This window comes from Sminthopsis crassicaudata, chromosome 1 (genome assembly GCF_048593235.1).
Source record: "Sminthopsis crassicaudata isolate SCR6 chromosome 1, ASM4859323v1, whole genome shotgun sequence".
Lineage (NCBI taxonomy): Eukaryota > Metazoa > Chordata > Mammalia > Dasyuromorphia > Dasyuridae > Sminthopsis > Sminthopsis crassicaudata.
In genome coordinates, this window is record NC_133617.1 from 314,494,730 (window position 1) to 314,566,818 (window position 72,089).

Genomic DNA, 72,089 nt, shown 5'->3' on the forward strand with positions numbered 1-72,089 from the left:
TAAATCACTATTGATGAGAAAATACAAATTAAGAGAACTCTGAGATGCCATTACATACCTCTAATACATTGGTGGTGGAATTTGAATGGAAACACCCATTCTGGAGAACAATTTGGAACTATTCTCAAAAAGTTATCAAACAGAGCAAACCCTTTGATCCAGTAGTGTTTCTAATGAGTCTATAATCCAAAAGATATCCTAAAGGAAGGAAAGGGATTCATATATGCAAACATGTTTATGGTAGCCTTTTTTGTAGTGGCAAAAACTTGAAATTGAGTTAGTTGCTCATCAGTTGGAGAAAATGGCTGAATAAGTTATGATATGTGAATGTTATGGAATATTGTTGTTCTATAAGAAATGATCAGGAGTATAATTTCAGAGAGGCCTGGAAAGGCTTACATGAATTGATGCTAAATGAAATGAATACAGAATGTACAGTTGTACATGGCAACATTAATATTATATGAAAATTAATTCTGATGAATGTGATTCTTTCCACCAATTAGATGAGTGGTAATAGTCCCAATGATCCTGTGATGAAGAAAGCCATCTCACCCAAAGAAAGGACTGTGGAAAGTCAAAGTGGATTACAACATAACATTCTCACTCTTTTTGTTATTGTTCACTTGAATTTTGTTTCCTTACTTATTTTCTCTCCTCTTTGATCTATTTTTTCTTGTACGGCAAGAGAATTGCATAAATATGTTTACAGACGCTGGATTTAATATAATTTAACATGTATAACATATATTGGATTGCTTGCCATTTAGTGGAGGGGTTGGGAGGAATGAGAGGAAAATCTAAAGCACAAGGCCACACAAGGGTCAATGTTGAAAATATTTTCTGTACATATATTTTGAAAATAAAAATCTTAAAAAAAAATAAAAACCAAAACTAGAAAATAGAAAATAATGACTTTGTGAGGCAGCAAATTTAAAAGGATAAAAAAAAAATTGAAGAAAATATGGAATACCTCACTGGCAAAATACCTGACTAGAAAAATGGATCCAGAACAGAAAATTTAAAAATTATTAACCTACCTAAATACCATGACCAAAAAAGAACTTAGATAGCATCATACAAGAGGTCATTAAGGAAAACAGCCCCAATATTATAGAAACAAAGGGGGAAATAATCATTAAAAGAATTCATCCATCACCTCTGCAAAGAGATCCTACAAGGAAAACCCCAAAGAACTGTATTGCAAAACTCCAAAACTCCAAAACTCCAATATCAAGGTAAAAATACTGATAGCTGCCAGACAAAAACAACTCAAATATCAAGGAACAACAGTCAGGTTTAGCCAGGATTTGGATGCTTCCACAAAAAAGGATTGAAGGGTCTGCAATATCATGTTTCTGAAGGGAAAGGACCTGGGTTTACAACCAAGAATTAAGTACCAAATGACATTCAGCATCATTTTTCAGGGGAGGTGATGGAGCTTTAATGGAGTAAAAGAGATTCAACATTTCTATTGAAAAAATTGAACTAAGATGAAATTTTAAGCTACAAACACAGAATTCAAGAGAATCATAAAAAGGTAAACAAGGAAAATCTATATACATATGTTAAGATTTAACTGTTTTCATCCCTACATAGAAAAATAATATCTCTAACTCCTGGAACTATAGCTGTCGCCTGGCAGACAGAGAGGGGTATCATATGTTTGTGAATGTCCTTAATGTGGTGACATAAAAAAAAATACAATAAGGGATGGGAAATGGTCTGCATGGGAAAAAAAGGAAAGGGGAGATATAATGGGGCAGGTAGTTCACATGAAGAGGTGCGAAAGACTTATTATAATCAAGGGGAAAAAGTGAGGGGGGTGAACACTGTCTGAAGTTTGATCTCATCAGTTTTGGTTTTATGAGGGAACAACATAATCATTAATTTGGGTATATACATTTATCTAACCCTATAAACAATTAGGAGGAGAAAGAGGAAAGAAAAAGGGATGAATAGGAAAGAAAGGAGGATAGAAACAGTAGGGCCAAAGGTAAGAGAAAGGGGAGGGGTGAAAGGAAATAAGGTAGTGGGTGTGTTAGGTAAGAAAAAACATATGAATAAGGACAGGGCAGAAAGGAAGAACAAAAGTATCTATGAAAAAGCAAATAGAATGGAGGGAAATAAAGAGCTGGTAATCAAAGCTGTTAATGAATGGTATGAGCTCTCCCATAAAACAGAATCAAATAGCAGAATGGATTAAAAAAATGGAATCCCACAATTTTGTGTTTACAAGAAACACTTCTGACACAGACACATACAGAGCAAAGGTAATAGGCTAAAAAATAATTTATTATGCTTCGGATGCAGTAAAAAAAAAAAAAAAGAGAGAGGTTATCAATTTTTATCTGAGATAAAGTAACATTAAAAAATAGATCTTATTAAAGGAGATGTGGAAGGAAAGTGTATCTTGATAATGAGTACTGCAAATGATGAAATAAATTTCATAGGAAGCACCAAGTGGTAGAACAGACAAATTCCTAGAGAAGATTTTAAGCCAATTACAGGAAAAAATAGACAATAAAATTAATCTAGTGGGGAAACCCAACATTTTCCTCTCAGAATCAAACTAATCCAACCACAAAATAAACAAGAAAGAAACTAGTAAAAAATAAACTAAAATCCTAGAAAACCTAGGTATGATAGATTTCTGGAAAAAAATTGAATAGGGACAAAAAGGAATACACTTTTTTTCTTGGTAATACATGGAAGCTACAAAAAAAAAAAAAAAAAAACCTGACTGTGTATTAGGTATTAAACTCTTACAATCAAATTCAAAAAGGTGGAAATAGTAAATACTTCCTTATCATTCCACAATGAAATAAAATTATATTAATAAAGGGACAGGCAAAGATATATTAAAAACAAATTGGAAATTAAATGATGTCATTCTAAAGAATGAAAGTAAAAAAGCTAGAAAAAAAAACAAATTTAAAATCACCAATTAAATACCAAAATAGATATTCTGAAACTCAAATGAGAGGTTAATAATATAGAAACTAAGAACACTATTAAATTAATAAACAAAACTAAGAGTGGCTTTTATGAAAAAAACTAATAAAATATATAATTTGTTGGTTAATTTGTTCAGAAAATGAAAGAAAAAAATCAAATCACCAGCATCAAAAATGAAAGGGGTGAATTTACCACCTATGAGTAAGAAATTAAAGGAGTAATTAGGAGATTTTTGCTCAAATCTATGACAGCAAATAAGACAGTTTAACTGACATAGATGAATATTTTAAAATATAAATTGTCCAGGTTAACAGAAAAGGAAATAAAATACTTCAATAGCATCACTTTTATTTTTTATTTTTATTTTTAATTTTTTAAAATTAATTTTATAATTATATATTTTTTGACAATACATACGCATAGGTAATTTTTTTTAATAACATTATCCCTTGTACTCACTTCTGTTCTGAATATTCCCCTCCTTCCCTCTATCCCCTCCCCTAGATAACAGGCAATCACATACATGTTAAATGTGTTACAGTATATCCTAGATACGATATATGCATGCAAAACCGAATTTCTTGTTGCACAGTAAGAATTGGATTCAGAAGGTAAAAGTAACCTGGGAACAAAAAGAGTAGTGCAAACAGTTTACACTCGATTCCCACTGTTCCTTCTCTGGGTGTAGCTGATTCTGTCCATCATTGATCAACTGGAACTGAATTAAATCTTCTCTATCTTGAAGATATCCACTTCAATCAGAATACATCTTCATATGATTTCATTGTTGAAGTGTAGAATGATCTCCTAGTTCTGCTCATTTCACTCATCATCAGATCATGTAAGTCTCTCCAAGCCTCTCTGTATTCATTTCTTACAGAGCAACACTATTCCATAACATTCATATACCATAATTTACCCAATCATTCTCTAACTGGTGGGCATCCATTCATTTTCCAGTTTCTAGCCACTACAAAAAGAGCTGCCACAAACATTTTGCCACATACAGGTCCCTTTCCCTTCTTTAGTATTTCTTTGGGATATAAGCCCAGTACTAGCACTTCTGGGTCAAAGGCTATGAATATTATGATAACTTTCTGGGCATAGTTCCAGATTGCTCTCCAGTATGGTCATATTCTTTCACAACTCAAACAATAATGCATCAGTGTCCCAGTTTCCCCACATTCCCTCCAACATTCATCATTATTTTTTCCTGTCATCTTAGCCAATCTGACAGGTGTGTAGTGGTATCTCAGAGTTGTCTTAATTTGCATTTCTCTGATCAATAGTGATTTGGAACACTATTTCATATAAGTGGAAATAGTTTCAATTTCATCATCTGAAAATTCTGTTCATATCCTTTGACCATTTATCAATTGGAGAATGGCTTGATTTCTTATAAATTAGAGTCAATTTTCTATATAGTTTGGAAATGAGGGTTTTATCAGAATCTTTAATTATAAAAATATTTTCCCAATTTGTTACCTCCCTTCTAATCCTGTTTGCATTAGTTTTGTTTGTACAAAAGCTTTTTAATTTGGTATAATCAAAATCCTCTATTTTGTTATCAGTAATAATCTCTAGGTCTTCTTTGGTCACAAATTCCTTCCTCCTCCACAAGTCTGAGAAGTAAACTATCCAATGTTCCTCTAATCTATTTATGATCTCATTCTTTATGCCTAAATCATGGACCCATTTTGATCTTATCTTTGTATATGGTGTTAGGTGTAGGTCCATATCTAATTTCTGCCATGCTAATTTCCAGTTTTTCCAATTGTTTTTGTCAAATAATGGATTCTTATCCCAAAAGTTGGAATCTTTGTGTTTGTCAAACACTAGATTGCTATAGTTGTACACTATTTTGTCCTGTGAACCTAACCTATTCCACTGATCATCTAGGCTATTTCTTAGCCAATACCAAATGGTTTGGTGACTGCTACTTTATAATATAGTTTTAGACCCGAAAAGTTGTCCTGGATACTAGTTATGGTTGATTAATAGAAATTCCTTCATTAGCAAAATATTAAGAGGTTTATGAGGTTTATCAATTACTATTATTATAGTCATCAATGATACTGTCATGTGTATCTATTATATTTCATTGATCCACCGTTGTATTTCTTAGCTAGTAAGAAATGGTTTTTATGATTGCTGCTTTATAATATAGATTTAAGTCTGGTACTTCCAATCTTTGTATTTTTTTCCAATTAATTCCCTTGACTTTTTTTTTTTTTTAATTTAGCAAGACTACTTTACCATCCTTCTCTTTTTTTAAACAATATTGCTCAAAATTGAACACAATCATTCTTATGGAGCCTGGTATAATAAAATACATAGAAACCATTACCTCACTATTCCTGAAAATTGTGCCACTTTTCATGCAATCCAAAATTATATTAAAGGTCCTTCTATGATGGTTTGTTTGATTTTGCTACTACATTCTACTGCTTATCCACAGTGAATTCAAATTTATCAATCTTATTCTATTTTTCCCCAAATTTGATATCTATTGATAACTCCAGGATTTTATAGATGCACAACTAATCCTCTTTAAACAAACTTTAAAATTTTAGATTAGTGGCTATTGAACTTATTAGGATTCGATTTAATACAATGGTCTAGCCATGAAAGATTCCTTGAGATGCTAACTCTGTAATTTAGTATATTAACTATCCCTCTCAGGTGGATTTGATGAGTACACTTTCCATGCCTTTATCCAAAGCATTGATAAATTTATATAAACTAGCAGAGTCAAATTTCTCTATACTATTGTAATGAAGGATATCTGACATGGTAATATTGAAGTATAAGCAACTCTTATCACATGGCTACAAATCGTAAAATGCTGTAGTCAGTAGAAATATAAAAATGAAAGTTGTTTAAGGATCAGTGGAAATATTCATGGTAAGTGTAGCCTATAATAACCAAGGAGTTTCATAGAAGCAAGGAAATTCCAACAAGAAACATAAATGCTTACTTTCCTTCTTTTCCCTCAAAAATGTCAGTTGGTTAGTGGAGTGAGGGATAATGGATGAAAATTGTGGGTTTTTTTTATTATTTATTTGATATAATTTGATATAGAGATATAAAAGGAAGGGCCCTAGAAGGCTGGTTAAAATCCATATAGTGGAATATAAAAATGTGTCATATGAGATAGTCAATCATAGATGAATTATGATAGATATAATTGGATGTTATGTATTCAAAATGCAGTGTAAATGTAAACACTAATAATAATTAATAATAAAAATTAACATTTATGTAACACTTTAAAAATTTACAAAATGCTTCAAAATAATTAATTTTATCTATATAAAAACCTTGGCATGTAGATGCTCTTATTATCCCCATTTTATCCCCATTTTATAAAATAAGTAACTGAAGCATACTGAGATTAAGTGATTTGTCCAAGGTCACAGAGCTAATACATGTTTGAGGCTTGAATCAAAATTGGTTTTCCTGACTCTAGGCCAATGCTCTAACTAATATGCCACCTATGTATATTATTATTGAAGGCAGGGAATTATCAATATTTCATATTGTGTCACTATTGCTAAATTCATGGTATTTTGGACAAATTAGGTAGAAATACATGTATGTTAAAATTAAATATATATTACATATATATACATATGTATATACATATATATTTCTATTTTTGTTCAATTACTCCATTGGTACAATATTTTTTTAAGTTTTCTACTTAATTAAATTTCAATTACAATGGACACCAAAAAAAGCATAATCCATCTTTAAAGATCTTCAGCTGTTTGGTTTAACAAAGTGTGGAGCAAGGAAAAAAAAAAAAAAAACCCTCATCTTAATTGTTAAGCTCACTTTCAATTTGAGTAGGTTACTTTTCTTTTTATTTTTAAAGTTACTTTGTCCCTTTCTGGTCTATTCTTACTGTTAGTTCTAATTTTAATTCACCCCAAGGGAACAGGCATACAGTGTCATATTATCCAAGGACCCTTACCCTCCATAAGTAGATAAAGTAATTCTAAATACCATTAAGATCTTATGGACAACTGTTTAGTTTGCAACAAAGAGGTAGATAAACGGTACAGTGACTAGTGCATGAGACAAACTAAGTTCTGGATTAAAATTCATCCTTGGACAACTAATTAACTTCTCTCTGTCTCACTTTTCTCAATATAAGATAGTAATAATACTACCTGTCTGCCAGGTTCATTGTTAGGAGGAAAATGAGGTAATCATTGTAAAATGATGTATAAAACTCAAGACATTATGTAAAGGCTATTTATGTCATCACCATATTCATTAAAGACTGTCATAAAATGAAGGAAATAACATATTCTCAATGTATGTGAGTGTGAAATCTGATACTTCTTTAGTGAATAACTAGGAATAAATTCTCAATTTTGTTTTCTATAAAAATAATAGTAACAACAAAATATGCTTTATAGGATTATTTTGAAATATTTTTCCAAATATTAAAAGGATTAAAATATTATAAGGATTAAATATAAGTCAATATATATTTAATAAGAAATTCTTCAGGCAAAAAGATGCAAAATGAGAAATTTGGGAAAATGTATGTATCTCTGAAACTACATTAATTAAAATCAATTAGGATAATATATTAAATGCATAAATCATTTCTGACTTTATTCCTAGTAGCATTAATACTGCTTTATAAAGTTACTACTTATGATGAATATCATGTATTATGAGAATACATTTTCTTCGGTATATGATATGACTAATCTTACCATTTGACTGATGACATTTCTTAATCTATTTATTTTACTTTATGTAATTAAGGTAAAACTAGTTCGATATCATCTTTCTGTTCTGAAAGAACACTTACTATAATTGCTTTTCCCCTTTTGATTAACAAATGTTCTTTGTTTTTCAATTTCCTTACCATTCTCTCAATTTAATTTACTTCTCTTTAAGTTTATACTGTGCACCTTGTAAAGATTAATAGGAAAAAAAGAATAAATGCTTCTAAAGTACATAGGTAAAATAAATAATAGAAACATATAATACTTGTGCTTTTAATTTGATAGTATTTAAAGTTACTGATTATTGCAAATATTTAAAGATTAAACTCAACATTCTTCCAGAAACATATCAGCCACTGTGAATCTATAGCTATCTTGAATGTCTACCCAGAATTCCACAGGTTTGAAAGTATTGAGTTTATCATTCCCTCATAATAGTGCCCAAATTTGGATTCTAATAAATTAGCAAGAACTCTACGAACCTCTGTGCTACATGTTTATGTGGGTCTCTACTAAACACAGGAATTTACACAAATTAATTCCCTGGTACTAATGGCTATATCATAGATATCCAAAATAAATATGCACATTTGTTTTATATTCCAATGAAATTATAATCTCGTTATTATGAATAACCACTTCAGTGATTATTGATGCTAAAAAAAATCCAGGAATTTTTGTTGAAAACCTCAATATTTTCTTATTACAAGAAAAATAAAAAGCAAACATATAGAGAGAGAGAGGAAAAATGAGAGGTAATCAAAAAATTTACTTTTTCCTCATATAAATCCACAAAGATTGCAGCAATGGCATCAGAAAAATGCAAAATAAAAAATTTAAAGTACTAAGTGAAATTAAAATAAGATTATATGATCACTGCTGAAATCATTAAGAATAAACTAAAATTAAACATATGTTCAAAATGTTATTGCATACAGAATTAGAAAAGACATTGATAATAATACAATGATAATAATAGGAGAGTTTAATGTCTGTCTCTAAGGTAACCAGATATAACACACACACCAAAAAAAGGAAAATATAGTGCTGAATAAATGGTTATAGAATTTAGAATTAAAATATTTATGGTGATCTCTGAATAGTGCTACCCACTAAGAAACATTAATATATCTTAGAGGAAAGACTTTTATTTTAAAAAAGATAATAGCTATTAGGGCCGATAAAATAAGAAATATAAAAAATATAAGTACTTTACAGATAATAATGAAATAAAAATAACTGTCAATTAAAAGTATATAAACAAAATTCAGAAGCAAAAGAAGACTTGAAAAAGAAACCTTAAATAAAAGATGAGCATACAACAAGTACAAACTACAAATAATAGTGGAAAACAATAATTATTAGAAATATAGAAAAATAGAAATAGAAATCTTTTATCAAAATAGCAAAGGAGAAATTAATAGCATATAAATTTTTTAATTAAAAAATCAATTGATAAAATAAATTTCATGATGATATCAAGAAAATTAGAAAGAAAGACTATAAAACATTGTTAAGGGCTGAAACTCTCAAGTTTATGCACAGAGGTCAGACAATCAAGCATTGAGGCTAATTATTGATTGGACAATACCCTATAAGAATATGCTTGGAAAATGGCCCTTCTGATTATCCTGTGCTGGCCCAAACTTTTGGTACATACAGAGAATTGTGGGAGGGATGAGGGGGTGGAGTGAGACTAGCCAGAGTCACTTCTGGGTGGGAGACTAAGAGGTGAGGTCCTGGAGATTCTACACAGCCATCCCTTTGACTTCTACTGCTAAAAACCAAGAAAAAAGACTTTTGCTTATCTTGACTCCAGATGATTCTAAGGTATCCAGGGTGCTAATGTGGTCATCCCAACTTATAAAATTAACATCTAATTTTTTTTAAAAGCTTAATCAAACATATAATTACTTGTCAATCTGGTGAAAACCAAAAGAGAAAATTAATAAAACCAAAAAAAAAAAATTGAACTAAGAAGAAAAGAAAAAAATAAAAATAAAATAACAATTAGATCCTGACCCAAACATTTCAAAAAGCAATCTGGAATTATGCACAAAAAGTTATTAAGAGTTATTAAACTGAATATTCTTTGAACCAGTAATACCACTATTTGTTTTATTTCAAAAGATAATTAGGAAAAAAGGAAAATAAAATATATTTTAAAACTGTATAATTTCTATTCTAAAATCTCAGCAGTTCTGTTTGTGGTAGCAAAGAACTTGAAATTGAAGGGATGCTCATCAACTGAGGCTGAACAATTTCTGGTAAATGATCTTAATTGAACACTACTGTGCTATAAGAAATGATGAGCACAGTGATTTTAGATAAACATGGAAAGACTTTCATGAAATAATGAAGAGTGAAATAAATAGAACCAAGAGAATACTATATGTAGTAAAAGCAAATATTATTTTAAGAACAACTTTGAGTGATTATTTTGATTATTATAAATACCAAAATTAACTATTAAAGGACACATGAAGAAATATCCTATCTGTATTTAGAAAACCAACCAATAGATATATATTTGTATAGAACAATTTACATTTACATAAATTTTACATATTGTGTAAATTATAGACACAAACTATATATATATATATATACACATATCTATCTATCTAAATCCATATCTATATCTATATATACACCTATTTGTGTCTAATGCTAGACATCTTTAGGGTAAGGGAAGAAAAAAAGAAATGTATGTGATAATTCTGTTGTATATTTTAAAGAGACAGCATCCTATGATAGTAGATTTGCAGGTTCATGTGTGATGATATTTTTATTATATTGCTAGGGAAATGTTAATGGAAATGTTTTATTTCATAGATTTAAAATAAAATAAAAGTAAGCAGATAATCAGAATCTAGAATTTATTATCATATAACAACAAATCTGGGTACACCAAAGAGCAGGAGCAAAATAAATAAATAGATAATTTGATAATCAAACTAATAGAGATTTCAAGTTTATTTTAAAGGAAAATAATAGCTATTAAAGAATAATAAAAAGATTCAAATAAATTTCTCTAATGAAAAATAAATGTACTAGAATGAACACTTAAAATTGAGAAAAAGCATACTAAAATTGTAGTATAAAGTCATACAATTAGACCAAACATAATTATATAAAATAAGTACAAGTAAAGAAAAATTTAGACCAATATCATTAATATCACCACAATGATTTTAAGTAGAATATTGTTTAAGTACAAGGCTACAACAATTTTTCTAATGACTTTACATCAAGGGTTGTAAGGACAATTCAACATTAGATATAATCTAGCATACTTAGCCATATTAATAGCATATATATCCAAACCTATATAATTACCTCTATAAAAGTAGAAAAAGATTGAAAAATAATTAAATAGCATATTCATGCTAAAAATCCACAATGTATGTCCATGAGAGATCTATATTTAATTTACTTAGAAATGCTTGAAGCTAAAAATGAGTATTATGTATAATGAAGAGACACCAGAAGTTAACCCAAGAAATATAATAAAGCAATTATTCAATATAGTTTTAGGAATATTAACAATACCAATGAGATTACAGAAAGAAAGCTAATGTAAAATGGAGGGTAAAAAATAAACTAAACTCCATGATAACCTGGTTTGGTTAGAAAATCCTAAAGGATCAACAAAGGAAATTATTGAAACAGTTAATAGTCCAAGTAAAGTTTCAGACTACTTGAGAAATTCACAAAATACTTTTAATAATAGCTTTTTATTTTCAAAATATATGCAAAGATAGTTTTCAACTTTTATCTTGCAAAATTTTATATTCTATTTTTCCTTCTCTTCCTTCTACCTTTCTTCCTTAAGCAACAAGTTATCCAATATAGGTTTAATGTGTGCAGTTCTTCTAAACATATTTCCCTTTTATCATGCTGCACAAGAATAATCATATTAAAAAAAGAAAAATAAATAAATAAAAAATAAATCAGTAACAAAAATTGTGAAAACCCTATTCTGTGATTTATATTCAATCCCCACAGTCCTCTTTCTGCATGCAGATGTCTCTCTCCATCACAAGTCTATTGGAACTGGCCTGAATTACCACATTGTTGCAAAGAAACAAATCCATTAGAGTTGATCATCACATAATCTTGTTGCTGCGTATAAAATTACCTAGCACTAGTTTATGTAAGTCTCTCCAAGCCATTTTGAATTCATTCTGCTGATTATTTGTTACAGAATAATACTATTCCAATACATTCATATATCATGTTATTTAGTCATTCTCCAACTGATGGGCATCTACTCACTTTCCAGTTTTTTGCCATTGCAAAAGGTGTTGCTAAACCATTTTTTCACATAATGCTCCTTTCCCTTTTTTAAGGATCTCATTAGGATACAAACCCAGGAGAGAATCTAATGGATCAAAAGGTATGCACAGTTTGATAGTCCTTTGGGCACATTTCCAAATTGCTCTCTATAATGATTGGATCAGTTCAAAATGTCATCACTATTGTATTAGTGTTCCAGTTTTCCCACACCCCCTTCAATATTTATCATTACCTTTTCCTTACCCATTTTAGCCAATCCGAAATGTATGTAGTGATACCTCAGAGTTATCTCAGTTTGATTTTCTCTGATCAATTGTGTTTAAGAGCATTTTTTTTCATATGACTAGAAATGGCTTTAATTTCTTCAACTGCATATTGTCTGTTCATATCCTTTGACTATCAGTTGGAGAATAACTTGTATACTTGTAAATTTGAGTCAACTCTGTATATATTTTAGAAAAAATTTCCCCAATTTTATGCTTCCCATCTTGTCAAGGTCCTGTGGTCTCTAAGTTATCCTTCCAGAATGCCGTCTCAACTCAATCTCAGACTAGACTACTCTCCTTCCAGTCCCAGACTCAACTACTCTTCAGACCCAATGCTCCCCTCTTTTATCCTAGCAGAGATTGTAGTGAGAACTCAATGGGTCTTGTGAGAAACACTTCAACCAATGAACTTGCTCCCTCAGAATTCCAAAGGTATAAACTCCCTTTAAAGACCCAAACCAAAGGTATGAATTCTGAGCCAGAGAACTGTCCAGACAACCTGAGTTCTCACCTTCTATCCTAACACCATCTGATTTTGGCTGCATTGGTTTTGCTTCTACAATAGCTGTTAAATTTAATACAATCAAAATTATCCATTTTACATTTTATTATGTTCTCTAGTTGTTCTTTAGTCATAAATTCCTTTCTTCTCCACAGATCTGATAGTTAGACTATTTCCTGTTCTCCTGATTTGCTTATAGTATCACCCTTTTTGTCTAAATCATTAAGTCATTTCATTCTTATCTTGATATTAGGTGTTAGATTTTGGCTAATGACTACTTTCTGCCATACTATTTTCCAATTTTCCCAACAATGTTTTGTCAAATAGTGGGTTTTTATCCCAGCAGCTGGAGTCTTTGGGTTTATTGAACACTAGATAGCTTATAGGAACTGACTATTGTGTCTTGTGAATCTAACCTATTTCACTGAATCATTATTCCATTTCTTAGCAAGTACAAAATGATTTGATAACTGATGCATCATAATATAGTTGTAAATCCAATACAGGTAGGCCACATTCTTTTGCTTTTTTTTTTTTTTTTTTTTTTTTGCTTTTTTTTTTTCATTAATTCCCTTTTGTTCTTTCAGACGCATTTTGTTGTTATTTTTTATAGCTCTATAATTTCTTGGCAGTTTACATGTTATGACACTGAATAAGTAAATAAATTTAGATAGCATTGTTATTTTTATTACATTAGCTCAGCCTACCACTTGATAATCTTCCAATTATTCAGATGTAATTTTATTTGTGTAGAAACTGTTTTGTAATTGTGTTCATATAGTTCCTGGCTTTGTTTTAAAAGGTATACATTCAAATATTTAATATTATCTACAGTTATTTTAAGTATCTTTTTTTTCTTTCTATCACTTGTTGCTGGACATTGTTGGCAATATGTAGAAATACTGGTGATTTATGTGGATTTATTTTGTATCTTGCAACTTTGCTAAAGTTGTTAAATTTTTTTAGTAGTTTTCAATTTGTTTCTCTAGGATTCTCTTAATATGACATAGTATCATCTATAAAAAGTGATAATTTTGTTTCCTAAATACCTGCTTTAATTCCTTCAATTTTTTTTCTCTTATTGCTAAAGCTAACATTACTAATATAGTATTAAATAGTAATGGTGATAGTGGGCAACCTTGTTTCACCCCTGATCATATTGGGTTTGCTTCTGGTTTATCCTCATAAATGTCATTTACTGATGCTGAATTTTTCATCTTCTTCCTCTTTTTTATTTCACTTATTTTTACAAAGTCCTGTTTCTCTCTGTCTCTATCCCTATTTCCCTACCTTCCTGTCTCTCTCTTTCCCTCCCCACCCCTCACTCTGACCACTAAGACCAGTTATCTTGTTGTTGGAAGACTTTCCAGTTTTATTTGGATAATCTTTAACATGGGCTTATTTGGATAACTCTGAGGATCAATACGTTACAACAATTTAGAAAATCTGAGTCTGGACTTCCAGTGTCTCCATGTGGAAAGGAAAATCTGGAAATATTTTCCAATTATTCAATTAGACCCCTTTGCCTGATGGGATTGCAGATTTTTTTTCCACTTAAAATAACTAAAATTCTTATCTTAAAGAGGTATCTAGTTTGCTCCAGAATCCTAAATCCTGCAGGGAGAGAGGAAACTCAATTGGGATTATGCAAACTAGTAAAATCACATCCTCTGATCTTTTAGGGAATTTTACTATAAGTTTATCCCATCCATTTTCTATTTTACAGTAGTATAAAAAAAACCTCATTCAATCTCTGGGGCTTTGCTTGCATATGCCTTCATGCAACATATGCCACCATGGTTTCATGCCTAACAATGTGTTTCTCCCCAAATTTGCATTGGGTTTTCATGTTACCAAGCTAATGAATGCAATTTTCTGCTTTCTTTAGCTCCAACTACCTTCCCCACACTGATAAGGAGGGAAATAGATTCAATCACTACTGCATATCATGTATAGATGTATAGTGCTGTTCATAGGACTGAGTTATCTCTAAGGATATATCTTTTGTGCTGGTTACTTCATTGATTACATAATGCATCCTGAAGCAGATTTATTTAAGCTATTAAAATAGTCATTCTTTTCACTAGATAGAACTTTAGCATAATAAAAGCAAAATAGTTTTCATCAATGGTATTTTTTAACACACAGCTTCATAGGAGGAACAGAAAAAAATCCCATAAGCAGTTTTGCCACCCCAAAAATAGAAATTACAAGCCAATCCATTCAAAGAAATACTTCTCTAATCATTTCTATCCATAATGACCTCTTTTATAAGTAATCTGTGTGCCTGTTTTAAATACCTTTATGATTCTTAGACCCTTTCACTTGACACTAAACTCTTATATGTGCAAATTAAAACCTCTTTCTAGTATACCTTCACTTCTGTATTTACATCCCTGTCATTGATATGATACTACAATAAGGTCTGAATAAAGATCCCCCCCCTTTTAAATTTGAAATTCCTATAGTCTATACTCCTCATCCAGGACTAAAATATTATTTTTGAATTCTTAGCAAAATCTCCATAAGTATATGTCATTTCTCTTTAAGTATACTGTAACCTTCAAAAGCAAAGAGGCTATAAGTTATACTTATTTTTGTATACTACCAGATTGTCAATGGTAAATTATACTTTGTTCAAATATTTATATTTGTTTCAAATTAAAATATAGCTCAGAGTTCATCTATATTTTAATTTTGAGCTATTAAAATAAATATTATCAGTATAAATCTTAACCTAACCACATTAAATTAATGTGGTTAGGTTAATATATAAGCAATGTAAACAAAGATTAATGGATTAGGTTAATGTCTAAACAATCACATTGTTTAGAAACTTCTGTCTACTTTAACTTAACTAAAGGCATCAGTCATCTGTCCAAAGAAGGATTTATGGTATCTGTTATGTATGTAGGGAAGGGAACAGGGAAGGGGTGGAGGGGGAGGAAGGGCCTTTGTACAATATTCTAGCATCTGGAACAGAAACCTGGTATATTTAATACTGTCAACTCTGGAATTCTTACTTTGGGGCCTGTGCTGTCCTGATTAGAAAGTCTATCAAGTGGTCACAATTTCTAGCTATCTACATAGGCATTACATACTACCTTAGCTGCCTTCTTGTAGTCAATTCTGCCTCTCCACCATTTCTTCCTCCATACATTTTCTAGATCTTGAATTATTATAAAATAAATATTGTTATTGCATTTGGAAAGGGAAATCTCCTTATGGCTCTACTGATCATCCCTGTGACTTCCCAAACTAAAGCACATTTTTACTTCAAGTCAACACATTTTTACTTTAAGTCTTCACTATGTATGCATATATATATATATATAGGTTTTTTTTTTTCCCAATTTAAATATATATTATTCTCCAGGACAGAAGTTAGTTTGCTTGTATATTCATATTCCCAGCATTTAGTACCTCAGCCTACATATAGGTACCTATGTATATATATATATATATATATATATATATATATATATATATATATATTTATATATACATATGCTTTGTCATTCAATTAATTCATACATAGTTGATATTTAAGAAATGCTTGTTGAATGACTGAAATTAATCATTGGAGAGGTAGTTGTAAGAGTTAGAAAATATGAACCTTTGAATGCATAACAATACAAAGATAGTGGTAACTGATATCAATCATGAAACTTAGATGACATAATATTTTCATTATAGACTAATTTTTTTTATCAGATTGAAGCATCTATAATTAGATAGTAGAATAATATCAATAAAGTAAAAATAATTGGCATAGCATAAAGGTAACTAGGGTGAAGCTTCACTTTGAATATGCCTGGAAACTGAAGATATTTCAGAGTGGCAGATTTTTACTATAGTAAAGAGAAATGAGAAAAATAAATCACAGGAGCAAATACTCTTTGATTCTCTACTTCAGATATTTTGTTTTGTTTTGTTTTTTCTTTGTGTTTGGAATCTATATTGCATAATCTTCCTTTGATCTTTTCTTAAACTGAAGACAGATATTATTTGGTTCATATTTATTAACATCAAATGCTTTCTGAACTTTCAAGACCAAATATTCTGCACTATTTGGACAATTTTAAATGTTTTCCAAAAATTTTGGATGGTAGCTAATAGTCAAAATTTGCATTATGCAATTCAATGAGGATTTATTGAGCATCCAACATAAGCTAGATTATGTACTAAATGCATAAAAATATTATCATAGTAATTACTTGTCTAAATAAAACACAATCAGAATAGTCTCTTTAAATCACTACTCCCATGTTATGAGTATTGTATGTACCTCACAATTTAGTACAATGTAAAGTATATTAGGTATACTTGATATTTGTCTAATGTTAGTCTTGAAATTAGTCACTTAAAAAGGTAGTCTCTAAGCACTTAAATAGATTAGAAAAAAATATTCCATAAGGTTCTATATGTGAAGAGAGGACTCTTTTGAAAAGGGTTCAGAGAAATCAAGATCCCAATAATGTTAGAAACTCACAGAAACCACCATGGGAGTCCTTGCAAATAACATATCAGGTCATTTCAACCAATATTAAAATCTGCATGTCCAAGAGGCACTCAAAGACTCTGAACCACATACATTCTGCATATCATCAATCTGAACCTCAAACTTCCCTGGAAAGACTCTTGGAAGAAAGGATCAATATAAGAAACCAGAAACCCTAACTGAAGTGAAGCATACAATCACTGCTTAATGCATTACAAAGAATATAGTCAACTTCAGACTGATTTACTTAACCAGATAGGCAAAAAGAAATCAAGCCTGAAACAAAGCCACAATTAAAGAACTAATTCATCTAGAAAAATTAAATCAAGAAAATATTAATTGGTGTAACATAAAACTGTTATACATCTAAAGATCTCTGAAAAGAAGGAAAGAATGACTTGATAATGACTGCAAGTAGACATTTAAAAGGAAAAAAAAACATTTCCCATAATGTTATAATTCTTACAAGGTAATAAGACAGTGGAATTGATAGAGAAAATAATTATCTTATTTAGCATGGTTCAGTATGATTGATCTGATCCTACAAGGAGATGTTATGGGCCAGAACTTGAAAGAGATACTAAGTGGAATTGAGGAGACAACGGTTAAATCTAATTTAGCATTGATTTAATCCTACAACAAATAATGGTTTCCTAGTGATGTAATGATTGGAGTATACTCAGTGCACAGCATATAAGCAAGAAGTTCTCAGAGCCAGACACAGAAGCCCAAAAGCCCACTCTCAGAGGCAGAGTCAGATTTATTCCAACTTCCACTTTTGTGCTGGCTGGAGATGTAGAGGCTGAAGCTGGCACAGACAAATGACTAGAGGCAAGAGCTCTCGGAACCAAGGAGAGAGATAGGACTCTAAGAAACCTAGCTGGGCCCAAAGAAGAAGACAGTGCTTGGAAAGAGAAAATAAAGGATCTGGACTTTAAATCTTGGCTGCATTTGGGGTGATTATTATGAACTGAAAGAAAGGCTGCTTCCAGAAGCCCCAAGAAACCTGCTCAAGAGAACATTACAATTTAGAGAAGAACATTATATCATAAGTATTACATACATAATTAACTAATAAATAAAATAATAAATGATACTATATATCTAATTTTCTCTTCATTGTTGGTAAATTCTCACTTCTGGTACTGACAATTTGATTTACTTTTTCTTTTATCTTTTTATTTATTTAACATTTTCCTCAATTACATTCAAAACAATTTTTTTTTACATTTGTTTTTAAAATTTTTGAGTACTAGATTCTCTCCATTATCTCCACTCACAATTTAAAGCCACATGTGAAGTTAAGCAAAATATTTCAATAAAAGTCAAGTTGTGAAAGAAAAAATGTTTCCCACTTAATGAAAATAAAAACCCTGAAGACATTTTAACTTGAAAAGATAGACAGAAATAGAGAGGGAGAAAGAATGCTTCAATCTGTATTCAGGCACAATCAGTTCCTTCTCTGGGATGGATAGGATTTTTCATCATAAGTTCTTCAGAGTAATCATGGATGATTATAATACTGAGAAAAGCAGTCATTTACAGCTGGCCATCCCAGAATATTGGTATTACTTTGATTACAGTACATTTCATGAAGGATTTCTGTTTGTTTGTTTTTTGTTTGGTTGTTGTTTTTTTGTTTTTTGTTTCTTTTCCCTGAGAGCATTCTGCTTATCATTTCCCAGAGAAGAATATATTCTAACACAAACACATACCACATAAGCCTTTTTGTAGTTGCAAGAAACTTGAAACTTAGTGGATGCCCATGAGTTGGAGAATGGATGAATAAATTGTGGTATATGAATGTTATGGAATTTTATTGTTCTGTAAGAAATGACCAGCAGGATGATTTCAGAGAGGCCTGCAGAGACTTACATGAACTGATGTTAAGTGAAATGAGCAGAACCAAGAGATAATTGTCCACACAACAGCAAAATTTTACAATAATCAATTCTGATACACATGGCTCTCTTCAACAATGAAATGTTTGAGGCCAATTTCAAAGATCTGTGATGAAGAGAGTCATCTATACCAGGAAACAAAAGTGGGGAATTGAGTGAAATTCATAATACAGCATTTTCACTCTTTTTGTTGTTGTTTGTTTGCATTTGATTTTCTTTCTCATTTTTTTCCTGTTTGATTTGCTTTTTCATGTGATTCAACAGTTTAATTCTGCAGTCCAAGAAAGTAGAAGATACACTTCTTTTGATATGGATATCCTCAAAGACCTGAAAAAAGCTTGCACTCTCTATGGGGCTACATCAGCTTATGTTAAAATGTTACTACAGAATTTGGCTTATGAAGACTTAACCCCTAGTGACTGGAAAGCCATTGCAAGGGTGTGCTTAGAACCTGGACAAAACTTGTTGTGGATTTCTGAATATAGTGAGATCTGTAGGATTCAAATCCAACAAAATAGTTAAAGTGGAGTTAATACTTCAATCACCTGTGACCTACTAACAGGTCTAGGTTCTGATGCAGAATCTTCAGTACAGATTAATTATTCCATAGTAGCATTTGAGCATAGTAGCATTTGCTGCTGCTGCTATCAAAACATTGGCTTCTTTCTCCAGTAAAAATGATCTTCACAAAAATTGTACAAGGACCAAATGAACCCTTTGCTGATTTTGTGGCACGTTTGCAGACAGCTGTCATACAGACTAATGGTGAAAATATAGTAACAGACACTTTGGTAAGGCAACTTGCTAAAGAAAATGCCAATGAGGTTTATAGAAGGATTATACTAGGACTACATAGGGATGCTCCTTTAGAGGAGATCATAAGATGCTGTGCCACAGTGGGCACAAATAACTTTTATAGCTAGGTTATGGTGCAGACTTCCCAAGATTCCAACATGGGAAGACAGGGTTCCTTTTGGCAAGGCACTTCCAGAGAAACTCAATGCTTTCAATGTGGTAAAGTAGGCCATCTGAAAGCTCCATGTTGGCATGGAGACAGAGTGAGAAAACAGGGTGGGAGAACAACACCCAATACCTTATGTGCAAAATGCAACAGAGGACTCCATTGGACATCAGAGTGTAGACTGATTCAGGGAAACAGGATAAGGGGCCCAGCTCCAGGGCCCCAGGCAAAAAACACTTGGGGCATGATGGCAGCTGATGCCACACCCAGAGAGTGCCTACAATTCCAATACCCAGACATGACCAATCAGCCAGGAAGCCATCTGGTGGGAGAAAGGGATTATGCAATCCGTCAGCCAGGAAGCTACATGATGGGAGAAAGGGACTAGAGTTAGGGAGGATAGAGTTGCATGCAGCTGGGACAATTGAGATACCCCCTGGAGAGGTGAAATCTGTTGCTCTCCAGCCTATGGATACCTTGCCTCCAGGTACAGTAGGCTTGACCATTTCACCTCCTGAGAGCACTTACAAAACAGCGTTCATTCATACACTGATGTGGGAAACTGGGGAATGTGTAGATAATATCCCAGTCACGAACATAGATAGACAATGTGTGACTTATCAACCAGGGGAAGTAGTAGCATCGGGTTTATTGATACAGACCCCTAATAAGCAATCTGGTGATAGTTACCCATGTTATGACTCCAAGCAGCAAAACCAAGGAATATACTGGACAACAGCTATGACAATTAATCTACCTATGCTCACCATCTATATAAATGGCAAAGCATTAGAAGGACTGGGTGGACACAGGTGCAGATTGTACAGTCATTAGAGGTGCCAACTGGCCCAGTCACTGGCCAAAGACTAAGGCAGACACCTACATGTCTGGTAGGAGGATCAATAGCAGCAGAAGTTAGTGCTACCTCTTTAAGATGAATATTTGAAGGTGAAACAGGAGATTTTATTCCTTTTATAGTTGAAAAAATCCCCATCAATCTGTGGGGAAGAGACATTTTGCAACAATTAGGGTTAAAAATGAGTACTTTGGTTTTTAAGGCAGGGCTCCTGTTGAAAGCCTGCCACCACTTTCCCTGTTCCTATCCAATGGAAAACTGATACACCAGTGTGGATAGAACAGTGGCCCTTAGGTAGTGATAAAATGCAGGCTTTATTAGACACAGTACAGAAACAACTTGACCAAGGACACTTACAACCTTCTCTAAGTCCTTGGAATTCCCCAGTATTTGTTGTAAAAAAGAAATCTGGAAAATGGAAGATGTTAACAGATCTAAGAAGAGTAAATAAACAGATGGAAACTATGGGAACTCTTCAGCCTGGACTTCCATCTCCTACTCAGTTGCCAAGATAATGGCCTCTTTGGGTTATAGACATTAAGGATTGTTTCTATTCTATCCCTCTAAATAAGGAGGATATGAAAAAGATTTGCCTTTTCAGTGGCCAGCGTTAACTTAGCTGAGCCTTATAAAAGATGTGAATGAACAGTTTTGCCACAGGGAATGAAAAACAGCCCTACTATGTGTCAAATGTATGTTGCTGCTGCTCTTACTCCAGTAAGAAAAGCATTTCCAAAAGTAATGTTATTACATTACATGGATGATATATTGGGATGTGCACCTGAGGAACAAATGTTAGAAGCATGTCTACAAAAAACCATATAAACACTAAGGAATTATAAATTGCACATAGATTCAGAAAAGATTCAAAGACATGCTCCTTTTCAATATTTAGGATATGAAGTATATCCTAAGGTGCTTACAGTACAAAAACTCTCCTTAAGAACAGAGAAGCTAATCACCTTAAATGACTTTCCAAAATTGATAGGAGATATCCAATGGATGCATCCCATGCTAGACTTGACTACCTGTCAATTGCAACCATTATATGACATTTTAAGGGGAGACAGTGCTTTAAATTCACCACGCCAGCTTACAAAAGAAGCTCAAGAGGCTTTGAGACAAGTTGAACTGGCTTTATCCAATGTGGTTGAGTCACTCAAAAACCCTTGGGAATATCAGTTTTTGCTACCAAGAGATACCTACAGCAGTCCTTCATCAAGGAGACAGTGTGATAGAGTGGGTGAACCTCCCAGAGCAACCAGAACAAAGCCTTTTTCCTTACCCTGTGCTTGTGGCTAGAATTTTATTAAAAGCCATTAAATGAGCAGTACAATTATCTGGGATAAGACCTGACAAGATATACACCTTTTATAGCAATGAATGCACAAGTTAATGTGTCCTGTGAAACCATCCCAGAGTGGCAAATTTTATTAGCCATGGCTCCAAATTTTACACACGGGTCTCCATTAAAGAAAACAGACTGTTACATAATTGGCAATGGATTCTTGAAGAAAAGGTTTCTAAAGTTCCTCTTAAAGGACCAACTATCTTTACAGATGCATCCAAGCATAACATTTGCACTGTATACTCTTGTGACTTAACTATATAAGAGAGTAATCAGAACTCCTTTTCAGTCCACTCAGCAGAATGAATTGTATGCAATCATTCTAGCTCTTGCTTATTATCCGTGAGATATAAATATAATAACTGATTCAGCCTATTCAGTAGGTGTGGTACAAAGAATTGCCACAGCCCAAATAAAATTTGTAGCCTCCAATATATATCAGCTCTTTAAGGAACTTCAAGAGCAAGTGAGAAAGCATCCAGGTAAGATTTATATTCTGCATGTCCACTCCCATAGTGGACTTCCAGGTCCTATTTCTGATGGTAATTCAAAGTCAGATGGCCTTCTAACCATGTTGGCCAATACTCCTTTATTTCAAAAAGCACAAGAATCTCATTCTATATATCATCAGGCTGCCCAAACTTTACATTTACAATTTGGAATAACAAGAGAAGAAGCTAGAAGCATAGGAAAAGCCTGTACAGCTTGCTTTCCTTTCCATGCTCCTACACTCCCTCCAGGGAAGAACTCTAGTAGTTTTTGAGACCTAATGAATTTTGGCAAATGGATGTGACCCATTATAAATCTTTTGATCATCTATCTTTTATCCACGTTGTGGTAGACACCTTTTCAGGATAAACTTTTGCAATGCCAGCAGCAAAAGAGACAGCCCAAGTAGTCACTAAATTCCTTATACAAGCATTTGCAATTATGGGTGTGTCACAAGCAATAAAAACAGACAATGGGCCTGCATATACTTCTAAACATTTTGCACACTTTTGTGCACAGTATAAGGTTTTTTTTTTTTTTTTTTTTATTAATTATAGTTTGTATTTACCAGATATATGCACGGGTAATTTTACAACATTGATTTTTTGCCAAACATTTTGTTGTAATTTTTCCCTTCCCCCCCAGATGGCAGGTTAACCAATAAATGTTAAATATGTTAAAGTATAAATTTAATACAATATATGTATACATGTCCAAATAGTGGTTTGCTATACAGAAAGAATCAGACTTTGAAATAGTGTACAATTAGCCTGTAAAGGAAATTAAAAATGCAGGCGGACAAAAATAGAGGGATTAGGGAATTCTATGTAGTGGTTCATACTCATCTCCAAGAGTTCTTTTGCTGGGCGTAACTGGTTCAGTATGGCTCTATTGGAACTGATTTGGTTCATATCATTGTTGAAGAGGGCCACATCCATCAGAATTGATAATATAGTCTTCTTATTGCTGTGTATAATGATCTCCTGGTTCTGCTCATTTCACTCAGCATCAGTTCATGTAAATCTCTCCAGGCCTTTCTGAAATCATGCTGTTGGCCATTTCTTACAGAACAATACTATTCCATAATATTCATATACCACAATTTATTCAGCTTAGCACTTTATCTTAGTACTAGATTATAGTAAAGCACTATTTAAATATTTACTATTTTTGTTAGCTATTGTAGGACCTTTCCCAGAGGAAGGCATCACTTTGCCATATAACTAATATATAACAAATTTTAATGTTTGATTAGGAACACTGAAATATAGAAAGGAAATTAAGGTTCTATACACTTTGGCCTCTTCTGCCTTCCAACACTGACCTGTAAAGAGACCTCAATTAAAATGATTCCCTATCAATGATTTAAAAAGTCTAAGACCAGAAAGAAGGCCCAGATTATCCAGATAGAAATATTCCTGGGGCTAATAAGACTGTCAACAAACCCCCTTCCTTGGGGACTACATAATTCCTAGAGTAGTGACCAACCTGGGTTCTGTAAATCCCACCTTCTATAAGAAGCTTTCCCCAACCCCTCAATTCTAATGTTTCTATCAATTATCTCCTATTTATTCTGCACATGGCTTACTTTGTATATGATTGTTTGAATGTTGTTCCCTTCATTAGGTTGTAAGCTAAGAGAGCAGGAACAGTACTTTCTTTCTTTCTTTTTTCTTTTTTTTTTTTTTTTTTTTTGGGGGGGGGGCTTAATACATGGTAGGTGCTTAATAAATGTTTACTGATTTATTATCTAGGCAAAACTAAGAAAGTAGTAGCAGCAGAGTCCTAATCTCATTATTTCACCTTTCTCAAGCTGTAAGCACTAGGCAACCACCCAGATAATCACCACAGAATCACTCTCATCCAAAACTACTTTAATATGGGTTTGAAATCCAAGTAAAAGAACATTCAACACATTTTAAAAAATCTTAAACCGTCCAGGAAAAGTGTAAAGCCATAGCTTAATTCTATGGCACATGCCTTCTAGCATCAGCAGAGAGTGGGCTGGCTCCTAGTGGAGTTTCCATGGGAGGATTTTTACCAGTAATTCCATCATCTGTGATGGCCTGGAACTGATCCTACACTAGCACTTCTATCATCTGCTCCTTTGTGTGGACTTCTGAGTCCAGCCACTTTCTTGAGAGTTGTCGGAGATGTTGGAGCAGTTGCCTGGGCCCAGAGGCATTCTTGTAATGGAAGTTTCTAAACTTCTGCTGAAAGTTCTCCTCTTGGGGCTCAAGATGATGGGAATTCTCAGCGTTGATGCTGTCCTGGTCCTGGAGGGAACCCTTATTTCCATTCAGCACCAGTGATTCAGCTTCTTCTAGAAGAAGCTGGTTTCTCAGCCATCACTAAATGGGAGATAACTTTGCTCGCTTATCTTGATTTTCTACTTCAGTCTCTAAGTAACATCCTTCTCCCTCCATTCAAGAACCAAGGGAAAAGAAACTTCTAGGAACCTCACAAATATTCTCTCTCCCCTGCCCATGTCTGATTACCCATGTCCATTGACCCCTTCCAAAGACTGGTTGTAGACTTCTACTAGCCCTGTGAATTCTTGAAGATCTTGGATCTGTAGCTCTGGCCTCCAAGACAAAGGAGAAAGAATAAGTGAAGCAAAATGGAAGCTCTAGGTGAGACATCTTCTCCACTCTGGGGTATAGGAGGTGGGTAGAGAAAGGAGAAGGAGTCGAAAAGGAAGGAACAACAAGTCCACAGTATAAGATTTTACATACCACTGGCATATCTTTTAATCCTCAAGGGCAGGCAATAATAGAAGAAACAGAGATATTAAAACACTCTTCCAAAAACAAAAGAAAGGGGGAGCCACGGGTAACCCTAGAGAACTTCTAAATTTAGTTCTCTATACCATTAATTTTCTAATTTTTGACAAAGATGCACTGGCTCCGGCAGACAGGTTTTATAACTCACCAGAAGGACAGTGTCTAGTGAGAGGAGAAGCTCCACTGTTTTTAGATAATCACCAGGTCATGTGGAGAGACCCAGAAAGTGGTGAATGGAAGGGACCCAGATAGATTAACTGCTTGGGGGAGAGGATTTGCTTGTATCTCCACAGATGGAGAAGGAATCAGATGGGTGCCAACGAGCCGTATTCACCTTGTCCATCTAAGAGAGACAGAGCAGACCCTTGAAATGAAGGAGAAGACCCAAGAAACATCGGGTGGTTCCGTTGCTGACTGTGCCCACCACTGAAAGAACCTGGCAGTTATGGCGTTTGAATCATGGAGATCAAAAATTGTTAGACTTGAAAACCCTCAGGAATCATTGGATTCTCTGAGATGTTATAAGACCATTATAGGACTTGAAAGCCCTCAGGAATCATTGGATTCTCTGAGACATGATAAGACTATTGTAGGACTTGAAAGCCCTCAGGAATCATTGCATTCTCTGAGACATGATAAGACTATTGTAGTATTTGAAAGCACTCAGGAATCATTGGATTCTCTGAGGCATCATAAAACTGTTGCAGGACTTCAAAACCTGTAGGAATCATTGGATTCCCTAACATACAAAAAGACTGTTGCAGGACTTCAAAAACCTATAGGGATCATTGGATTCCCTGACATATAAAAAGACTGTTGCGGGACTTCAAAAACTTGTGGGGATCATTGGATTCACATGGAGTCCATGTGAAGCAATGGACAATAGATTGGTTTTGGACTATCTCTTGGTTGCTGAAGAAGGTGTATGTGTGACTGATATTTACATACCCTCCTTCTAGGACTTCTGGAAATCTTTTACAAAACTGTGTTGATTTATATTGTTTGTTATATCACTACTTGCATGTACAATTCATGTTTGTTACACATCATTGAGCCTCCACTGACTGCGGGGAGAGTCATCACTAATAGCCTCTGCGTTATTGCTATGTACTTGTGTAATAACTCCCATGGTGATGGGTTTGTGCATACTTGTCTCTAATAAGACCCTTCAACACAGAAACCCGCTAGCAATCCCCACTGACCTTTGGTGCTTCTCATCTCCCTTCTTGAGATATCAGGGTGGGTGTGATTATCTCCTTTTTTAGTGCTTTCATCTCCCCTCCTGAGAAGTCAGGGGGGGCGTGATCACCTCCTTTTTGGGGTTCCCACTTCCCTGAAAAGTCAGAGATGGTGTGGCCACCTGTATTCTAAAACAAAAGAAAAAGGGAGATGTAAAGGGCTAGAACTGAGCAAATGAACTTGGATAATGGAGCATGTGAGACTAATTGCCAATTGGACAATTCTCTAATAACATGTTTGAAGGATGACTTTCCCCAACTATTCTGTGCTGGCTCGATTGGTGGGACAAGAAGGGAAAGTGACTTGTGTAGGTGGAGTAGGAGGAGGAGATTGGGGCATTCTCCTGGCAGTGGAGAGAGAGGAAGGTGGTGTGGAGATTGCTAGATTTAATCTCCTGATGGCAACCCCAAAAGACCAAGAATAAAGATTTTTGGTGATCCTGACTCCGGCTGATTATTACTGGGAAGACAGAGTTCCAGCAGGCAATGGAAACTATAGATTTTTTTTCCTTTCTTTTTTTCCTTTCTTTTTTCATTTGCATTATAAATCAGGAACAGTCTTGACTTGTTTGAAAATGAATATATTAAAATTATATGAATAAATTTCCCGTCACTAAAAAAAAAAAAAAAGCAAAACCAAAGCATATACCACAGTTTAATGAGCCATTCCCAAATGAATGGGAATTAAATTCCATTTTTTTTTTTTGACCTGGGAAGAGAGCTTTTATGAATATTGCTTGTATATATAGGTCATTTTTCTTTTTTTCTTTTTTTTTTTTTAATTCTTTCCTTAATATTTTTTGGTATTTATGCCTATTAGCAATGTTGTTAGGTCAGAGGATATGCATGAATTTATGGTCCTTTCATCAAGATCATATCTTTTGATCATTTATGAACTGGAGCATAGGTTGTTTTTTTATAAATTTGACTCAGTTCCTTCTATGTTTCAGAAAACAGGCATTATCAGAGAAACTTGCTTTGAATTTAATTTTACAATTACTATTGCTGATTGTCTTTCCCCCATTTATTCTCTCTCTCCTCTTACCCTTGTCTCTTGAAAGTGTTTTACTACTGAGCATGTCCTTCCCCAATGTGCCCTCACTTTTATCACTCTCCTCCTTCCAATATTCCCCTCCTATTTTCCTTCAGAGTAAGATAGACTTCTATATTCCTTTTGAGTATGAATGTTATTTTCTGCTTGAGCTAATTGTAATGAAAATAAGGTTCACTCACTCTTACTCTCCCCCTTCTCTTCCTCCACTATAAAAGGAATTTTTTTTTTGCCTCTTTTTATGGCAGATAATTTGCATTATTCCATTTCTTCCTTTCCAGGATATAATGCCCTTCCTTATCTCTTTTAATTAGATCAATTTTTGTTTTTGCTTAATCTGAGATGAGGATGGCTACTCCAGCTTTTTTGGTTTTGCCTGAAGCATACTAGATTCTGCTCCACCCTTTTACTTTTAGTTTGAATGTATCACCCTGTTTCAGGCGTGTTTCCTGTAAACAACATATAGTAGGATTCTGACTTTTAATCCAGTCTGCTAACTGCTTCCTCTTTATGAGACAGTTTGCCCCATTCACATTTATGGTTAGAAGGACTAATTCTATATTGCTTGCCATCCTATTAACCCCTGCTTATGCTTTTCCCCTTTCCTTCCCTCTTACCCCCCTACCCAGTATTAAACTTGTGAACACCACTTGCTTTTCACAGCCCTCCCTTTTTAGGATCCCTCCCCCACATTAAAGTTCTTCCACTTATTTTACCCCTTTTCCTCAAAATTTCTATATTCCCTTCCCCTTAGCTTACTCCTTCCCTTTCTTTTCAATGAAGTGGAAGAAGTTTCACCATAAATCGAATATGTCTATTGATAAACACTATGTTTATCTTCCTCCTTTCTTTCTCTCAGATATAATAGGTTACCTTTGCCCTTCATGAGATGTAGTACCACCACTTTACACTTTTGTATGATATAATTTCCTTTCCACCTCTAGTTTCTAAGACACATTTTACATATGTTCTTTACATATTTTTTTTGGCAGAAGTATAGTTCTCAAGATTTCTTTTTACCTTTTTAGAAATCTCTTGAGTTCTGTATTTGAAGATCGAACCTTTTATGTAGGTCTGGTTTTTTCATCAAAAATAGATGGAATTCATTTATTTCGTTAAATGTCCATCTTCTTCCCTGGAAAACGATGCTCATTCTTGTTGGGTAAGTTATTCTTGGCTGCATAGCAAGTTCCTTAGCCTTTCAGAATATCATGTTCCAGGCCCTTTGTTTTTTTAATGTGGATGCTGCTAGATAAGGCAATATTTCTAAAAGAATATAAGGAAATGAAGACAAGGAAAAAGAATAAAAGAGTAAATGAAAATTTCCTGTTTAGAACCTGACTTGTTTGTTTGGAATATGTGCTAAAAGTATTTTTGTATATGTGTATCATAGCAAAGAATTAAACTATTTAATGTTGCAATTAAGCTATTGGACAATTTGGATATAAAATTAAAACAGAGAACAGAATGCATGTTTTTTGTTGGAGCACAGAAAATGTTATATTTCTTAGATTTTTAAAATTATCAAAAAGTAGACTATAAACTATATTTTATAAAAGAGAGTCATTTCAGTATGTTGAGTTGTTAAACATTGACAGAAATGAATTGAAAAGGAAGGAATTATTTGGGGTTTTTCCCACATCAGCACTTCTCAAGTCCTCCAGATTCTATGGGCAATTTACTCTCCCTATCCCCTACTCTGGGAGGTATTCTGAATATAACTTACCTGAAATTGGTGTTTGAGATCCTGATCACAAATAAACCAATTTTTTCAAAGGGGAATAAAAAAACAATGTATTTAAGATAGTACTTTAATTGAATTACGAATGAAGTTTTTGTTTCTAAAAAATGGAGGTGAGAAGTGAGTATATTTAAACCTGTGAAAAGAAGAGTTGAATTGTTATGTATTGGTCAACACATGAGCCAGTTTGGTTGGAATGCATTACTACATTACATAGAATGATGTCCAATAAACATAGAAAGATAGTTTGAAGGAGATTGTGAAATATTTTAAATGCCAAATGAGAGTTTGTGTTTTTTTTCCAGGTATAATAGGGAAAATTGTTTTTCCCCCTAAAGATAATAGATAGCTATTGAAGTACAATAGCAAAATAATTTTCTTAGCCTTGTGCAGGATGGATTGTAGATATGAGAAATTGTAGGCTGACATTTAAATTCAGAAGTTATTGCTATAGTCCAGATAAGGGCCAAACTATTTTCGAGTGTGTTTGAGTAAAAATGGTAGTGGATTTAAGAGGTGCTGTGGAAGTAAATATGACTATGTAGCAACTAATTTGACATGAGAGTTGAACGACAAGAAAGAGATGAGCATGATAACAACAGCAATAATAATTACTAGCATTTTTACAACATTTAAAGTTTAGAAAGAACTTTGCAAATTTAATTGTAAATAAAATAAATAAATAAAATTTTATAAAGTGTCACACTGCTCCACTAATTGTTATAGATACTCCATGGAGGATTTTGGGAAAGACTTTAACAAGTATCATAAAGACAAAAAACAAAAAAACAAAATAAAACAAAACAAAGCAAAACAAAACAAAAAACTATGTTGATTTCAAATCTGCTTGATGAAAAGAATGAATATATTGATAAGATCCTGCAGTTTCATAAATGTATCTGTGTGAATATTTTTTTCATTGGTTTTGATCTTTACTCCTTATATATTTTTATCAGACAGTAACTATAATAAACTACTCAGAAAATTTGATAGACTGGAACGATGGACATTTGGACATATCCAATGCATTTATTCATTTATTCAAAAGATACAATGGATTTGGTGATATGTCACTGAATGCATATTAATATGTTTTCCTGTTCCTCTGTGAAGATGCTCTAATGACTGCAAATAATTGTTCTATTCACATATCCTTGCACAGAATTCTATGCATATGGACAGAATTGTCTTCTTGATGTTCACATGTCATTTCATCAACTTAACCCTTGCAATTATGGTGACATGACAGGTGACACCAATTTCCCTTCTTATTCCAGATATGAGAATTTTTATTCCTGTCTTGACAAATTGTTAAGGGGGGGTGTCTTTACAGGACAAAATTATAATGCACAGATCTGTTATAAATGGTAGCATATAATGAAATTAATTTTCTGAGTTATGATAGTGAGGAAAAGAAAATCTAGGATGAGTAAATATTTTAGTATAATGCCCAAATGAGGTTATTTTGATTATTTCCTTAGAACCTTGAAAAATTGTTATCAATACAGAGATCATTTGATAACAGTCATATAATTAAGGATAAAATTGAACATCCTTGACTTTATTTATCAACTTAATTTTATTTTTCAGTCCAGGTTATATATATTTTTTTAATTACACCATTAGTCTGTTTAACTTATATATAAAAATCGTAGTGGAGACATTAAATAAATAATGATTAGAGGTTTTTTTCTAAATTTTCACATGGAATTTTGTTTAATTAACTTTGGAATTTGGAAATAAATCCTAAAAATACTTGCACAATTGCATAGCAATGCTAAAAGCTTTTATTTACTGAACTGATAGCTCAAGGCAAAACAAAATTATTATTCATATTTTGAACACTTTATAGATATTAATGACTTGTTAATTTTAAGAAAGTAAAATTTGGTAAAGTAAATATAATAGGCAGTAGATAACCTAATCAGATTCTTAAAGATGCCTATTTTTATATCATATATTGGAAGGGATTTTACATAAAATTATATCATAATATTCTACATCTATTTTCAACATTCTATATTTTACAAATATTAAAGCTACCATTGATATTTTTATTAGATCATTAATATTTGCCATGATATTATGACAACAGCAAAAAATTATAATTATTGACCTAAAAATGGTCAAATTTTATTTTAAAATCTTATTTTAGAAATAGCAACAACATTTAAGAGAATCAGTCCTTTTGGAACAACAACAAAAAAAAAAAATTAAAAAACCTTTTACCTTCAATCTCCCTGTTTCTCTGTTTTTCTCTCTGTGTCTCTCTCTCTCCACACACACACACACACACCTTAATATGGGGAAGTATGTATGCTTACATATATTCATGCACACATATGTATGCTTATACACCATACATATATATCCATATAGACACACATACATGTGTGTAGATATAGATTAGATAGAGAGATATATAGATAGAGAGAAATATTTTAATGGAAGTAACACATATATATTCAAGTCAGAACAATTCAATCTATTATATAGGCTATCATTTTCATGATATTTATAAATATTACAGAATATCTTTTCATTTCTATTCTCTATGATTTTATCAATACATGACAGATCCAATTTCCTTTTACTTTCTCTGAGTTGTCTTAATAAATAGTTTTAATTACTACCATACTTTTATACTCCATTGTTTCATAATCATAAAACTACATAATATCTGACAAACTTGTAGTTTCTACCTTTGTATAATTATAACAGAAGTGGCAAATTCACAAACAGCACATTGAACTATAAAACCATTTCCTTTAAACTGATATCAATGTAACTTTATTAATTATTTGGCTATGTCTAATTCATGATTTCTTCTTTGGATTTCTCTTAGATCAATTTACTCTGTCATTTAATGTTTGTTGACATATTATAAATTTTCAGGGTGAGCATTTATATATATACATATAGATATAGATATAGTTACAATAGAGTGTCTGATACATTTTTTTCTAATAATTTGCCAGGGACTATTTAAACATAGTTATAAAATATTTTTAAAAAGTTAAAGTTAGATATAAACAATTGGAAGTACATCAAGGGCAGGCCAAGTAAATCTGCTTATTCAGTGCCATATCAATGAAACTAGCAAGAAATTAATTTGTAGAACTACAAAAGTAATAAAAATTCATTTCTAAGAACAAAATGTCAAAATTACTAAGGCAATTAATGAAAAACAAAATACAAAGGAAGGTGGCCAAGATGTACCACAGTTAAAATTTATTATAAAGTTGCAGTGATCAAAACCATTTAGTATTGGCTAAAAAATAGAGTAGTAGATCAAGGAAATAGGATAAGTGTAGAAGATACAACAGTCAATAGCTATAGCAATCTAATATTTGATAAACCTAAACACTCCTGCTTATGGGATAAGTATTCACTACTTGACAAAAACTGTTGGGAAAATTGGAAACTAGTATGGCAGAAACTTGGACTGGACCTAACAATCTATACTAAGATAAATTTGAAATCGGTTCATGATGTAGGGTGATGTTGCAAGCAAATTAGCAGAGCAAAAGATATTTTACCTCTCAAATCTGTGGAGAAGGAGAAATTTATGGCCAAAGAAGAAGTAGAAATTATTATAAAATGCAAAATGAATAATTTTGATAAAATTAAAAAGGTTTTATGCAAACAAATGTAGTGCAGCAAAGATTAGCAGGAAAGCAGAAATCTGGGGTGAAATTTTACAGCTGGTGTTTCTGATTAAAAAAAAAAAACTTATTTCTAAAATATATAGCAAATTGACACAATTTTTTAAAAAATACAAGCCATTCCCCAATTGATAGTCAAAAGATATGAACAGACAATTTTCAGATGAATAAATTAAAGCTATTTCTTGTCATATAAAATGTTTTGTCACTACTGTCAAGCCCTGCTATATCCCAGGGTTTGTTATCTGTTGTTTCTGCAGAAATAGCATAAAAATGTTACTTTTCTTTGATTAAATCTCCAACATTGTGTCTTTCTTCAGGTCTTCTTTCAGTGTTTGTTCCAGGGGTCTTTCTGTTCCATCCCAACTCTTGTTTGGTTTTGACTGGTCTACATTTGCCCTGAGGCACAATTTCATTTTGTTTGATGGGGAAATCTTTAGAGTTTGGAATTTTCTTTTCCTACTTCACCATTTCCCCCAAATCCTCCCTCTAGCAATTCTTAAATTCTCTCCTGGATCTATTTTCTAGGTTAATTGTTTTTCCAATGTGATATTTTAAGTTGTCTCCCCTCTCATTATTTTGGTTTTGTTTTCTTGTTTTCTGATTTATCCTAATGTCATTAATTTCCACTTGCTCAGCTCCAATCTTCAAAGAATCAGTTTCATCAAGTGAGATTTTGTGTAATATTCTTCTCTAAAGTGTAATATTCTCTACTGAGGTTTTCTTAGGATTCTCTGGGAGCAGCCTTCATTTCAGTTTGGTAATCACAAGACTACACCAGGGTTAAAGTCCAAATCCTTTATTGTCTCTTTCCAAGTCTTGTCTCCTTTCCTGTGGCCCAGTTAGCTTTCTTATAGTCCAGATCCTTTAATATCTCCTTCATGGGGCTGGGCAGCTTTCTGGGGAGCCTTTCAGTCTGGCTTTGGTTCCAAGAGCTTGAGCTCCTTCCTGCCTTCTCTGGCTTCTGAATCTCTCCAACTGAATCCTGGTTGAGGCTCTTAGTTTATGTTCTCTTTAAAATTTGAATCTTGTACAACTATAGTAAGTACTAAGTACATGTACTGAACTAGAGAAATTTTAAGAACCATGGTAAATTAGATAACTATTGTCTCTATCAATTCCACTGACTTAGCACCAGCTTCTGCCCAGCTGTTTGATCCCCTCAACCAACTGTGAACTGAGAGCTCCAGAAGCAATTGCTGTTGCTGATGATTCAGTGGCTTCCAGTGTTTCCTCCTTATTTTCTGGGACTTAATCTGTACTAATGCAACCTGTGCTGGACTATATATTCACTCTCAATCAGGAATGAGATACCTTTCCTGTTGATCTTCTAAATTGTTTTTAACGGGAAATTATTTCACACTGATTTTTTTGTGGTTTCTGCTATTCTAGGAATTTTTTATGTCATTCTTTAAAGGTATTCTTTGGGATTTGGAGTAGAGCTCAGAGGAGTAGCTACCTTTTCTAAGTCATCTTGGCTCCTTCTTCTTTCTTGTATAATTATTATAGCTTACATTCCTAATACACTATTGAATAATAGTGATGAAAATGGATATCCCAGCATTATCCTTGATTTTACTGAAATGGTTTCAAGTATATGTCCATTATAGATAAAGCTTGCTATTAGTTTTATCATCTTTAAAAAAGATCCCATTATTCCTATGCTTACTAGTGTGTTTTTTTATAAGAATAGATATTGCATTTTGTAAAAAAAAATTAGTTCTCTGTCTAAGAAGATAAGTAACATTTGCTGTTTTACTTATTATGGTCAATTATGCTTATGATTTTCTCAATAATGACCTAGCCCTACATTCCTAGTATAAACACAATCTGCACATTATATATGATCTTTGTGATATATTGCTCTAATTTCATTGCTAATATTTTACTTAAAATTTTCCCTAACATGGCACCAAAGGCAAAGAACAAAGTGGTTGCTCCCCTACCCCATCAAGACAGAAACTAAGGTAAAGTGTTTGAGTGCCAAGAAGGCTGTGTAGAAGGATGTATATAATCACAAAAAGATCTGAATATCTTCCACCTTCCAGCGACCCAAGACATTAAGACTTGAAGGCCATCTAAATAAATTTTAAAAGTGTCCTCAGAGAAAAAAAAAATAAAAAAAAAAAAAAACTTGATCACTATGTCATTATTAAGTTTCCCTTCATGGGTGAGTCTGCAATGAAGAAGATTGAGTGCAACAATACCCTCATCTTCATGTGGACATCAAAGTTAACAAGCATCAGATCAAGAGGGCAATATATAAGTTGTCTGACAATGATGCTGCCAAGAAAAACACACTGATTCAGTTGGATGGAGAGAAGACAGATATCAATCCTGATCTAGATTGTGATGCTCTAGATATTATCAATGAAATTACAATCATATTAAACTGTGTTCCGCTCTCCCACTTCACCTAAAATTACATGTTTTCTAGTAAAATGAAAAAAATACATCAATATTCATTAAGAAAATTTCTATATATTTTTTCTCTCTCTGTCTCTGTATCTTTCTCTCTCCATGTCTTAGTTATCAAAACCATGTTGCATAAAAGGAATTTGGTAGAACTTTTAATGTATTTTAAATAGGTTCTATAGTATTGGGATTAATTATTCCATAAGAATGTGATAAAAACTTGTTAATTCTTTTGGTCATGGGGATATTTTTCTTAATAAGCTCACTTAAAAAGAGGGTCATTTAAGTATTTGATTTCCTCATCTTTTAATCTAAGTAGTTTATCTTATTTGTGTGTTTGGTAAACATCCATTCATAAGACTTTGTTTGACATTATGTCATATATATCTGGCAAAATAACTCCTAATAATTGTTTAAATTTCATTTTCATTGGTGGTGGTGATGCATTTACTCTTTCATTTTGACAATAGTAATCTGTTTTCCTTCTCCTTTTCAATCAAATTAATTGATGGTGTAATTGTTTTATTGTTGTTGTTTTAATTTTTTTAACAAATTAATCTCCTAGTTTTATTTATTAGTTAATATTTTTGTATTTGAATTTATTTATTTAAATCTTTATTAATACTCTTAATTTCCTGGACTTCCATTTTGATATTTAATCGGGGATTTTTTTTTCTTTTTTTCTTTTTCTTTTTTTTTTTTTTTAAGTTACATGCCCAGTTCATTGATTTGCATTTTCTCTTTCTATTAATATATACATATAGAAATATAATTTTTTCAAATTACTACTTTGGCTACATAGGACACATTTTGTCATATTGTTCCTTGTTACCATTTTCTTTAATGAAAGTATTATTTCTGTAATTTGTTCTTTGACCCACTCATTCTTTGGGATTAGGTTATTTAGTTTCCAATAATTTATTTATCTATGTTTCCATTATCCTTTACTGAATGTAATTGTATGATTATTAAGTTCTGAAAAACAGTATGTTAAATATTTCCCCATATTTTCATTTATTTGTGTTTCAACTTACTTGAGCAATAATTTATTCTAGACATCGTCTGGCAAATAAGATGACATTTTCAAGTAAATTTGTGAAAAAAGATGGTACATGCACATACACGCTCATACACACACACACCCACACCCACACCCACACACACACACACACACACACACAAGTTTGTGGAATAGTAGAAAGTGTCCTGAATGAGTTATAATTCAACCTTTGTATAAAATACATGTACTACCTGTGTGACTTGCATACTTCAATAGAACGAACAGGTTGAACACTCCATGTCCATACCATGTCTATGATCCTGCGTGAAACTCATGTATCATTCTACTTTTGAAAAGTTTCATTAATCATTTTTCTAATACAAATCATGAAATCTGACTTCTATATCTTTTGTCTATAGCTCAAGTTTTTATTTTTTAAGTGTACAAACAGGAAATAATGAGAAAGATGTTTAGAAGGTTTATTTGACCTGACTCAGCAACTATTTAAATATAGGTAATGACTATGAGGACTAAATCAGGGATAACAAAAAGGCTGTGGAGCTGAATATGTCTTCTCTAAAGAAATAGAGGAAATTGAGAACAAAGGTGGCCTTGAGAGTAAACATTAAGAATTTAATTGTATACTTATTCAGTTTGGGATTACTTTGAAATATTTGATTTGAAACAAAAATAGTTGGGATGCATCACTTGGAGTGCATGAAAAAGATTAAGAATGCATTTATATATTTGAAAATCAAGAGAATATTACTCACTATTAAACAAATGAATTGATGATTTCACCAAGCAATAGTGAAGAGAAATGTTAGAGTTTCAGGTAATATCTACAATTAATTGGAATGATATGAAAAACTAGTGAAGGAAATTCAGGAGAAGTCTAAAAATAGACAAAGAACTCAGAGAATTCAAGTTCAGAAAAAGTAAAAGAAAACACAGTATCTAGGAAGAGAGGGTGACAAAAAATCAGAGACAGAAAGATGAGTACTAAGAAAAGTTTGTATACATACATATAATTTGTCAATTAAGTTCAATAGTAGTCATAGAGAAAGCTGTTTTATTTGAGCTTGTCTGTATATATATACATAATTTTAAAATAATATAGTTTATGACCATTAATAGAATATTGTAAGGCAAGTGAAATTAGATAATTTATTGAATCTTCTGATTTTAATATCACCTAATACTTCAACAATAATAGCTAGTATTTATAAATTACTTTAAAACTTGCAAACACTTGATAATTTATTATCTCATTTGAACCTCATAACAACCTTGGGAGGTAGGTGCTTTGATTAACCCATTTTACAGGTGAGAAAACTGAGAGGCAATATATATTTCCATGGATACACAATAGCTAGTAAATATTTGAGGCCAAATTTGAACTCAAGAATTTATGACTCTCAGTCCAGGGTACCATCTACTGAGTCATCCGATAGCCTTTTATACTTTAAAAGATCTGTGATTTCATACTATATAAATTTCTACAGTGTAAAACCCTGCAGCTAGTATATATATATAATACTTTCTCATAATCTCAACTGTTCTCTATATCTTCCCTAAAAGTCCTTCGAAGGAAATCCATATATCATAAAGAACAATGCAATAGGCACAGACTAATTGATTTGCATTTGGTGTGCTGAGAAAAAGGCTAGTTTATAGCACACACACACGTACACACACATGTGTGTGTCCAACACTAGAATATACATTTTTTTTAATTATAGCTTTTTATTTATCTGATATATGCATGGGTAATTTTACAGCATTGACAATTGACAAACCTTTTGTTCCAATTTTTCCCCTCCTTTCCCCCACCCAGATGGCAGGTTGACCAATACATGTTAAATATGTTAAAGTATAAATTAAGTACAATATATGTATACTTGTCCAAACAGTTGCTTTGCTATACAAAGAAAATAAGACTTTGAGATAGTGTACAATTAGTCTGTGAAGGAAATTAAAAAGTGCAGGTAGACAAAAATAGAGGGATTGGGAATTCTATATAGCGGTTCATAGTCATCTCCCAGAGTTCTTTTGCTGAGTATAGCTGGTTCAGTTCATTACTGCTCTATTGGAACTGATTTGGTTCATCTCATTGTTGAAAATGGCCACATCCATCAGAATTGATCTTCATATAGTATTGTTGTTGAAATACATAATGATCTCCAGTCCTGGTCATTTCACTCAGCATCAGTTCATGTAAGTCTCTCCAGGCCTTTCTGAAATCATCCTGGTCATTTCTTATAGAACAATAATATAGAATATACATTTTTAAAAAGGGCCAAAAATGGAAAGAATGCACAATGGTAAGAGTAAAGAGTTGTATCTAGAACTACTGATAGTTTCTGAACATTTTTAATTTCATATTAAAATTATACAATTCATATAAGGAAAGGAAATTACCTTCTTTCTGTAATCAAAGAATATGTGCTTTAAGCTTTAATAATCTAGTATTAAAATTGTTCTATGGATTTTACATGCTTTGGGCTGTTTGTAGTACCATTATTTAAAATAGTGCAGTTATGGAGAAAATTGCTTTTGTAGCTCAGTTTTCCTTACTATGCATCATTTCAGAGAAGTATCCCCTAGTTTCTATGAATTCTTCATATTTATCATTCCCTAGAGTACTAGACAATATTCCCTTACAATCATGTGACATAATTTGTTCAACCTTTTATCTCATATGTTTTATTACTATTTTCTCTGACAAGAGAAAATGCAATTTGGACTGGAAATAATGGAATAAAATTTTCTAATAGCAAACTAAAACTCCAAAAAGTTCACGTAAACAGGATCAGATGAACTATATTTTGAGGAGCAATATTGAAAGAAATGGCATGATAATAGCTAAATTACTTTGAGCTACCTTTGAAAGATTGTGAAAAATAATAAAGTGCAGAACCAAATGAGATAATTCTTTAAAAAAAATAAAGAACATTAAAAACCATAAACAAGTCAGAGGGCTTAATTTTAATTTTTGAAAAAAATGCAAAATAAATTATTTAGGAATAGGAAACTTATAGTTATTAATTAGGAAAATGAAATAGTGATGGAAACAAGTCCAGATTGTGTGAGACAAAGTTAATTTTAATGAAAGATTAAAAAAAATTGACACATAAGCATGCTATAAAATGACTTTAGCTAGATATTAACAAAACAATTGATTTGTCTTGAACAAATTTCTCATCTTTTAGACAAGATGGGAAATTTGAATCAATTGATAATAAAGATGGGTGGATTTGGAATTGACCAACATAGTCAATAATCAAATCATTGAATGAAAAACTTTGAGAGACAAACTTGTTTTTATCTGAATTATTTAACATTTTTATATATTATTCTGGTAAAACTGCAGACAGCACAGATATTAAATTTACATTTGATAATAAATAAGCATTTATTGTCCACTTACTAGAGCCAAAATATTGGGGCAGCTGAGTAGCATATTAGTTAAAGTATTGAGCATGGAATCAGGAACACTGATCTTGGTGACTTTAATTCTAGCCTTAAAGAATTATTGTTTATATAACTTTGAGAAAGAAATTTAACCCTATCATATCTGTAATATTAGCTGGAGACGGAAATGGTGGATTACTTCAATATTTTTGCCAAGAAAATCCCAAATGAGGTCACAAAATATCAAACACAACTAAAGAACAACAACAAAGTATTATTACACTCAGGAATACAAAGAAAAAGAGAAATAACTCCTATCTTCTTCCTTTATACTTTCTTCCAATTACATATATAGTTTTCAATATTCATTTTTGTAAGATTACGAGTTCCAATTTTTTTCATTTTCCTTTACCTTTCTTTTCCCTCCCCAAAATGAAAAGCAATTTGATATAGGCTATAAATATACAATAATGGTAAACATATTCTCTTGTTAATATTATGAAAAAGTAATTAGAATCAAAGGGGAAAATCACAAGGAAAAAACCTGTAAAATTTATTAATCAGTTGCTTTAATCTGCATTCATTCTCTTAATTTCTTTTTCTGAATATAGATGACATTTTCCTTGACAAATTTTTGGAACAATATTGTTCCTGTATTCCTGAGAAAAGCTACATCTATCATGGATGATCATCACATAATATTGATGTTATTATGTACAATATTATAATATCATTTTATATACTGTAACTTTGATATAATTAGTTATTTCAAATAGTTTTTTACTCTATTCTTTAGGATTCCAGAAATATACCATCATATCATCTGCAAAACTAGTAGTTTTGTATCCTCATTACCTATTCTAATTTCTTCAAGAACTTTTCTGTCTTCAATTGCTAAATCTAGCATTTCTAGTATTATATTACATAACAATTATGAAAACAGATTATCATTTCTTCAGCCCTCATCTTCTTGGGAAGTCTTCTACTTTATCCATATTACATATAATGCTTGTTGATGATTTTAGAGAAAGATTGTTTGTCATTTTAAGTAAAATGGCATTTTTGATCTTTTAATATTTTGCATAGGCATGAGTGCTATATTTTGTCAAAATATTTTTTGCATTTATTGGTACAATCATGTGAGAGAGGTTAGTGATTTCCTTTTCAATTTCTTCCTTTAAATTGGAATAATTAATGTATTTTATTTTATTTTCTGCTAAGTGAAACAATTTATAGATTTATAAATGTTAATTTATTTCACTTAGATTGACGTATTTATTGGCATACAGTTGAGCAAAATAGTTTTAATTAGTAGTTTACTTTTCTCTTCATTGGTTGTAAATTAATATTTTCATTTCTAATACTGGTACTTTTCTTTTCCTAATTATATTTTTAAAAGTTTTATCTATTTGGTAAGTTTTTTTGATTAAAAATAATTTTATTCATTATTTCAATATTCTTACTTTCAATTTTATTAATCTCTCCTTTGATTTTCAGAATTTCTAAGTTGGTATTTAATAGAAAGTTTTTATTTTGTTCTTTTTCTAGCTGTTTTAATTACATACCCAATTCATTCTCCTCTTTCTTTTATTCATATAAGCATTTGAGTATATAAAATTTATCCTAAGAACTACTTTGGCTGCATTCCACAATGGATTTTGGTAAGTTGTTTCTTTTATCATTCTTAAGGATGACATTTTTGCCTCTATGGTTTATTCTTTGACTCACTCATTCTTTGGAATTAGATTATTTGGTTGTCAATTAATTTTTCATCTATTTTCCCATGGTTTTTCATTACAAATGGTTTTTGTAGTAATTTTATTTGTTTTTAATACACATTATAAAACAAGTTGTGAGAGAAAAATCAGAGCAAAAAAGAAAAAAAAAACATGAGAGATTTTTTTTTTAAACTGAAAAAAAAATGAAGGGAACATAGCAGTTGTTGATTACATTCATATCCTTAATATTTGTGATTTAATTTGCCAATCTAAGTGAAATTGAGGAACTGATTCTTTCAATGACTATTTCCTTCTTTGTTACTAGAATATTGGGGCAATTTTCCTTAATGACCTTTTATAGAATGTTATTCAGACTCTTTTTTTGGTTATGACCTTCAGGTAAGCCAGTAATTTTTAAATTGTCTCTTCTGTATCTATTTTACAGATCAGATGTTGACTCTGTCATGCATGCTTCTAATTCCTTTCAAATTTATTTGCATTTTAAAGTATTTTTATGAGCATTTCCAAGAAACCTCTTTGGGTATAAGATTAATTCATATCACTTTGAGATTTCCTCTGTGCATATTTTCTCTTTATCTGAGTTTGTGTTCTTTTCTGTTTCTTGCTTTTCATTTTTCTTTCTTTCTTTCTTTCTTTCTTTCTTTCTTTCTTTCTTTCTTTCTTTCTTTCTTTCTTCTTCTTCTTCTTCTTCTTCTTCTTCTTCTTCTTCTTCTTCTTCTTCTTCTTCTTCTTCTTCTTCTTCTTCTTCTTCTTCTTCTTCTTCTTCTTCTTCTTCTTCTTCTTCTTCTTCTTCATTTTTTTTTGTATTTCTTCTTTTTTATTTTTAAAATGAAGCTCTGCTCCTGAGTTAAAAACAGTGCTGTCCCAAACTTCCAGTGTATGTTTGACCTTTGGCTCTGAGCAGAGGGGCCCTTATATTTGTAGGGAGTTTTTTGCCTTTCTTTTCAGAAAATAGCTTGATTACCCAAAGTTTGTCTTCTGAGATGCAACTGGAAACTACCCTACTAATTTGCTCCTCTAATGAGACAGAACTGAGGATTTTAGTTGCTGATTTGCTGTGAGTAAGACCTTCTCATCAGCTTTTCCAGATTTTCTCTGACCTTGGTTGAACACAGTTTTCACCTCAGTGAGACAGACCTTTCTTGAAGTTTGTCCAGTCTATCTTAAGCTGGAGAATGGTTTCATTCCTTCAGACGCTATTCAGAGGTTGTCTTTTATGTGTTTTTTGAGAGAAACTGGGACAGCTTGAGGAGTTTCCTAGCTTCACTCTGCCATCTTGTCTCCATCCTCAGAATGCAAAAGATTTTTGTTGCATGATATGAAAAGGATGAATTTAATATGTCTGCTTTTCTACATTTTACTATGACATTGCTATGCCCTATTACATCTTCAAATTTTGTGTAGGTGCCATTAATCACTAAAGAAAAGGGATGTATTTTTCTATCTCCATTCAATTGACTCTAGATTTTAATATAGATAGATAAATAGGTAGCTAAATATAGATATAAATGTCTATATAAACATGTCTGTATATATAAATATACAAAATATAAACATGCATATATACACATACGCACATAAGCACACACACACATATATATACATATATGTATATATATATATATACATATATATGTATATATATATTTCTTCTAAAATTATATTTACTTCCTTAACTTTTTTTCTTCTTTAATTGTGGTTAAACTGAGAGAGGCAAATTGAGATCCCTCACTAATTTAGTTTTGCTGTCTAATTTGGATATTAAATAATTTGATGCATATATTTCTATTATTCATATAACCTCGTTTTTATGATTCTCTTTAGCAAAATGTAGTTTCCTTTCTTAGCTCTTTTAATTAGTTTTTTTTTTTATTCTGCTTTTTCTGAGATCATGATTGTTTCCTCTACTTATTTTCTTTTAGCTACTTATTTTCTTCAGCTGATGCTTAATATTTTCTGCCTTTTATGTTTACTCTGCTTGTATCTCTCTGCTTTAAGTTTGTTTCTTGTAAATGTTATATGGTACTTTTTTGACAATACATTTGGCTATCATCTGCTTCTATTTTATAGGATAAATAGTCCCACTCACATTTACAATTGTGAATACAAAATCTGTATTTCCCTCCATTTTAATTTCTCCATTTATACTTTTTCTCTCTTTTCACCCTGTTTTACCTCATCATTGTTTTGCTTATGACTCCCATCTCCCTCAATCTGATGTCCTTTCACTCAGCCTACCTGTTTTCTTTTCTTTCATCGTTCCTCTCTTATTTTCCTATATAAAAAGATATATTTCTATATCCAATCAAGAATTTTTGTTATTTATTTCTAAAATCAAAGGCAATAACAGTGAGATCTTGACCTGATAAATCTGGAATTTGGCCATCATATTCCCTGGACTTTTCATTTGGAGGTCTCTTTCTGGAGGTGCTTAACTGATTCTTTCAATTCCTATTTTTTCCTCTAGTTCTTGGATATGAGAACATTTTTCCTTGATAATTTCTTCAAATATGCTGCTCTGGTTATTTTGTTCATGGCTTTCACATATTACATTCATTCTTAAATTCTCTTTCTTAGAGCTATTTTCTAAGACAGCTTTTTTTTTTTTTTTTCTAATGAGGTAATTTATATTTTCTTCTATTTTTTTCATTCTTTTGATTTTGTTTAATGCTTGATGTCTCATAGACTCATTAGCTTCCACTTGCCCAATTCTAAACTTTAATATGTTATTTTCCTCAGTTAGCTTTTTCTTTTATCTCCTTTTCCATTTAGCCAATTCTACTTTTTGAGAAATCATTTTCTATAGTGTTTTTTTTTATATTTAATCAATTCTATTTTTAAAGTGTTATTTTCTTCAGTCAATTTTTGTCCTTCTTTTTCCAAGCTGTTGACTTTTTTTTTTTCACAATTCTCCTGCATAAATAATTTTCCCAATTTTTCTTCTACTTTTCTTACTTGGTTTTAAAAATCCCATTTGATCTCTTCCACTCAAACTTTTTGAGGTTATGGCCAATTAATATTCCTCTTTGAGTCTTGATATGAAGGCATTTTGCCATTGCTAATTTCAAAGATGTTTTTTTCTTTGAACTTCCTTGTGGCTAAAGTAATTTTCTGTGTTCATGGTTCCTTTTTTTTTTTTTTCTTTTTTCTTTTTTTAAAAGTCGAATTCTGCTGTGTTAGGATATTTTACAAGGTGCTAAATCACTGGAATGAATAAAAACAATTGATTTGATCCTACAAGGAGATGGATGTTATGGGCCAGAACTTGAAACAAGGTACTGAGTGGAATTGAGGAGAAAACGATTAAGTCTAATTTAGCATTAATTTTACCCAAGTGAGACAGACTCACTTGAAGTCCTTCTAAGTTACATTAAGTTGGAAACATACTTCTTGGAGGGGACATCTAGATGTTTGAATTAACTTTGATCCTATGTGGATTAACTTTTGAAAGAAGAATTTAAAAATAGTCTTAGGACTTTTGGGATAAGCTCCTGGAACCTCAGAAGCAAACTTTTTACTTCCTTATTTGCTTTTTATCTGACTTTCCACTCTGTGGACTGCTTTTTTATTGTTGTTGTTCTCTTCATTTATTTTAATTGGAGTTGTTGAAAGTTCTTTAATTAAATGATTCTTTTTTTTTTTTTTTTTTAAATATGAACACTCAGTCTGAATAACTCATTGTACCCAATGTGGAACAGGAATTAGGAAACAAAAAAATGTGAGATGGAACATTATGTGCAATGACAGCAAATAGGCCTAGATAACTGAGTGTAAGGAAGTAAATAATGTATCAGGAGACTGGAAATTTTTAGAAGGTAACAGGTTGGGAAGAGATTTAATGAATTAACATTGGATTCTACAGGATATAAGAAGCCATTGGAATTTAATGCAAAATCAGACTCTGCCTTAGGAAAATCACATTGATAGTTGTATGAGAGATGGATTAGAATGGGGAGAAATTTAAGTTAAGAAATCAAATTAGAGATTATTGCAATAGTCCAGGTAAGCATCGTTAAGGACCTAAATTTAGGGAAATGGCTGTTTGAGTGGAGAGGCAAAAACAAATGTAAGAGATGTTGTAGAGAAATTAATGTATATAGATATAAAGATAGGTGACCCAAAGCTGAAAGGGATAGGTAGCATGCTGCATGATATAGTGATCATCCAAAAAAGATTATGCAAGGTTATACCACTGTGCTGAAACTAACAAGATAAAATTTAATAAAGATGAACAATTGTAAGGATGCAGTTCCCGCAAAACAAGAGAAGGGAATTCTAAGAGCCCTTTAAATGGGCGGCGCCATAGTGCATCAGGAGATTGAGGCCTGGAAGTAATTTCTGTGGATATTAGGACTGCCTTGTAGGTGGGATCTTGGCCACTTTGAGATAGCTTTGTAATGGGTGACTCTCTCACTGATTGGCGGTGTGTGTGACCTCACAGGCCCTTTATAAGCCCACTGCAGGCAGCAGTTGTTCTCTTTAACCTGGCACTCTTTACCCTGGCCTGGGTGGCCAAGCCGAGATGGGTAGCCAAAAGAGGTAAGGATTTTGGTAGTGAACACGTGGGTCTTCTGACCAGATGTTCACTAGGGAGCCAACAAGTCAGGGCATCAGTCAGGGCATTATGTGAGTAAGTATAATAAAGGCTTTTAAGATTACATGTGGCTATTCTTGAGCATGCTACTGGCCATTAAACTATAGATTCAAGAGATCGTGGCCAGAGACCTTTGAAGGCCTCAGAGGAAGCGAGCCAGGTAGAGTTCACACTGCAAAGGTCAGTGGTCAAAGGTACTCTATTGGGCCTAGGACAGACTAGTAATTGTAACTGCCAGGAGGGCACGTTACAAACTAATGTCATATACTTCATTTCAAAACATTAGCCTAACAAGTACAAGATTTGAAAAAATTATATAGGCAGTACATCTGAAAAAAAAATCTATTTTGTCTTAGTAGATAGTAATAGACAATAAACTCAGTAATCATCATCCCTGGGAGGTAGTAGGAAAAATAGGCAATCTATTTTGAGAAAGGCCCATTTTTCATGGCTAGAAATATTAGAGTTCTGCTATGGAATCTTGTTTAAACTGTTTTATGACAACGAGTTCTGGAAATCACATTTTACAAATAAACTCAATTGAAGAAACTTGAAATATTTAGTCTATAGTAACAGAAGTCTTAGGCAAGGTCATAATGTTATTGTTTTCAAGTATTTGAATGGATATTAGCAGAAAGGGGAATAAAATCATTATGTTTGGATGCAGAGAACTGAATTATGAGAGTTGTATAAAAGTTCCCAAGAGAAAGTTATAGGTTTGTTGTAAAGGGAGGGGGAAATAACTTCTTTAACCATTAATGATGAGGTACGTGGTAGCATAGGGGGTAGAACATTGTGCTGGAATCAATTAAGAAAATCTGAGTTTAAATAGGTTAACCTCTGCCTCAGTTTCCTCAATTGTAAGATAGGGATAATTATAGCATTTATCTCACAGGGTTATTGTGATAATCAAATGGGATTTAAAGTGCTGAATACAATATTTAATGCTTAGCAGACATTCTCTCTTTGTTTTTCTCCATATTTACATATAAAACATACATAATTATGTACATATATACATATACATATATATTCATCCTTTACTTACTTTTTACTTATCTATTCATTCATTGATACATTTATGTGTTTACTTATCTAATTATCTATTCCTTTTTCTTTTCCTCTGAAAAAGCAAAGAGTTAGTGATTTCTAATCACTGTGACATATTCAAACCAAGGCTTGATTATCAATTGTTCCATGCTATAAAGGAGGTCTGAAGTATCTATATGTTGAATGAGTTCTCCAACAAAGAAAGAATCTCTCAAGGTTAAGTCATGGTTCAGTGTTGATTCTGTATAGCTTGCAATTATCACTATGTCTGACACACAGCAGTCAGTTAATCAATGTTTATTGATTGATGAATGAGTCATTTTAAGGTCCTTTCCGCTATAAGATTCCATGGAATCTCAATTGTTGGGACAGTTTATTTTTCTTTTTTCTCCCTCTAATTTATTTGCCCCTGTTATATTATCTTCTCCTTCTCCCTTTCCCCCTTTCTTCCCTCAAATTCTATTCCAATCTATACATCCATAGAGTAAATAAGTTAATGAGTTTTCTTTTTTCTTCAATATTAAACTTTCCCATCTTTGACAGTTTGATCTATAGGAAATGAGCTGGTCCCTCAGAACTATTTTATTTTTCTTATTATTAGACATTTTGATCATTTTGGATTTTCATGTCTGCTCCTGAAAACTGTCCATATATTTCATTATTTTAATGGGAAAATGCTTTTATTCTTATAGATTCATACTTTATTTGGCCTCAAAGTGTAGGTTAAAGCAAATACTTTGGTACAGAATTTCTGGAAAATTGGTTCTCAGAAAATGATACAATCATGAGTTTTATTATTATGGAATGCAGAAAATAATCAAACAAAGCATACACATAAAATATAATAATATTTACAGTCAGACTTTTCTTCTCATGGATGCAAGAAATTCACCCTAGAAGAGGAAGATATGCGAAGGAGAAAATACTCTGAAAGTTGGAATTTAGGTGATGAAGTTATTTACCTTTACAATGAGCTTGGTTGAGAATAAGTAATAAGTGGTAGATGTAGGAGAGGTTATATCTGTTCAGATACAGATGTGATAGAAACTTTTCAAGATTACTTACTGATAACAGGTTTGAAGAAACTTAGATATGGGGAGTTTTTGTTTTTATTTTATGGATCCACAAATTAAAGGGATGATCTAGCATGAACCATTTAAACTAGTAAAAAACCCCAGAAGGAAAACAAAACTTCAAAATGTGTGTTCCTGACACAGAATTAACACTGGAAGAGTACACATTGCTTTCATGGGCATAAGGATCACTGATCCATATTGGAATTTTCTCATTATAATAAAAACTAACTATAAATTAATCAATAATAACAATGTAATAATTAAGAGTTTACAAAAATCCAATCATCTTAAATTTATAATTCCTTTTTAAAAATTTAGATTGTTTTGGTATTTCCATTTATTCATTCATTCATTTATTCATTTATTTTGGAAACATGGAGTCTAGTTAAATAAGATCATTATTTTAAGTTCTCCATTTGTATGTTATCTTGGTTCCTTTTTACCTAGATTTTTAAAAATCCATTTAAGAATATTTCATTGTTTTTCCAATTACATCTAAAGATAATTTTCAATATTCACTAGTGTTAAGATTTTGGATTCCCAATATTTTCTGCCTCCCTCTCTCCTCTCCCTCCTCCCCAAGATAGAAAACAATCTGATATCAATAGCACATATACATTCATATTAAACATGATTACATATTAGTCATGTGAAAGAAGAATCAGAATGAAAGGAAAAAGTACTACAAAGAAAAATAATCAAAGAAATTATGTTTTAATTTGCATTCAGAATCCAAAGTTCTTTTTTTCGGAATGTAAACACCATTTTCCATCATGAGTCATTTGAAATTATCTTGGATCATTTTATTGAAGAAAATGTATCATAGATGGTCAAGACAAAATTTTGCTATTACTATTACAAAAGGTTCATCTGGTTTAGTTCATTTCACTCAGCATCAATTCACATAAAACTTTCCAGTTTGTTTTTTGTTTTTTTCTCAAGCCCACCTACTCATCATTTATTATCTAAAATACTATTCCATTACATTCATATACCTTAAGTTATTCTGCGATCTCTTAGTTGATGAGTATCCCCTCAATTTTCAATTCTTTGCTACCACAAAAAGAGCTGATAAAAGTAAATTTAGCCCTGTGGGTTATTTTCTCTATTTTATGATCTCCTTGGAATAAATTCTAGTGGTAGTATTGCTATATCAATGGGTATGCAGAATTTTATAACCCTTGGGGTTATAATATTCCTAATTGCTTTCCAGAATGATTAAATCATTCCACAACTACACCGACAAAGTATTAGCATTTCAATTTCCCACCTCTTTACCACATTTATCATTTACTTTTTCTATCATCTTAGACAATTTGATAATTATGGAATGGTAACTCAGAAATGCTTTAATTTACATTTCTCTAATCAATCGTGATATATAGTACTTGTTCACATGATTATAGCTGAATTTATTCATCTGACCGCTGTTGATTTATCAATTTAGTAATATCAATTAAGTAATAACTTGTATTCTAATAAATTTGACTCAATTCTGTCTATTTTAAAACTTACGCCTTTAACAGCAACATTGGATAAATAAAAATCATTTGCCAACTTACAGCATCCTTCTAATCTTTGGCTTGTTTGTGCAAGACCGTTATAATTTAATGAAATCAAAATTATCTACTTTGTAATTCTATCATCTATAGTACTGACCAATAAACTATGCTTGCTCTCCTAATTTGTTCATGATATCTTCCTTTATTTATAATCATGTGCCCATTTTTACTTTATCCTGATATACAATGTGAGACATTTATCTACACCTAGTTTCTCTCACACTCTTTTTCCAGTTTTCCTAGCAATTTTTTGTATGTTTCTTTGTTTGTTTTTAGCAAGAATCTGGAGTTTTATGGTTTATCAAACAGGAGGTCTTTATATTCATTAACTAGAGTATCTTGTATAGATAATCTATTTCAATGATTCCCCATTCTATTTTTTAACCAGTATCAAATAATTTAGATAAGTGTCACTTTACAACATAGTTTTAGGTCTGATATACTTAGGACACGTTCTTTTGTATTTTTCCCCTAATATCCTAGATATTCTTTACCTTTTTTTTTTCTTCTAGATGAATTTTCTTCATTATGTTCTAACTCAAAATATTTTTTGCTAGTTGATAGGTATGGCATTGAATAAGTAAATTAATTTAGGTAGAATTGTCATTTTATTACATTAGTTTGGCATACCTATGAGCAATTGATATTTTTCTATTTACTTAGATCTGACTTCATGGGAAATGGTATAATTGTGCTTATATGATTCTTGCCATTTTCTTAGTAGATATGATTCGTAAATATTTCATACAGTGTACAATTATTATAAATGGAATTGTTCTTTCTATTTCTTGCTGTTGGAATGTGTTGGTAACATATGAAAGAATAATGATTTATGTTGTTTTATTTTATATCTTGCAACTTTGGGTAAGGTATTAATTATTTCAAGTAGTTTTCTTGTTGATTCTCTAGAATTCTCTAAATTTACCATCATATTATCTGCAAAACATAATAGCTTTATTTTCTCATTGCCTAATCTAATTCCTTTAATTTCCATTTCCTCTCTTATTCCCAAAACTGAGATTTCTAGTACAATATTGAATTATAGTGGCAATTATGTGCATCCTTGCTTTAGGTCTGATCTTATTAGGAATGCTTCTAGGTTATCCCCATTACAGATTAATGTTTGATTATAGTTAAGATAGATATTGCTTATCATTTTAAGGAAAATTCCATTTCTTCTTACATCTTTTAAGAGTTTTTAATAGAAATGGGTGCTTATTTTTATCAAGGCTTTTTTCTGCTTCATTGAAATTTTCAGCATTTACTTCAGTTGAGATAATAATATGATTTCTTTTCATTTTGCTTTTGATTTCCTTTATCTGTGCATTCCTAGTATAAATCAAACTTGGTCACAATATATTATATTTGTGAAAAATTGCTAATACAAGAACCATTCAAAAAGAAAAAAATACAAGTATCATGGAGCACAGTCAAGATAACCCAAGATTTTTTCAGCTTCTACATAAAGAATCAAAGGGGTTGAAATACAATATTCCAGAGGGCAACGGAGCTAGGATTACAAACCAACATTATCTATTAAGCAAAACTGAGTATAGTACTTCAGGGGAACATGAGAATTCAATGAAATAGATCATTTTAAAGCATTCCTAATGAAAAGATTATGTTTAATAGTAATGTACTTATAAAAATTTTATAATAATTGATAATATTAAGTCTACTGATTTTATATGTATTAGTAATATAGCTATAGAAATTCTGGTTAATTTTTGGTGTTTTAAGAACAATATTGAATGTAGAGATTGTTAGGAAATTTCACAGAGAGAAGAATGAGATTTCAGAGATATATATTTCCCTGTTCTAATAATCTTGAGATAGTTTTTTGTATCATTTTCATGATTATTGAGAATTCCTTTTCTTCTTCTTGTTCTGAAGAATGAAGTTGGTGGACTTGGATTACAAGCACATTTTTTCATATAGATCCATGCTTTGAAGTGATTATGATAGAATCCATTGGGTTGATGGCCAGATTAATATTCTACTTGGCGAATAAAATTATTAAAAAGAGCCTATTATTGGTTAATGATCAATTGATGGTAATGTAACCTTTATTTAGGCTTATCAAAGTAATACCATAATCTAATGCAGTGCCCAAACTATCACCAAGTAGTACATATAAGGGTTATAAAAGCTTATCTCAAATTGCTGGCATTACAAATTTTTTTCCAGTTTCTGACATTAGAGGTTTCATTGCCAAATAGTCAAGAAGAAGAATTTGACAGATCTTTTGTGTAAAATAGGGGTTAATCCTAATTACTTCAATTAATTTAAAATTTGTTAAATTCTAATTTATGTCTAAATTTTATGGCTAATGTCAATTTCCTTTCACTAAATGCAGAATACTGTGTAAATCATAAGGCTTTGTTTCTTGCCCGCTTAAAGTGTTTTATTTTTCAGTCTATTGCTTCAAATCCTAATTTAATGTCCTTTCAATCATTCAATGTCAGCTGAAGAATAACACACACATACACACACACACACACACACATATGTAGTATATAGTATATATACTCTTCTTTACCCTGGTTGTAAAATCACACTCCATTTGGCCCAGTGATGGCACTCTACCATTCTCTCCTACTACCCATATTATTACTTTTAATTGTCTTTGTCTTAGAAAGCTGTTCAGTCCTTATCCATTCCTTTAAGTCCCTGCAATAAAAAAAAAAATCCTTCCTAGTCTTCATAGATGAGTTCTTCCACCTGAAGTTGGACATACAGTTTTGTGTACACATATTTAAGAAACCTATTGATTATGTTGATTTACATGATATTTTTTACATCATATCCATCATTAATGTCTAAGTTTCATGAAGGTAGATATACCTTTTTTCTAAATCTGTACTTTCTCTCTTTCTCAATTTGGCACAGTACTCTGTATATAGGAGATACATCAAAAATAATCATCGAATTAAATCATCTTGAAGCATTTTAAATGATTTTAATAAGTACTAAGGTACAAAAGCACAAATACCTGCAAGTTCCACTTGAAGAAGCAGAAATGATACTACAACACAAGAAAAACTATAAACTTTCAACTTTATTCACATCAACTTTTTTTCAGCCTATCATTTACCTCTGTAACAAAGCAGAGGAAAATTACATAGTAATGATTTTGTATTCAGGAGTCTCAGAGAGGGAGCCAGAAGCTGTCTTCAGAAAAGTTATGGACCTAACACTTCAAACTTATTAGGACCAAAGTGCTTTGCCAACTCCATTAAATTCCTTAAATCAGGTCCATAATTAAAGTCACAGACATGTCTATACATGCCTTCAGCATTTGCCCATTACTTCTTCAAATATATGAGTCAGTGGTTGCATTACAGGTTTTTGCTGTGGAGAATTACTATATTAATGGTAGTCATATATTTATTGACTTTATGCCTAAATAGAAGAAATGAAAACTATTATACTTATTAAAGTGCAGTGGAGAAAACAAAGGTAGCTTGACCATAATTTCTCAAAATAGTTATTTACTTCATCTTTTTAAGAGTTGCTTTAGGAAAAAATAAAGAAAAGAAAAAAACAAAAAACAAACAAACAAACAAACAAAAAAAAACATTGTCTCTCATTGACACCTAAATAGCATTTTGAATTTTTGTCTATACAAATTACTTCTACACTAAATAAGATTCTTAGTGCTGAACCATAAGACCTGTGTACATAACTCTATATTTTTAGTTTTATCATTAATCCCTGGAGATATGACTGACTTGTGTTATTTATATTCTGGGCCTTTGAGACATAAATAAATGGTATTTCTCAGACAATTGCTTACACAGTGAGTATGAAGCTAAGTGTTTAGGAAATATTTACTTAGATTTTATGATGAAAATTGAAGAAAGATATCTGAAATAATGGTATAGAAAATTCTCAAAGGATATTTATGCATGATTATAGCTGTTTTCAATCAATTAAATGTCAGTTATTAATTTTTAAAGTGTCATAATTTTGAGAATAATACCTGGGATACATTTTGGCATAACAATTATAAATGTATAAATTAACAAACTTCCTTCTTAGGAAAAAAATGGCAATGGCAAGCCTAGATAAATTCCCAAGTAAGATTCAGAGATCCATTTCTGATATTTCCTTTAGAATTCTGCCTTTCAAGTGGTAATTTTACAACATATTATTTAAAAACGACTTTTATAGGCCAGTTTTCTACAATCCAAGCCAAGCAGAAAATAGAGGCAGTTTTCCAGACAATTCAGGAAAGGATTTTCTTTTTTCACTTTGCTATTTTTTGCCACCTACCTATTCAGATAATTCTCTCAAATTTAAAAGCAATTTGAAATGAACCTGGGGGTTCTAATCATAATTGCCCTTATTTCACTATGGACACTTGTAGACAGCTCTTTAATTGAGTTGTTCACCAGGGTCTACTCTATTAGCAGCACAGAAAGCTAAAGGTTCCCTGCAGTCATTTGAGAACATATTCTGTGGAGCACTAACTTTGAGCTTATAGGACTGTAGATTTAGAGTTGAAAGATACAATATAACTTCTTTAGATCAACATTCTCATTTTCTATATGAGGATATCACGATTCAATAATCTTAAGGGATTTAATGTGACCATGGTCAGCTAGGTGGTGATAAAAGTAGGATTCATATGCAGATCTTCTGATTGTAAATTTAGTTTGTCTACTGTACCATGTCATATCCCTGATTTCTTAGGACAGACTAATTGAGCATATTACAGAAAATTTGGAGGCTACTTATAAGGAAAATGGAATCTTAGAAAATTTAGCTGATATATTAGTCTACATCATATCTCTTGTGTTATTTGTTTAGGAGACTCAAGGATATTAATCAATTTGCTTTTTCATTCTTTATTATTTACATAACAAAGCAAAGTATAGTTTAAGAACAAAAAGGGACCTCAGAATGAAAATAAAATACCATCTACTAATTGAAGATCCTTTTTTTTTTCCCCAACCATATAATTGAGAAAAAGGGGTAAAAAAGAAAAGTAAAACCTAATGAATGAAATAACATTAGGCCAATTCCTTAATAATGAAAATTAAAGCACAAGCTTAATCTACATCAGTTTTTGCATTCACAGAACAAAATAATCAGTTCTGACAAATCTATATGTATATGTGCTACCAGAAAATAATCAGTTTTTATAAGCCTATTAATATAATACCTGTAAAGAAAACTTAAATTTTAAAAAAATTAAAAATTTCTGATATTTTCAAACATTGCAAAATATGAAAAAATAATGAGATACCTTTCATGAGCTCGAATTGTTAATGCAAAAAAATATTGAATAATCTGAATATCATATTTAATTTTTTCTTATAATAATGATTATCATTTTTGACCTTTGATTTTAGGCCTTTAAGGGAAACAATTTACATTTATATAACATATTCAATTTACAAGGGTCAGAAGCTTTTTACAAATTGATTTCCTAACTACAGGACATGTTCTGCAATTAATTATTCACACTTCCATTCCACCTGAGCATCCTAAGGCAGGGGAGGGGGTGGAGGAATTTCACCTAGGACTTGAAAGTGGTCACACCTGGTATGATATGTTAAAACTATTCAACAGTGCTAAATAACCCTATGCAATAGGATAGATTGCTTCAGAAGGCTTAACAGTAGGAAGTACTTCAAAGGTCTCTTGCAGGGATCTAAGAGGGTAAAGTAAAAGGAAGAATTTGCTTAAATCCTACTCTGAGCTAATGGGAAAGAATTCATTCTTCTTTCTAAGAAAGCAGAAGGTAGAAGCATGAAAGGTAATACTTTCACACTTTAAGATAATGACAGAATCTGGATTGTCATGAGGAATTGTATTCCTTTAATATTAAGAAATCATTGCTGGTTCTGGGGCACTGGAACACAAAGTCCACTTCCTTGTCCTGTTAGGATTTCCTCTGTGCTGGATCCATAGCTCCTGTTAGAACTGAGTTATTTTCTACACTTTTAAACTGTTCCATTGTATACACATTCCTGAATTATAACTTTGAACTGCACAGTAAGACTGATGTCTTAGTGTGGAATGGAAGTGATCCTGAGTTCTCAACTCTAATAATAGAACTAAGAGAACAGGAGATTTGTGTGGGGCTAGGCATATATTATTACACTTATTTCTTCCAAAGATAAGCCTGGTAAATTAGAGATACCCATCACCAGAATGTCAGTAAGGGAAACATTTTTGGAGAGAAAGGGGCAATAGAAATTTTCAGAAATCATCTCAAATACATTGAATGAAAAAATCTTAGATAAGGGAACTTTAAAGGACCTTGAATGCCAATAAGTCATCATTTTATGGATAAGAAAAATGATGCCCAAAAATGTAAGATAATTTGATGGTCACTAAAAATAAGCAAAAGTAGAATTTGAACTCAGTTCCTTTGATTACAGAGCCTTAGTTCTGGAGTCAGTAGTCCTGGTAGCGCTATGGACCTAGAAGTCAGGAAAACTGGAGTTCAAATCTAATTTCAAACAATTACTAGGTCTGTGATCTCGGGCAAGGCATTTCGATTCTGTTTATTTCAGTTTCCTCATCTGTAAATCGGGGATAAATCACAGAGTTTTTATGAGGATCAAAATAAATAATATTTATATATTACTTAGCATATTACCTGGAATATAGTAGGTACCATATAAATGTTTATTCTCTTCCCTTTCCTTTCTACTGTTGTACACTGCCATTCTTAGCTGAACAAAAATTAGAATCTCTGCAATGGAAAGAGTACACCTTAATAACAAGTCTTTTAAGCACAGAAGGAGCATAAAAAAGTGACATTTACAAAGCATTGTATATTCATTCTTTTTGAGGCTAACCAAAATACCTTTGTAATTTATCCATTGATATTCATATTTTACAAATGAAGAAAATGAGGCTTACAGAAACTAAATGTCTCATTCCATAGTTATGCTAATAAGTGGCAGAAAACCCAAGAAAACTCAGAAAGAGCCCAGAAACATACTTAATATATCAAAATGCCTGTCCAGAAGACCATTTCATCCATCAATTGGTAACACTTGTTGATTGAATCTTAACTACCCGTTTTAGGTTTTCCAACTTAAATGGTTTGTGATGAAAGGACATCCATATTGCTCACCCTTTTCATGACAAGAAGTACAATAATGTCTCTGTTAGCAAGGAAGAATATCCTATTTGTCACTACTTTAAATTATTTCCTAAGCAAAATTTCACATTTAACCCAGTATATTTGATTGGCAAGTATCCATACAAAAATCATATTTAGCTGATAGAAATGTGTTTTTTCTCACTTTATTCTTTTTTTTGAGGTTTTTGATCTTTCTTCTTTCACAACTGTGACTATTTTTTGTGATTGCACATTATGTTAACTGTCACTATTTTCAGATGAGTGGAAGGAAGAAAAGGTGGGGATATGCATATAAATGGATGTTGTTAAAAATCATCTTGACATATAATTTTAGGAAAAATAAAATGCTATTAAATTTTTACATGTAATAATACTATTTAAAATATACTACTGTATATTATGTATTTTACTATAATTTATTCATATTATACTTGGAGATTACATAGGACTAGGAATCTATATTACATTCAAACTGCAATGAAAAAAATCATATGTATACCTTTCTGACTCATTCACTTTTTGACTTTTATAAGTCTGTTACAGAACATAATAATATTTAATTTAACAAGATCCATAGCCATTTCATGTAACTACATGAAAGTTATAAGAATGTTGTTAAATTGTACAGGATAAAGTCGAATAATTTACAAAAGAGATAATCAAATTTCTCTAAGACACATGGGCATTTTCCACTTGCATCAAAGAATGCAAGCTGTTATACATTAAAAAATGCAGGTGATTAAATTTTGGTTTAATTGATATTTCAGATCTCAATAAAATTGTCTAAAAAACCTTTTTTATAAGCTTTAATTATTTTTTTCTGTAACCATCATATCAACTTCAAATAGCATAACCCAATTGCAAATGATCCGATTTCTGCACATAACCCGAAAAAACTGCTGCATAAGACAATATAAAATAATTGCATCAATCATTTTCATATTTTTACATTATTATTTTTTAACTTTTATGTTGATGTAGGATTACCTAGGATACCATTTAGGCATTACCCAAAGAGGTGCTTGGATGTGTTTTCCCTGACCTCAATGAACATATTATATAAGACTATGGATATGCAAATAAAGAAATAGACAAATAGAAAAATAACATTAAATAAATGAGTCATTAGAAATTAATATATTTTATGGTATCTATATGAGAGCATGTTTCTTTTGTGCGTGTATAAAGTTCTGTGTTTCTGATAACTATGGATTGTGATATTATTTCAATTTAAAGTTAAAAAATTCAAAATCAAATTCAGCTTTCTAATATTTACTATTTCTATGATCATGGGTAAGATACCCTGAGCTTCAGAAGAAATCTATAAGACTTTTCTAGTAAGTTAAACATTTAACACAGAGATTGGCATATTGTATGTGTAAATGCTTAACAATAAATGCTTACTGATTTATCAATACAATGCAAATGGTATAGGTGAAGTAGAGATTCCTACAGGAGAATAATTATATACACTTGTTGCATATGTATATATACACATAGAGATAGAGAGATAAACTGATCCAGCTTCCAATGAACACATTATAATTTATAAGTTCATATGGGTAAACAGGGAAGGAACCTCAGAGTCATTTAAATGAATTACCTAATTTTAGAGATGAGAATAGTGAGGCACAGAGAACTTAAATGATTGGTCCAGGAAATTATTTGCAATTGGAAAGTATCTAAGATGGAATTTGAATCTAGATCTTTCTAATACAATATCCTTTCATCTACATAATTTGTGTCAAACTTGAATTAATACAGATGATTGCTGGCCAGATATTGATTAAAAAAATCACAAATTAGCATTATCTATGTTGTAGAAAATCATTGTTTTGTTAAACATATTTCAATTCGATATATATCTGGTTCAAGTGTTTTTTCCTAAAAAATAAACAAATAAACAAATAAATAAATAAACAAACAAACAAACAAACAAATAAATAAATAAATAAATAAATAAATAAAATAAATAAATAAATAAAGCAAAACAAAAACCAAAAACAAACAAACAAAAAAATTTCCCAGACAGGTAAAGTGTTTCTGGCAAAACAATATAAGTGTTAAATTTTTTCTTTTCTGGAAGATTCTTTATTCAGATGTTTCCCCCCCCACACCAATTTTATTCCAAATAAGTATATTGCTTATACAAATGCTATTAGTTAAAAATATTTAAGTAAACATTTCAAACAAAACTGACTAAACAAATTTTCCTGTGCCTGGAAAAAAAAGGCAGAGAGATAAAGGAGTTACAGTATTATTGTCTTAATGTCTTAATGTAGTACAAGAGAAGAGGGATGAAACTCTGAAAAGGTGTGCTTGAATCAGACAGCAGAGGACTTAAGGCTAATTACCTATTTTATGTGAGGTAATGGCTCTATATGCATATATTTAGATGATATGGTAATGTGATGTCTCTCCTCATGATTGGCACTTGCTACATGTTTGGTGGTGAGGTGATTGTAATCAAGGATTGGAGGACTGAGAGAGAGAGAGAGAGAGAGGTCAGGGTCACTTGTTTGCACGACTAGGAGGATAGAGACTGAAGACTCTGAACTCCAGAATCCAAGATACATCTTTGGCAAGCCGTGTGGCAGCTTGCCTGCCTCCTTCACTTCTCCCCCTAAAGACTAAGAACTTTGTTCCTAACTCTGACTAATCATGAGGCCCTCCAGGGAGCTAGTCCAGACATTATACAAGAGGAATTTGATCAGTACAGCTTCAGTCCTAAAATATTTTGTGCAAGCTGGCTCAAGTATCTTCAAGCTGACACCTTAGTCTGTTTTTTGCTATCCTAGCTCCATTCTTATTCAGCCTATTCTTTCATAACCTCTTCAAAAGCTTGGTTTTTAGACTCAATGAACTCTGTTCTAAATCATAATTCTTCTATTATTTCCTCTATATATTAATTGCAATGACTCCAAAATTCTCAAGACATAATGATCGAATTTCTAAGATGAGCAAATGTAGTTATAAAAAGTTTTTGGTGATAGACACACTTCATTACTATCCCAATCCACAACATTTTTCAATTTGTTATGATCTGACAAAGTTTTTGAACTGCTAGCATAGCTTTTGAGATCCCAGAATCACCTTCCTATTAATAATCCAAGTCTAAGAGTAGAAGTATAAAAGAGGACATATATTCCAATATATCAAGTAGCCATGTATAAAATTAGGACAGATCTTAAAAAATATTTCTATAATTTACTGCTCTATGGATAGAATCCAACTCTTAGGATTAATGGTAGCTTCACCAGTAGCACTCCTTCTTATTAATCAATGTCTTAATTTGGGTAACCTACTTTCAAATTGGCAATCATACATCATAACTGTTACCAAGTTCTCTACAGAATGTGAAATGTGAATTTTAGATTCACTTAAAACTTAGCCAAGTATTTATTGTACTCACAGTATTAAATAATTATATATAGAAATACATATATAATAGACATATACAAATAAAATTAATATTCTAGAACACTAAACAGGAAAATTTAGCACTTTAAAATGATAAACTGCTTTGTAGTATTCTAGTGCAAGGCATAAAACATCCATTTCCTTAGTCTACTTAGTTTCTGAAATGAGAAAGAATCTATTTAAAACAAGCCTAAACAACATACATTAAGATACATTATCTCTTTGAAAATAGTAGGGTCATACATAATAATACAGTTATGTTTGTTACCGACAACAAAAATTTATATTTGCAGGCATTGATTTTAGACTTTGATAGTGAAATAGTGATAAAGTAACCTAAAAATGAAAGAAGCAAAACAATGTGCAGATATATAAAACTTCTTGGGTATCTGTTCTCATATATAGGTCTCCCAGAAGTGCTATTTCAAATTCAAAGTGTTCTATGGATCTACATACTATTAAAGGCATAACTCAAAACTCTTCACTCTGCTTAGTTTCTGTGATAAATTAATAATAATAAATAATAATAATAATAATAACAATGGTTAACAATTAACATTTAATTTCGGCTTTAATTTTTGCAAAGTGATTTACAAATATCTCATTTTATGCTAGCAATGATCCTAGGAAGTTGGTGCTATTTTTATTCATATTTTACAAAGAAATATTGATCTGAGAAACATCAAGTGACTTTCTTACAGACACACTGCTAATACACATCTGAGGCAGGATTTGAACTGAGGTTTTTATGACTCAAGCCCATTCTTCAAGCCATCTAGCTGCCTCCAGAAAACACATTTCAGAGGTGTGTCTTGGTTCATTCTCTCTCCAAACACAGGGAAATCGTAAATGGGAGAAGAGATGACCCAGAGGTTAGAATAAAGTTACTAATAGGTCCAAGTCCATAGAGCCTTTACATATATTGATGGCAGGTTATCCAAGAAATTAATCAAGTAGAATAACAAATTAAAACATTCTTCTTTAATGGATGAATAAGTTAGGAAATATGAAAGTGATGGGATATTACTATTCTATAAAAAATGATGAATAGGCTGATTTTAGTAAATCCTGGAAGAATTTGCATGAACTGATGCTGAATGAGGCAAGCAAAAGCAGGAAAACATTGTACACAGAAACAACAGGATTGTGCAATGATCTTCTCAGCAGTTCAGGGATCCAAGGCAATCTCAATAAACTTTACATGGAAAATATCATTTACTTCCAAAGAGAGAACTATGGATGTTGAATATAAATCAACTCATGATATTTTTACTTTTTTTCTTGTGTATTTTTTTCTTTTTTTCTGTTTTTTAGTTCCCAAAATGTTAGATATAGAAATATATTTTTAAAAATGAATGTGTATGTCAAACTGAAAAAAAGGTGTTTTACATGTAACTGGGGGAAATAAAAATTGAAAAATAAATAAAGCAAAAATCATATATTGAATCACAAATAAAAAAAAAAAAAAAAGATCTCTTTCTCTAGCTCTCTTGCACACATGTGACCAAAGCCACCAGCAGAGAATGCATGTAAAAACAAGGAGAACACATATATATCATGGACCACATATCAAAGATATACCTGTAAAGTGTATTTGTGACCTAGGCAACTTAGATCTTTAACTCTATGTAATTACTGATGTCATATTATGATATATAACATCATGTTCTTATGATTGCTTGCTAATCACATCAGCTTTTGTCTATTAGTTTACTGATGAAAAAGCTTGTCTTTGAAGAGTTTACAATCCTTACTCATTTTAAGATTATAAACTATTATACCCAGCTATCGTACTTCCCCAACAATGGGAAAGTGAAGTATCACTAGGTTAAGATTAAATCTCTTATCTTTCTTTGTCTAGATTTTTATTACAGTCCTCTTCCTTTGACACAGATTGCTAATTTTAAGATAGATTTTTCCTTGCTTCTATGTTTTAATATGCAAATTAATTTAACCCTGAAGAAAAGAGTATCACATATTCCTTTGTCATAGTGAAATTATATTGCTACTTACAAATAAGAAAATTATTGTGTTCGTTACCACTGCCTTCAACTCTCATTTTCATTCAATTCATCCTCATGTTTCCTAGTTTGCTGTACCACCTTTCTATTACAGCTTCTGGAAATTTTGCCATGTCATTTTAAACTACACTCTATTCTGAACCTCTATATATTTTAATCTTCTTATCAAATTCTAATAGGAAACTGACTCTAAAAAAGAATATTCTTGGCAGATTTTCTCTGAAGTATAAGATTATTTTATAAGAATTGCCCTGGGCCTGAAAAGGAGATACCATAGTCTGTGCTTTTTGTTGCTACATCTATCTGCTACCACAAGTCAGAAAGCTATCTTCTGTTGATATTTCATGTCACTTCTGTATCATTCAGTCAAGATCTCAAGGACTTAAATAGTTAACTCAAAATTTTCATTTTTACTCTATATCTCAGTATTCAAATGGGTAAATCCATATACACTTTGATTATACTTTTTAATAACTGGGCCCCTTAGTTTATCAGTTTCCTCAAGTCTAGTGAAGTGCTTTAGACATAAACAATTTGTTCACACAGTCCATTTTAATATTACTGCCAAATTATGTCATCATCATAATCTTAAACTGAAAATACTATCCTGGGTCATTAATATCTTTTCCTTTCCTTGCTCTTTTTATCTCAATTCTCTTCTACCTTTTCTTTGTTTTCTCTATGATTACCCTTAACCTTAACTTCACTCTTTCCTTTTCACTCAGCTATCACTTTGTTGTAGTCTCTCTTTTATCACAGAAGTAACCTTATACAGAATGGATTCAACTATGTATTTTTTTCTATCCTTGAAATTTTTGCTTTTACCTTTGTAATCTCATATATACTATATTCTCTCTTCTAATAATGCTTCTCTAAATACTTTAAGGGTTCATTGAAATTGATCTTTGTATTTTATTATTATTTTTTTTATTTACAAAACATATGCATGGATAATTTTCAACACTGACCATTGCAAAGCCTTCTACTCAAATTATCCCCTCCTTGTCCCAACCCTCTTCCCTATATGGCAGGTAGTCCAATGCATGTTAAGTATGTTAAAATATATGTTAAATTCAATATATGTATATATATATATATGTATATATATATACACATATATATACATATATATATATATACACATACATACATATACATACATATATATACATACATATATATACATATATATATACATATATATATATATATGTATATATATATACACACAGTTATCTAGCTGCACAAGAAAAGTCAGATATAGAAAGAAAAACTCCTGAGAAAGAAAACAAAAATGCAAGCAAACAATAACAGAAAGAATGAAAATGCTATATAATGTGGTCCACACTCAGTTCCCATAGTCCTCTCTCTGGGTATAGATGGTTCTCTTTATTACTGATCTTTTGGAAATTGTCTGAATCAATTCATTGTTGAAGAGAGTCATGTCCTTCAGAATTGATCATTGAATAGTCCTGCTGTTGCCATGTACAATGATCTCCTGGTTCTGCTTGTTTCACTCAGCATCAATTCATGTAAGTCTCTCCAGGACTCTCTGAAATCATTCTGTTGGTCATTTCTTACAAAACAATAATATTCCATAACATTTATATACTACAACTTATTCAGCCATTCTCCAATTGATGGACATATTCAGTTTCCAGTTTCGTGCCACTACAAAATTGGATGTCACAAACAATTTTGCACATGTGGGTCCCTTTCCCTCCTTTGAGATCTCTTTGGGATATAAACCCACTTAGTAATATTACTGGGTCAAAGGGTATTCACAGTTTGATAACTGTAGATGGCTGGAACTCTGGAAAAGTAAACTTGAAACAAGGTGTTAACTCAGTGGAATTGATTAGATGATTGTTTACTAGTTCACACATATACTTAGTACTTAGCATGGTGATGTAATGATTCTCTAAGTTCACACATAATCAGTATGCTGTAATGATGTAATTACAATAAGGTATTTAAGGGCCAACCAGGAATGGAAGACAGACATTCTATCTTTGATCATTTTCATTTCTTTCATTATTGTGTAAAGCTTCTTTTTTTGATCACAACTTTCAGGCCTTCCAATTATTCTTATTTTTTCTCTTCATAATCTGTTCTCTAGAACTATTGTTTTTCTTGTTTTCATATGCTGTTCTTTTTTTTTTTTATTCTTTACAATTGATTTTATTATTTCTTAATCTCTTATAGCTTCACTGGCTTCCTCTTTCCCAATTCTAAATTTTCAAAGAATTATTTTCATTTTTTAGACTCTGTAATCCCTTTTTCTAGTTGGTTAACCTTTTTTTTTTTTTTTTACAATATTTTTGCTTCTTGGATAGCTTTTAGTTTAGTTTTCACTCAGTGTTTCTCATTTGGTTTTTAAATAATTTTTGAGTGAATCTACAAATTATCTCTAGCCAAGGAGCCATTTCATGGTACTCTTTGGACTACAAGCTTCTTTTACTTCAGAGTCCTCCTCTGAAGAGGATCTTTGATCTACCCTATTCCATAATTAGCTGTTTTTTTTTGTTTGTTTGTTTTGTTTTTTTGTTTTGTTTTGTTTTGTTTTTGTTTTTCCCCAGTGGAGTACATTCTTCTTTTCCAATTATTATTATTATTATTTTTAAATAAGAGTAGTTTTAGTGTAAGAACCTTTAGTCATGAATTGGAGAGATGGTGCCTCAAGCTTGACTTCTCTCTACCCTAGGCCCTAGAACCTTAAACCAAGAAGTGCCCATTGCCAGCAATGCCCCTGCTGAGCTGCTTCTGCACTTGAAGGGTGCTGGTTGGTTCTTCCCTGAGGCTCCATCCAAACAAGCTAGGCTTCTTCTCTCTTTTTGCTATTGCTGAAGAACATTCCTGAGGTTTTTACTCTTAATGCAGGTTAATCCTTGGCCCAGGGTTTTTCTTTAGACTTTTTCAGGTTGTACCTGGAGTACTCCTGTCCTGCTTCATCTTCTCAATTTCTTCACCAGTCTTTGTTTGACCTGAAGTTCAAATTTGTTCCACTTGTAGAGGAAAATCTGGAGAAGTGGAAATTTATCAACCTACTCCACCATTTTCCCAGAATCCTTCCATGTGCATATTTATTTTCAATCTATCTTCTGCCTTACCCTGTGATCCCTTTGAAAGCAAGCACTTATCTATGTGCCTGGTATACAGTAGGTACTTCATATATATTTACTGACTGACTGATGGACCTCTTTGGCTTTATAATTTCATTTGTCATTTATTGTAAATAGGTGCTTCTCTGCAGAGACGGGTCTACCAGGAACCTCTCTTTTTGTCATAATAATTTGGAGTACGACACCTTGAACTTTAAGAGTTTTTACTAGGGAAGCCTCATATTAGCCATTTTTACAGCCATGTGGATTGTCAATGTGATTTGAATTGTTTGATAAATTGGGATTTAATATAATACCTGGATTCTGGAGAGAAATATTTAAAAAGTTGCATTTGAGTATTGTGTTTGCATTATAAATAATATATCTGGGAAAAGTCTGGAGTTTGTAACTATTTAATTTTCAACTTACTAAATTAGTGTTAATTCTTATGAAACAACATTTGTTTCTTATCTTACAAAAACAAAATATGTCAGAATAAAAATGTCTAATTGACTAAATTCACATACATTTTATGGCTCCAAAGACAGAACCTGGAACTCGTTATTTTCTGTCAGATATTAATAAGAGTGGCATTTCTCTGCTTGTAATGGCCTTACACAAATTTCTTGACCATAAGAGTAGACTAACATTACCAATATTTGAGATACTTTCCCAAATACACAGAACTAAAGAGAGGTACAATTATGCTTTGCTATTCTTTGTCATTATGCAAGTGCAAGTACTTAACCAAATGCTTTTATCACGCCTAATTCAAGGGTCACCACAATAAGGCAATAAAGATGGTTCATCTTCAGAGAAATTTTAAACTTGAAACTTGAAAAGTTTTTATTCAGAGCACTATGAATAATTTCCCTAGTTAAAGCAAAAGAAAAGACAAAGAAGAGCTAAAGACAAGTTTCAGTCCGGTAGGTCCTAGAAAACTTTTAATAAATAACATATTCTATATTTTTAAAGAAAGCATTCTGCCACCATCAATAATTGTCCACTCCTTCTCTTTGATAAAAGTAGTAGGGACTATTTTTTTTTTTTTTTCAGGCTGGGGTTAAGTGACTTGCCCAGGGTCACACATATAGGAAGTGTTAAGTATCTGAGACCAGATTTGAACTCCAGTCCTCCGGAATTCGGGGCTGGTGCTCTATCCACTGTGCCACGTAGCTGCCCCGGGACTATTTCTTATATTAACTCTGTTTTGTTTTTCCACAGCCATTTTACCTTTTTAATCATTGGGGTGTAGCATAAGAAATACTAAGGAAACTAATAACAAAAGTTGATCTGTTTACATTTCTATATGAGAGAATAACTCATTAGAACTTTCTCATTATCATGGAAATTTGAAGATATAGGGGCGGAGCCAAGATGGCGGAGAAGAAACACACGACTCTGTGAACGTCCTCACTCCCTCACAACCAATTAGATAAATTAAGCCTCAAAATAAGCCCTGGACTGATAGATACCACAAGGACTGGAAGCACGACTTACCAGCTGAAGAGAATCTGGAGTTTCAACAGAAAAGGTCAGTCCCCAGGGGAGGAAGAAGAGAGGGAAGCACAGACGGCTGGGTGCTAGCATACTCTGCCGATCGCGCTGGGAAGGGCCAAGGATCAGAGAAGCCACTGAGATAAAAGAATCTGGCACAGGCTGTTAGCTCTTCTCTCCTTATAATATAGCAGTTCAGAAGAGAAAGCTAAAATACTTTAAAAACTCAGATTAGATTTTCCAAGACCCTGGGGGTGACTCAGCAGATCTCAGCACCAGGGGGTGTGGCCTCAGCTCCCACCTGAGAATAGTTAAGAGATTGACAAGTGCATGGATACGGCCCAAGGCAACACACACTGCCTAGTTTAGCTGGAGGGAGTGGAACTCAGTTGCAGGAAGTCCCAGAGAAGCGTAACCTTTGAACTAGGGACCGCGGTTTCTGGCAGACACTTCCAGTTTGAGCACAGGGGCTTTTCATGTCACCTGCTGCAGACATCCACGCCCCACCGGGACGCATAGGCTGGGTTTTGTGCTGCCTTTACTGTTCAGCGCCCTCAGGGCACAGCAGTGCTAGTCACCTCTGAGGTACTTCCAGGGAGGGGGTGGGGAACTCTCTCCCAGAGCTCTATCTTAGCTCAGGCGCAGGGGCTGCTGCATCCATCCAGTCTGGGAGGAAGCTGGTAAAGAAGTAAATAAATACTTTCCTACCACAGGGACAGACCCCAAAAGATTTTTTAAATATGAGCTAAAAAGCCAAAAAAACCCATAGATTCCTACTACACAGAGAAAGAGCGGGTATCCAACCCCGAGGAAGTTAACAGCAGAGAGTCAGCAGACAACAACATAAAGGGGAACGATTCCTACCCCCCATCACATAACTCTCTCCTAGAAGAGACTCTTAAAAAATTAAGGGAGTTTGAAGAAAAATGGGGAAAGGAAAGGGAAGCTATGATAGAGAATAACAACGTCCTGAAATTGGAGTTTGAAAAAATAAAGAATTCACAGGAGATGCAGGGAAACAAAATTTATGAATTAGAAAAGGTTAAAAAAACGCAGGAAAGTAGGATTTCTGAATTGGAAAAGATAAAAAAAGTCTCAAGAAAATAGAATTTCTGAATTGGAAAAAGAAAATAATTCTCAAAAAAAATTAGGGAAATGGAAAAAAATTCAATAGAGCAAAATAATTCAGTTAAAAACGAAATTGGGCATTTACAAAAAGAACTAAAAACTGTGAAAGAAGAAAATAACTCCTTAAAAGTCAGGATGGAACAAATAGAAATGAATGATTCACAGAGAACCCAAGAATCAGTCAAACAAAACAAAAAAAAAAAAAAAAAAATGAGAAGCTGGAGAACAACGTCAAATACTTACTGGGAAAATCTATAGACCTGGAAAATAGATCTAGGAGATATAATCTGCGGATCATTGGACTTCCCGAAAACTATGACCAAAAAAAGAGCCTACATTCTATTTTACAGGAAATTATCAAAGAGAACTCCAAAGATAATAGAAACAGAAGGGAAAGTAGATGTGGAAAGAATTCATTGAACTCCTTCTGAAATAGACCCTAAAAAAAGAACACCACAGAATATAGTGGCTAAGCTGCAGAATCACCACACAAAGGAGAAAATCCTGCAAGCAGCTAGAAAAAAACAATTTAAATACCAAGGTGCCACAATAAGGGTTACCCAAGATCTGGCTGCCTCCATATTAAAAGATAGAAGGGCCTGGAACCTGATATTCTGAAAAGGCAAAAGATCAAGGACTGCAACCAAGAATGAACTACCCAGCTAAGTTTAGCATCTTTTTCCATGGAAGAAGATGGTCATTCAATGAAACAGAGGAATTCTATATGTTTCTAAGAAAAAAACCAGACTTAAACAAAAAATTTGATCTACATCCACAAGACTGAAGAGAAACAGAAAAAGGTACACAGAACCCTTGAGAACTGTAACTCTGTTGTGGATATATAAAAAATACTCAAGGATAATTTGATTTTACTGATATAAAAGAAAAAAAGGGGGGTGTAGTAAAGGGAAGGAGGTCGGTTCAGAAAAAGGGGAAGGAGTGATAAAAAGAGGGAAACTACATCCCAGGAAGAGGCATAGAAAATACACCATATCTGAGGGAACTTAGTGAGGAGGAGAATCATTGTGTGAATCTTACTCTCATCAGGAGAGGCTCAAAGAGTAAATAATTAACATATTTGTTTTTCAGAGAATTTTCTCTCACCTCATTAAAAGGGGGGAGAGGAAAAGGGAAAAGGAAAAGGAGAATAAGTGAAGGGACTTGGAGGGAGGGGGGAGGGATCCTAAAAAAAAAAAAAAAAAAAAAAAGAGGGAGGGTTGCGCGTCACAAGGGGGGTCTGTAAATTAAATATCGGGGAGGGGGATCAGGGGGGTCAAGGGAAAAAAGCATAATCTGGGGATAATACGATGGCAGGAAATACAGAATTAGTAATTTTAACTGTAAATGTAAATGGGATGAACGATCCCATCAAACGGAGACGGATAGCAGATTGGATCAAAAAGCAGAATCCTACAATATGTTGCCTACAGGAAACACACTTAAAAAAGGGAGATACATACAGAATAAAGGTAAAAGGTTGGAACAGAGCCTATTATGCTTCAGGTAAAGCCAAAAAAGTAGGGGTAGCTATCCTTATCTCAGATCAAGCAAAAGCAGAAGTAGATCTCGTTAAAAAAGATAAGGAAGGAAACTATATCCTGCTGAAAGGTAGCATAAATAATGAAGCCATATCAATACTAAACATATATGCACCAAGTGGTATAGCATCTAACTTTCTAAAGGAAAAGTTAAGAGAACTGCAAGAAGAAATAGACAGTAAAACTATAATAGTGGGAGATCTCAACCTTGCACTCTCAGATTTAGAAAAATCAAACCACAAAACAAACAAGAAAGAAATTAAAAAAGTAAATAGAATATTAGAAAAACTAGGTATGATAGACCTTTGGAGAAAACTGAATGGCAATAGAAAGGAATATACTTTCTTCTCAGCAGTTCATGGATCCTATACAAAAATTGACCATATATTAGGACATAAAGATCTCAAAATTAAATGTAGGAAGGCAGAAATAATAAATGCCTTCTTCTCAGATCACAATGCAATAAAAGCTACATTCAGTAAAAAGTTAGGGGTAAATAGACCAAAAAGTAATTGGAAACTGAATAATCTCATCTTAAAGAATGACTGGGTGAAAGAGCAAATTATAGAAACAATTAACAATTTCACCCAAGATAATGACAATGATGAGACATCATATCAAAATCTTTGGGATGCAGCTAAAGCAGTAATAAGGGAAAATTTTATATCTTTAGAGGCTTATTTGAAGAAAATAGAGAAAGAGAAGATTAACGAATTGGGCTTACAACTTAAAAGGCTAGAAAAAGACCAAATTATAAACCCCCAACCAAAAATTAAACTTGAAATACAAAAATTAAAAGGAGAAATCAATAAAATTGAAAGTAAAAAAAATATTGAATTAATAAATAAAACCAAGAGTTGGTTTTATGAAAAAGCCAATAAAATAGATAAACCTTTGGTAAATTTGATCAAAAAAAAAGAAAGAGGAAAATCAAATTCATAGTCTTACAAATGAAAAGGGGGATCTTTCCCCCAATGAAGAGGAAAGTAGAGAAATAATAAGGAGTTACTTTGCCCAACTTTATGCCAATAAATTTGATAACTTAAGTGAAATGGATGACTTCCTCCAAAAATATAGGCTCCCTAGATTAACAGAGGAGGAGATAAATTGCTTAAATAGTCCCATTTCAGAAAAAGAAATAGAACAAGCTATTAATCAACTAACTCCCCAGGAAAAAATCCCCAGGGCCAGATGGATTCACATGTGAATTCAACCAAACATTTAAAGAACAATTAGCCCCAATGTTATAAAAATTATTTGAAAAAATAGGGGATGAAGGAGTCCTACCAAACTCCTTTTATGACACAGACATGGTACTGATACCTAAACCAGGTAGATCGAAAACTGAGAAAGAAAATTATAGACCAATCTCCTTAATGAATATTGATGCTAAAATCTTAAATAAGATATTAGCAAAAAGACTTCAGAAAATCATCTCCAAGATAATACACTATGATCAAGTAGGATTTATTCCAGGAATGCAGGGCTGGTTTAATATTAGGAAAACTATTAATATAATTGACCATATTAATAATCAAATTAATAATAACCATATGATCATCTCAATAGATGCAGAAAAAGCATTTGACAAAATCCAACATCCATTCCTACTAAAAACTCTTGAGAGTATAGGAATAAATGGACTATTCCTTAGAATAATCAGGAGCATATATTTAAGACCTTCAGTAAGCATAATATGCAATAGAAATAAACTGCAACCTTTCCCAGTAAGATCAGGAGTGAAACAAGGTTGCCCACTATCACCATTACTATTCAATATAGTACTAGAAACGCTAGCCTCGGCAATAAGAGCCGAGAAAGAGATTCAAGGAATTAGAGTAGGAAATGAGGAAATTAAAACTATCACTTTTTGCAGATGACATGATGGTATACTTAGAGAACCCCAAAGACTCTGCTAAAAAACTACTAGAAATAATTCAAAATTTCAGCAAAGTGGCAGGATACAAAATAAATCCACATAAATCCTCGGCATTTTTATATATCACTAACAAAATGCAACAGCAAGAGATACAAAGAGAAATTCCATTCCAAACAAATGTTGAGAGTATAAAATATTTGGGAATCCATCTACCAAAGAAAAGTCAGGAATTATATGAGAAAA